Genomic DNA, 71,736 nt, shown 5'->3' on the forward strand with positions numbered 1-71,736 from the left:
CCAGATCCTTCCTGGAACAGAGGCTCCAGAACTGGACACAGAGCTCCAGGTGTGGTCTCAGCAGAGCTGAGCAGAGGGGGAGAATCACCTCCCTTGCCCTGCTGGCCACACTTCTCTTGCTGCAGCCCAGGCTCTGCTTGGCTCTCTGGGCTGCAAGTGCTCACTGCTGGCTCCTGTTGAGCTTCTCATCCCCCAGCATCCCCAAGGCCTTTTCTTCAGGTCTGTACTAACTGGATGGAATGTACATCTTAAGACAGATGGGGGGAAAAAAATCAGTGCTTACAGAGGGATTCAAACAATGGTGGTTGTCATGTTGGCCTAAAGTGGATGAAAATACTCAGGTATTTATGTGGTTAGGGATACTGGGGGGTGGGGGGAAGATGAAATATTTTTCAATGCATTTCTTTTCTCAATCTTGAATCCATTTGAGAACTGCATTCCTCAATGTATAGTTCTCTTTTCTTTTCCTTTTCCCTCTCCTCTCCTCTCCTCTCCTCTCCTCTCCTCTCCTCTCCTCTCCTCTCCTCTCCTCTCCTCTCCTCTCCTCTCCTCTCCTCTCCTCTCCTCTCCTCTCCTCTCCTCTCCTCTCCTCTCCTCTCCTCTCCTCTCCTCTCCTCTCCTCTCCTCTCCTCTCCTCTCCTCTCCTCTCCTCTCCTCTCCTCTCCTCTCCTCTCCTCTCCTCTCCTCTCCTCTCCTCTCCTCTCCTCTCCTCTCCTCTCCTCTCCTCTCCTCTCCTCTCCTCTCCTCTCCCCTCCCCTCCCCTCCCTTCCCCTCCCCTCCTCTCCTCTCCTCTTTTCTTTTCTTTCCTTTTTTCTTTTTTCTTCTCCTTTCCTTTCCTATTATTTTATTTTATTTTTTATTTCTTTTTCCAAAGGAAAATAAACTGTGTCCCACACTAATGCCTGGAAGGTTGTTTCAAAACATCCAACTCCTACTGCCATGTCAATGATGAATTTTCATGTGCCTGGGTGCAATGTATGCAACAAAAACACAACCAAACCTGCTTCATCTACATAAAAGAATGTAATTTCTAAATGTTTTCTACAGCCCCAGCTGTTCAAAGCTCCAAACATGTGGAGAATATCAAGGACAAAAAAACTCCGAAGTACATGAAATGATTCTCCCCCTCCTGCCCCCAATACAATGATTGAATTGTCTACCACAAGAGACTTCCTACTGGCATATCAGGGAGAGCTCATCTAAAGCCAATAAAATGGAATGGATCAATGGATATTTCATCAGGAGGAACCCAGCTGCAAGACAGCAAAAATGGACTGCATTTAGCCCCTTCATCTCTCAAAGGTCTGACAAGGAGAGGGGGGCAGCTGTGACTCCTTTTTTTTTTTCAGGAGGGGGAACTGTGCTGTTTGTTTATGTCTGTGGCAGGAGATTGCTTGGAGGATGTCATAAATAGGAGAGGTTTAATCACTTCTTTGAGGGAAGGAGGTTGTAGGAAGTGGGGGAATATTTTGTTTTCTTGGTTGTTGGTTGTTTTGTTGTTTTATTTTTTTTTCCTTCTTCTTCTCTTTTTATTTCTGAAAACACTAGGCAAGTAGTATTTAATGTGACCTAATTATAGAAGAGCCAAAAAAAAAAAAAAAAACCCAAACCACCAACCCACCACACCACTCTTTCAGTGTGGTTTGCTGAACACCCCCAGATTAAACACATTCTGGAGAACTTGCAATAATAACTTACCCTGGTTACAGCAGCAAGCAGTGCTAAAAAGCAATCTGAAGGACTTGCAAAGCTGGCATAGTGCATTCTTAAATCAAAAGAGGCTTCAGTCTGCAGAGTTTCGAGTTTGCTTTTCCCTTTACAAGAAAATGCTTTTAACACTTGCCTAGCAAGATTGCCTGGAGGAGAGTGGTGAGAGCCTGGAATGGGTTGTGCAGGGAGGTGGTTGAGGCCCCATCCCTGGAGGTGTTTGCAGCCAGGCTGGATGAGACTCTGGCCAGGCTGATCTAGTGTGAGGTGTCCCTGCCCATGGCAGGGGGGTTGGAACTGGATGAGCCTTGTAGTCCCTTCCAGCCCTGACTGATTCTATGATTCAAAGAAGCAGAGATGTGGTGCTGAGGGACATGGCTCAGCTCCAGTCTTGGTGTCCTGGAATCATAGAGTCACACAACCACAGAATCACAGAATCATAGAAAAATAGAATCACAGATCCATAGAATCATAGAATTATAAAATCACAGAATCACAAAATCATAGAAAAATAGAATCACTGATCCATAAAATCATAGAATCATAAAATCATAGAATCACTGAATCACAGAATCATAGAATCATAGAATCATAGAATCATAGAATCACAGAATCACAGAATCACAGAATCATAGAATCATAGAATCACAGAATCATAGAATCATAGAAAAATAGAATAACAGATCCATAGAATCATAAAATCATAGAATCATTGAATCACAGAATCATAGAATCATAAAATCATTTAAAAAAATAGAATCACAGAATTGTACAAAAATAGAATCACAGATTCACAGAATCAAAGAAGGGGAGACCTCATTGCTGTCTACAGCTTCCTGAGGGGAGATTTGACCTCCTAAGTGTGTCACTACAGTAGTGGTCTATAAGGGGATGGGGAATGACAGCATGAGTGAGGAAATCAGAAGGTCTCCAGATCAGCTGCATGCCTCTTCAGACTGATGAGGACATAAAGACGTGCCACAACCTCCAGCCAATATTTCTTGAGTAGAGAATTCTGGAGAAGTGAAGGCTCAAAGAAGACCTTAGAGCAGCCTTCCAGTACTTGAAGGGGGCTACAGGAATGCTGGGGAGGGATTTTTACAAGGGCTTGTAGGGATAGGATAAGGGACAATGGCTTTGAGATGCAACAGGGGAGGCTGAGACTGGAGATGAAGAAGAAATTCTTGGCAGTGAGGGTGGGGAGACACTGGAACAGCTTGCCCAGGGAGGCTGTGGATGTCTCCTCCCTGGAGGTGTTCAAGGCCAGGCTGGATGAGAGCTTGAGCAACCTGTGCTGGTGGGAGGTGTCCCTGCCCATGGCAGAGGGGTTGGAACTGGATGATCTTTGAAGTCCCTTCCAACCCAACCCATTCATTCCATAAGGAACTCTCCTTTCACTCCAGTATTTCCCAAGGTACTTGAGCCACAGCGCAATCTTTATGCATTTCCTCCTGAATTCCAAGGCAGTGCAGGGAAGGTGGAAGGTGAAAGGAATGTTGTAAAAGCAGCAAAGCTTTTGGAATGTCACCAGGGACAAATAGAATGTGGAGCAGAGCAGTAACTGCCTGCATGTCCTTCAGCAAGGGGCTGCAATCAGCCCTGGGAAACCTCCCTGAGAAGAACCATTGCAGCCTAATCACCTTGACAGAGAATGAGGAGGTGGAAGGAGTGGATGCAAAGTTGCTGCTTAGGGAAATGCTCCTTTTTTGCACCAGTATTTATTTATTTCACCTAGGCTGGATAAAGGCTTTCAGTTACCAGTAAAAAACAGAGGAAAAGCCTCAATTTATAATAAATGCATTTTGGCTTTCTATTCCCTGATTATTTTCCCTACTCTGATCAAGTTTTAAATCTGCATGAAATAAAATAAAGTAAATGAAATAAATAAAATAAAACAAATGAAATAAAATGAATAAAAAGGTAAATTTCATTTAGTTAAAAAAATGAATAAAATAATTAAAAATTTTAAAAAATTAAAGTAAAAATAAAACAAAACAAAAAATATAAAAATAAAATAAAATAAAGCAAACCAAACAAAAAAACCCCAAACCAAAACAAAATAAAATAAAAATAAAAATAAAATAAAACAAAATAAAATAAAAAACCAAACCAAAATAAAAATAAAAATAAAATAAAATATAAAACCAAACCAAAACAAAGTAAAATAAAAATAAAATAAAATAAAATAATATAAACCAAAATAAAATAAAATATAAACCCAAAACAAACAAAACCAAATAAAATAAAATAAAATAAAATAAAATAAAATAAAATAAAATAAAATAAAATAAATAAGTGCCATGGTTTAGTTGATTAGTTAGGGTTGGGTGATTGGTTGGACTTGATGATCTTGGAGGTCTCTTCCAATCTGTTTGATTCTGTGACTTTGTGATTCTGTTAAAAAAAAAATAAAATAAACAAAATAAACTAAACTAAAGTAAAACAAAATAAGATAGAATAAAATTTAAAAAAATAAATTAAAGTGAGAAAATAAAAGAAAACAAAATAAATAAAATAAAAACTTTTTAAATAAAATAATATAAAATAAAATAATAAAATAAAGAAAAGAAAAAAGAAAGGAAAGGAAAGAGGAAAGGAAAGGAAAGGAAAGGAAAGGAAAGGAAAGGAAAGGAAAGGAAAGGAAAGGAAAGGAAAGGAAAGGAAAGGAAAGGAAAGGAAAGGAAAGGAAAGGAAAGGAAAGGAAAGGAAAGGAAAATAAATTAAAAAATTAAAATAAAATAAAATAAAATAGAATAAAAGAAAATAAAACAGAATAAAAAATAAAATAAAGTATAATTACATTAAATATAAAATAAAATAGAATAAAATAAAAGAACACAAAATAAATAAAATATAATAAAGTCAAATTAAATTAAAAATAAAATTAAACAAAACAGACTAAAATAAAATAAATAAACTTTTCAAAATAAATTAAATAAAATGAAAAAATAAATAAAATGAAACAAATATAATAAACTAAAATAAAGTAAAATTAAATAAATAAGATGGAACAAAATATGAACCCCTTCCCCATGTCCCCTCCAGAGCCAATCCTCTACAAATTGAATTTCTTTAAAAGAAATAAAACATAAGTGGAGTAGAAAAAAAACCAGGGGGGAGAGGGGGGGAATAGGGCAAGATTAATAAATGAAGCAGCACCATTATTTGGATTACATTTCTCTTTAATCCACTTTGTCCTCTCCACCAAGCAGGGGATGAAGACATCTGCCAATATTTTAAAGGCTTCTGCTTGTGCCTGAATTATGTTTTTAAATGAGAGCCTAAAGCTGCATTCTAATGCACTGCTTCCATTCGCTGGAGCAGGCCTGCAGGCTCCTACTGCTCCCCTGGCATTCTTTATTTAATCAGGCTGAGAGCTGTGCAGCCTCATATCTATTCCCACATAAATCTCTGCCAGGGACTGCTGACTTTTGGGTTTAACCTCACTGGCAACGGATGACCTCCTTGGGAGAAAAAAAGAAATACATATAGTAAAAAATGAGGCAAAACCAAGCAAAATGGACAAATATTATCAAGAAGGAGCAACCTTATATTTTTTTCCTTCCTTTTATTTTTTTGGGGTTGGGAGGAGGATGCAAACCTGCGTGGTTTGGAAGGAAGGTTGGTGTCCTTGTGGTGGATGAGGAGGTGCAGCAGTAAACCACTTCAGCCTTTCCTATTAAAGGTTAGGGGGGGAGTGATTAATATGTTTGACAAAGAAATGGAAGGTCAGGAGCAATAAAGGCAATCTGCTCTTTACACACACACACACACACACAAACACCCCAGGAGGAGCAGAACCTGGGCTGGGGATGCTGTAGTTGGTGTTGGTGCTTCTGCTAGAGCAGAAGAATGAATGGAGCTCAGTGCTCCTGCAGCTTGTGGAGGTAAAGAAGCATCACTGTTAGCTGGCTCTGGTCATCAGCTCCTGTCTAAACCAGGGAAGATAATCCTAGGGAGCATCCCCTTAACCCTTTTCTTGAACACCTCCAGGGATGGGAACTCCACCACTTCCCTGGGCAGCCTGTTCTAAGGCCTGACCATTCTTTTAGTCAAGACTCATAGAATCATTTCATTTGGAAACTGCCTTCAAGAGCACCCAGCCCAACCATTCTGAAACTCTACCAAAGCTGGGGCTGAACCATGGCCCTCAGCACCACAGCTCTGCCTCTTCCAAACCCCTCCAGGGATGGACATTCAGCCACCTCCCTGGGCAGCCTGTGCCAGGCTTGGAGAAGTCCTTCAATCAACAAGTTTCTTCTCATCTCCAACCTAAACCTCCCCTGAGGCAACTTGAGGCCATTGCCTCTCATTCCCTCCCTTACAGGGAGAAGAGAGAGACCAACCCCCACCCAGCTCCAACCTCTCTCCTGTAGAGAGCAATGAGGTCTCCCTCAGTCTCCTCTTCTCTACACTAAACACCCCCAGCTCCCTCAGCTTCTCCTCCCCAGCCCTCTTCTCCAGACCCTTCCCCACCTTTGGTGCCCTTCTCTGGACATAGTCCAACCCCACTTCTAGAGCAGGATCACTCAGAGTCAGCCACACAGGAACACATCCAGGTAGGTTTGAAAGCTTCCAGAGAAGGAGGCTCCACAACCTCCCTGGCCAGCCTGCTCCAATGTTCTGCCACCCTCAAAGTGAAGAAGTTCCTCTTTATGCTTACATGGAGTCTCTTGTAAATCTTTCATTCCATCATCTTTATTCTTCAAAGGGCAAATCTACCCTGAGGTCTTACCATAAACACCTATCCTCTGGGCTGAACCCCTCTGAGCAAGTTTACACATCCCACAGAAGTGGAATTTCTGGAGAGGAGCAGCCTGAGAGAGGACCTTCTGAATGCTGATTAATAGCTTCAGGGTGGGGGTCAGGAGGGTGGGACTGGGCTTTTTCCAGTGTCCAGTGTCCAGTGACAGCACAAGGGGCAACAGACACAAACTTGAACCCAGGAAGTCTCACCTGAGCCTAGGAAGACACTTTATTTTTATTTTGAGTGTGTCAAAGCACTGGACAAGGCATAAATTGCTACCTCAGAAGCTCTGTCTAAACATGAGGAGTAATTTCTTTGATTTAAGGCTGCTGGAGCCCCAGAGCAGGCTGCCCAGAGAGGTTCTCACTGCGAAGATTCCCACCTGGAAGTGTTCCTGTGTGACCTGCCCTCGGTGACCCTGCTTTAGCAAGGGGTTTGGACTGGATGATCTCCAGTGGTCCCTTCCAGATCCTACTTTTCTGTGATGATTTCTTTCTGAAGCCAGGATTTTCCTGCTTAGCTTCAGCTCTCAGAAGAAAAACTTGCAGCCTGAGCCATCAGAGAGGCACAGAATCCAGGCAAAGACTCTCAGCTGCCAGGAAATTGCAGGCCAGTGGGACATGGCTGTAATCTCTGATTCCAACTGGTCCATGCATTTCCAGGGGCTCTATTTAAAGTTCCTCAGAAGTCTTCATTAACTTTGTTGTGAACCCAAGTGTTTAATTTCTGTAACTGCACACAGGATCAATGGGAAGTTCAACTGAGTGGAGCTAGTGTGAAACTGGGGCAGTTTCAAAGCAGCAGCAAAGATCTCAAAAGAGCTCACCTGAAGTGCAGCACCATGAGGTTGGAAATGATTTCTCCTGGTTTGGGGGCTGGTGAGGGTTGTTTTTTTTTCTTTGTTGTTGTTGATTTCACAGTATCACAGTATGGTAGGGGATGGAAGGGACATCTGGAGATCATCCAGCCTAACCCCCTGCCAAGGCAGGGGCACCCAGGGCAGGTCACACAGGAACACAACCAGGCAGGTTGGGAAAGTCTTCAGAGATGGAGACTCCACCACTTCTCTGGGCAGCCTGCTCCAGGGCTCCAGCACTCTTAAAGAAGTTCCTCCTCATCTGCAGAAAAACTTCTGCTGCTCCAGTCTGTGCCCCTTACTCCTTGTCCTGCCCCTGAGCACCACTGAACACAGCCTGGTGCCATCCTCCTGATGCCTACCTTTGAAGTACTGATCAGGTCCCCCCTCAGGCTGCCCTTCTCCAGGCTAACCAGCCCCAGGGCTCTCAGCCTTTCCTCATCACAGAGATGTTCCAGGCCCCTCAACATCTCTGCAGCCCTTTCTGTCCCCTTTCCAGCAAGTTCCTGTCCTCATCTGGACAATATTCCAGATGTGGTCTCACCAGGGCAGAGTAGAGGGTGAAACAAAAGCCACTTCCATGATCAGGACAGCACTGGACAGTGAGTAGATGTCACTACAGATTATTAAACTAGAGGAATAGATTTTTACACCCAGAAGATCTGGGCCACACAGATCCCACAGCCCTGGTGGAGTCACCATCCCTGGGAGTGTCCACAAAACTCCTGGACATGGCACTTCAGGTCATGGTTTAATGGCCATGGTTTAATGGCCATGGTGGTGTTGGGTTGATGGTTGGATTTGATGACCTTAGAGGTCTTTTCCAAGCCAAAAATATTCCATGCTCTGCCACAGCAGAGCTCTAATTCACAGAATCACAGAAACATTCAGGTTGGAGAAGCCCCTCAGGATCACCAAGTCCAACCCAGAACCTTGCTCTACAAGGGTCACCCCTAAACCAGAACCCCAAGCACCACATCCAAACCACCTTGAAACACAGCCAGGCTTGGGGACTCCACCACCTCCCTGGGCAGCACATTCCAATCCCTGACCACTCTTGCTGGGAAAGTTTTTTTCCTAATGTCCAGTCTAAACCTACCCAGTGGTCTCCCCTCAGCCTTCTCTTTTCCAAGCTAACCATCCCCAGCTCCTTCGGTCTCTCTTCATCAGATTTATTCTCCAGGCCCTTCCCAGCTTCTTCGCCCTCGTCTCCCTGCCTCCAGCACCTCCACATCTCTCTGGGATTGAGGTGCTCAAAACTGGACACAACACTCCAGGTGTGGCCTCCCCAGAGCTGAGTCCCAGGGCACAATCCCCTCCCTGCTCCTGCTGGACACAGCATTGTTGATCCCAGCCAGGATGCCTTTGGCTTTCTTGGCCACCTGGGCACTGCTGGCTCCTCTTCAGCTGCTTGGCCATCAGCACCCCCAGGTCCCTTTGTGCCAGCAGCTTTCCAGCCTGTAGCATTGCTTGGGGCTGTTGTGCCCCAAGTGCAGGACCTGGCATTTGGCCTTGGTGAAGCTCAACTCCTGTCCTGCCAATCCAAAGCCAACAACTGACTTTTTGGGGGGAGGGGGGTTTCTTTTTGAGGTATGAAAAATTCCTTGGATGTTGGCTGCTTTTCTTCCTCTGCAAACAGCACATGGCCAGGCAGTGTCCAGTGCAGGTTGTATGGCAATATGGAAGTGAGGTTTGCTTGGTTTGTGGTTGGGTTTTATTTTTTTGGCAACAAGAAGAAAGTAAAGCAAGAGATGTCCAAAGCAACATAAGCTGAAGGCTGCTTGCTGATGGGCAGGAGAAGTCTCCCCACTGCTCTCAGCCTGCTCTGTCACTCCAACTGTTCAAAAAGCTGACATTTTCCAAGCTGTAATTAATATTCGCTTTGAAGATGCTTTTTAATGAGCTATGGATGCTAAGTGAAGCCTCTAACAGCTTTCCAGTTGTAAGTAATGATTCATTCAGAGAGCAGCAGATTCGGCTTCGGAATGTCCAACCCTACTGCCGGGCACTGCTCCGCTGCTGTTGCCAGCACAATTCAATGTCTGGAGTGGTCCAACCAAGCCATGTGGCACCAGGGCTGGGTAGTCTCTTGATAGCAGCCTGGCACCCAGCCCTTTTTTTTCACTGCTCTTCCTTTCATGTTGCTATTAAGGTGGAGTCTTCTCTCCTTACTGGGCAGAACTCTTCAGCTCAGCTGTTAATACCCAGAGCCGAACGCCCTGCTCCAGGCGTTGTCGAGCAGGGAGAGGAAAGACATTGAGGATTTGCTTCTGCTCTATGGATTCCTTCAATGGGTTGGCTTGGAAGGAACCATAAAGACCATTCAGTTCCAACCCCACTGCCATGGGCAGGGACACCTCCCACCAGCATAGCTCGTCCAACCTGGCCCTGAACACCTCCAGGGAGGGGACATCCACAGCCTCCCTGGGCAACTTGTTCCATTCTCTCCCCACTCTCACTGCCAAGAGTTTCTTCTTCATTTCCAGTCTCAATCTCCCCTCTTCCAGCTCAAAGCCATTGTCCCTCATCCTGTCACTCCCAGCCCTTGTCAAAAGTCCCTCCCCAGCTCTCCTGCAGCCCCTTCAGGTACTGGAAGGCTGCTCCAAGGTCTCCCTGGAACCTTCTCTTCTCCAGGATGAACAGTACCAGCTCCCTCAGCCTGTCCCCACACGGGAGGTTCTCCAGACCTCTGATCATCTTTTTGGCCTCCTATGCACCTGCTCCAGCAGCTCCAGGTCCTTCTTGTGTTGGAGACTCCAGAACTAGCCACAGGACTCCAGGTGGGGTCTGAGCAGAGCAGAGCAGAGGGGCAGAATCCCCTCCCTGTGCTGCTTCTCTCCCTGCTCTGGATGCAGCTCAGCACACAGCTGCCACTGCTGGCTCCAGGGGAGTTTGTCACCAGCTGACATCCCCAAGTCCTTCTCCTTGTGTCTATTTGTACTCTATCCGCTCAATTTAAAGTCCTGGAGAGAAACCTTCCAGCTTCCAGAAGTGCATACATAGCCTGGAACGTGGAACTCTGGTTGTTTGCCCTCTCTTCTGTTACCCTCAATAGTAAAGATTGTAGGATTGCATTGCTGGAATTTTTATTAGTGACTCATAAGGAAGAACAGGATCCAGTTTTTTTGTCCTTAAGTATCTTGGCTCTGCTGCTGTAGTAGACAGAAAGCATCCATTGTCAGCTAGGGATGTAGACACCACTCAAGGACAGAGCAGGGGTAACAGATCACTTCAGGACAAAACCAAGAAGGGGCACAATGAAAGGAGCTCTGCTGTGAGCAGAACAAGTCATGAAGCTTCAGTTCTCACAGTCCTCCAGCTCATTTCTTCTTTCTTTGTCCCTGTTGTCCCTTGTCCTGTCCCTGGGCAACACTGAGAAGAGCCCAGACCCATCCTCTTCACCTCCACCCTTCAGCTCTTGCTGAACATTGAACAGATTCCCTCTCAGTCTCCTCCAGGATAAGACCCCCTGGTGTCTCTGCCTCTCCTCATCACAGGGATGCTCCAGGCCCCTCACCATCTTTGTGACCGCTACTGGACTGTCTCCAGCAGTTCCCTGTCTCTCCTGAACTGGGGAGCCCAGAACTGGGCTCAATATTCCAGATGAGGTCTCACCAGGGCAGAGAAGAGGGGAAGGATAACCTCCATAGACCTGCTGGCCACACTCTTCTTCATCCCTCCCAGGACACCACTGTTCTTTTTGGCCATGAGGGCACATTGCTGGCTCGTGGTGACCTTGTCCCCCACCAGCACTCCCAGGTCCTTCTCCATGGAGCACCTTTCCAGCAGGTCCCCCCTCACCTCTACTGCTGCAGGAGGCTGTTCCTTCCCAGGTGCAGGACCCTACCCTTGCCCTTGCTGAGCTTCATGAGGTTCCCTCTGCCCAGCTCTCAAGCCTGGCCAGGCCTGGCCAGATGGCAGCACAGCCTGAGGGGGTGTCAGCTACTGCTCCAAGTTTGGTACCATCAGCAAACTAGCTGAGGGTCCAGGTCCTCGATGAAGATGTTGAACCTAGACCTAGACCTGCCCCTTGGGGAACACCACTAGCTACAGACCTCCAGCTAGCCCCTGCACCACTGATCTCAACCCTCTGAGCTCTGCCCTTCAGTTGGTTCTCCACCCACCTCACTGTCCACTAAGCCACATCTCAGAGAATCACAGAATCAACCAGGTTGGAAGAGACCTCCAAGATCATCAAGCCCAACAGATCACTCAACCCTAACTAATCAACCAGACCATGGCACTAAGGGCCTCATCCAGGCTCTTTTTCATGGACCCCACCACCTCCCTCGGCAGCACATTCCCATGGCCAATCTCTCTTTCTGTGAAGACCTTCTCTCCAAGATCAGGCTTAAACTTCCCCCTGCACATCTTGAGGCTGTGTCCTCTGGTTCTGTTGTTGGTTGTCTGGGAGAAGAGACCAACCCCCACCTGGCTACAACCTCCCTCAGCTTCCCTAGGAGGCTCTTATGTGAGAGAGTTTTGCGTCTCTTTTTTGCTGCTGTTAGATCTAGAGTTAGTTAAAGTGATCCAACACTCCAGATCAGGACTGACCCTAAGGTCACCTTTGCTGTTTCTGGGTTGAATTTGCTTTTGGCACATTCAGGTGAGCTCCACATTTTCTGTGGCTTTCTGGAACACCAAGTCCCTCCATATAAAAACAACCAAATAATTCAGAAACAAATCATTTGAGGCTCAGCAGCCTAAAAATACCTGGGGAAAAAAAAAAGAAAAACAAAAAACAACACAACAACACAGCAGACAACCCAGAAAACATCTATCCAGAAATATTAATCACCAGACAAGAACAGTTGATCCTGGATGTGGACTGCAGTTGACACATCTCACAACACACTTCCTGCCTCCTGATTCCATCCCAGGAATTTCTCTCCTGATAAAAACAGCTTCCAAACATTTCAACCCACTAAGCAAAGCATTCACTGCAGAATCACAGAATCCTCTTGGCTGGAATAGACCTTTGAGGTCTTCTGACATTGCCTTAGGTTGAGTGGTCGTGGTGATGGTTGGACTTGATGATCATAGAGGTCTTTTAAACCAAGAGAATTGGACTCGGTGATCTCAGAGGTCTTTTCCAATCAAAAGAATTGGTCTCAATGATCTCAGAAGTCTTTTAAACCAAGAGAATTGTCTCAATGATCTCAGAGGTCTTTTCCAACCAAGATAATTGGACTTAATGATCTCAGAGGTCTTTTCCAACCAAAAGAATTGGACTCAATGATTTCAGAGGTCTTTTCCAACCAAGAGAATTGGACTCAGTGATCTCAGAGGTATTTTCCAGCTAAAATAATTGGACTCATTGATCTCAGAGGTCTTTTCCAACCAAGAGAATTGGACTCAGTGATCTCAGAGGTCTTTTCCAAACAAAAACATTCCATAATTCTGTGATTGTATTTCGTTATCTCCATTCACATTGGGTAAGCTGTAGGAAATGGATGCCTGATGACTCCCTACCATCCCTCATTTTCAACCTTTATCCTTCTACAACCTTTCTCTATACTCACTTTTCCCACCTCACAACCATCCTGTGGGCTTGCATAAGGATTTGAGCTGAGCAAAAGCTTTGCCTAGAAAGCTGTGATGGAGCAGGTCCAGAGAAAGGCAATGGAGCTGGTGAAGGGTCTGGAGAAGAGGGCTGGGAAGGAGCAGCTGGGGGGGACCTGAGGGTGTTTAGCCTGGCTGAGGGGAGGCCTTCTGGCTCTCTACAATTCCTTGAAAGGAGGTTGGAGGGAGGTGGGGGTTGGTCTCAGGTGATAGAAGGAGAGGAAATGGCCTCAAGTTGCACCAGGGGAGGCTAAGGTTGGATATTGGGAGAATTGTCTTTGGTGCAAGAGTGGTCAGGGATTGGCACAGGCTGCCCAGGGAGGTGGTGGAGTTCCCATCCCTGAAGGTGTTCCAGAAACCTATGGCCATGGCACTTTGGGGCCATGGTTTGGTGGCCATGGTGGGGTTGGGTTGCTGGACTGGATGATCTTGGAGAGCTTTTCCAACTGAAACAATTCTGTGACTCTCTGATGCTATGACCATGAGATCTGCTCTACAAACAGCCCAACTGGAGAAGCAGATCACCTGCAGGATAGGGAATGGATCTGGGGAATTGAAGAGCTCAAAGGTCAGAATCACATCCAAGTGCTCTGCTTGCTTTAGCTCCCTGCCCAGGAGGCAGAGGTGGGGGGCAGGCATGGTGAGCCCTCCCTGGCTAAACTGTTGTGCTAGCACAAAACATCACAGCATTAGGGCTGCAGCCTGTAATCAATCCCAGCTGGAAGCTCCTATCAACATCCCTGCTCCTCTTGCCAGTTCCCTGCTCAGCCTCTCAAAGGGGGTAGGTAAAAGCAGAGTGAGTGTCTTAGGTTACAGAGGTTGATTTATTGATCCCAGCTATTCAAACAGCTTCTTCTACAGTTTTCAGGCCCAAACCATTTTATTTCTGCACATGGCTAATTGGTTAATTTAGACCAGACCAAAGAAATGACAGAAGGCTCCAGAGGAAATTCCATCCAATAGTCTCATTTTTGGAGTGTTTTGTTCCTGTTTCTAGCACTGGGCCTCCCTCCTGTTCGTTGTGGCAGTGCTTTGTGGGGTGAGGAAAGAGGTTTTCTATCCATACGGAATTCTTAGAAATCCTGACATTGAGCCAGGCATTGCAAAACCTATGGGGCTGGGGGTTTTATCTCCTCCCCCCTCTGAAATTCCAGTTTCTGGGATATCATCCTGCTTCTCTCATTCTTCAGAGCTGGCACAGCTCGGATGCTTGGCTGAAGTTCTGCACCTTTAACTGCCCTAAGCAACATTCTGATGGATCTCCCATTTTCCAAACCTGACAGTCATAGACTCATAGAATTGTTAGGGTTGGAAAGGATCTTAAAGATCAGCTAGGTCCAACCCCCTGCCATGGGCAGGGACACCTCCCACCAGCCCAGCTTGCTCAAAGCCTCATCCTGCCTGGCCTTGAGCACCCTCTGAAGAGGATCAAGTCCCTGACAGAGCAGGATCCCCTACAGCAGCTGGAATGTGGAATAAGGTCAGCTTGCATGCATGGCTCTCAAGGTCTCATCCAGCCTGGCACAGAACACCTCCAGGGGTGAGGAATCCACAGCCTCCCTGGGCAACCTGTGCCAGTGTCTGCCCCACCCTCACTCTCAAAAATTTCTTCCTCATCCCCAGTCTCAATCTCCCCTCTTCCAGCTTCAATCTATTCCTTCTCATCCTATCACTCCAAACCCTTGTCAAAAGTCCCTCCCCTGAAGGGATCCTACAAGAAGGCTCTGGCCAGCCTGATCTAGTGTGAGGTGTCCCTGCCCATGGCAGGGGGTTGGAACTGGATGATCCTTGTGGTCCTTTCCAACCCTGACTGATTCTATGATTCTAAGAAGGCTGCAGAGGGACTGTTCCCAAAGGCCTGCAGGAACAGGATGAGGGACAAGGGTTATGGTCCTGCTCTGGCATGGCTTTGGACTCAAAGATCTTGAAAGGTCCCTTCCAAACCCTAACACCTTGTGATCCTGTGATCCTTGGATCATGTAGGGTTCTCACTAGTGCCAGAAGAGAGGAACAATGGAGCCTCCTGGAATCACAAAAGAAGAAAGCAAGTCACCACTGCTGCCACTTGCAGGTAAACAGACTTGTCAGTGACTGCAGCAAACCAATGATTAGACCACAATAGCAGCAGCAGCTCAGTGATTTCCTTCATTTTTATTCTTTATTCTTTGTTGGTTTTTTTTCTTCTTCTTCTTTTTCTTGCAAAAGCAGAACTCAGCACCTGGACAATGAATTTTTCCACCTCATCATCCTCACAGAGAGGAATGCTGAGTTTGACAGCGCAGAGATACCTCTGGAAGGAATTGTAGGTTTTCATCTCAAGGCTGTGCAGTGGGTGCTAATTTGCTGGTCAGGACATTCAGTTTCAAAGCACAAAGCTAAGCCTTCAGCTTTCATTTCTTCCTTCATGAATTAATCTGAAAATGGGGGTTACACTTAAAAAAAAAAAAAAAAGAAAACAATGGGGGTTACACTTAATAAAAAGAAAAACAACAACAAAAAAGACATCATGCAGAAGATTGCAAGACGTGGGTGATGTCTTGGAGCTGTTGGAGGGCTCTGCAATTTCCTTTCCTCCTTGTAAGATGCTGCAGGGTTTGGATTTCTCCCATTTCAGCTGTGCAAGGCACACTTCTGGGGCTGAAAACTCAGCAGCCTGCCAGAATCTTTCTCAGAAGGGCTGCTTTTAATATGAAAAGAGAAGTGTGGCTAACAGGGCCAGGGAGGGGATTGTCCCCCTCTGCTCAGCTCTGCTGAGACCCCACCTGGAGCTCTGTGTCCAGTTCTGGAGCCTCTGTTACAGGAAGGATCTGGAGGTGCTGGAAGGTGTCCAGAGAAGGTGTCCACCAGGATGAGCAGAGGGCTGGAGCTGCTCTGCTCTGGAGACAGCCTGAGAGAGTTGGGGTTGTGCAGTCTGGAGAGGAGAAGGCTCTCAGAAGACCTTCTTGTGGCCTTCCAGTATCTGAAGGGGGCTCCAAGAAAGCTGGGGAGGGACTTTGAGAGTGTCAGGGAGTGATAATCTCTGAGTTTGAGGGAAGAGACTGCAAAGCTGCTGAACTCCCCTCTTGAGCCTCAAAGAAAGAGACCAACATCTGCCTGGTTCAAACCTCCTTTCAGGGGACTGTACAGAGCCAGAAGGTCTCCCCTCAGCCTCCTCTTCTGCACACAACACACCCCCAGCTCCCTCAGCTGCTCTGCCCCAGCCCTGTTCTCCCAACCCTTCCCCAGCTCACTAAACCCTCGCCCTAAGGCATTTATCTTTGCTAATTACTAATAATGAAGAAAAATGTCCTAGTAGAAATGCTAGAGGTTGGAAAAGTCATCAAGGTGCAGCTAATGTTTCCATCTCTGGCCAGTTTCTTCCTGAGCAAATAATTAAGAGTTTGTCAAACAGTATAATTAAAACAATAATAATAGGAATAACAATGATCACCTTATCACCAGGTCTCTACACTGCTTCCTGTGAAATCCTACCTCAACTACAAACCCCCACTTCCACATAAACTGTGAGCATCCCTCCATGAGCAGTACTGCTTGAAATGTGGTATCTGAGGTCTCCTGCAGCCCAGCAGGCAGCTGTGTGCTGGGCTGCAGCCAGAGGAGTGTGGGCAGAGGGCAGGAGAGGGGATTCTGCCCCTGGGCTCTGCTCTGCTCAGACCTCACCTCCAATCCTGCCTCCAGCTCTGCTGTCCCCAGCAGGAGGACACAGAGCTGCTGGAGAGAGTCCAGAGGAGGCCACAAAGATGAGCCAAGGGCTGGAGCAGCTCTGCTGTGAGCACAGGCTGAGGGAGCTGGGGGTGTGCAGCCTGCAGAGGAGAAGGCTCCAGGGGCACCTTAGAGCTGCCTGCCAGGACCTGAAGGGATCCTGCAGGAAGGCTGCAGAGAGACTTTTGCTGAGGGTGTCTGAGACAGGCCAAGGGGGAATGGTTTGAAGCTATGATTCTATTGTCCTGTGATGTTGAACCTCCTGCTTCCCAGGGCAGGCTCACAACTGTCCTTGTTTTGGCTAGGATGGAGCTCATTTCCATCACAGTAGGTTGTGGTTTGGGTTTGTGACCCAAACAGTGCTGACAACAACACATTGGTGCTTTGAATTCTTTCTGAGCAGAGCTTGCACAGAGTCAAGACCTTCTCTGCTCCTCAGCTCACCCCACGAGTGAGTAGGGTGGGGATGCAGAAGAGGCTGGGAAGGGACACAGCTGGGACAGCTGACCAAGGAGATGTCCCTTACCACAATGTCAGGCTCAACATCTAAAGGCTGGGGGAAGGAGGACTCATTGGGAGGGGTGACCTTCCCAAGTCACAGTTCCATCTGATGTCCTGGAGATGGCTGAGCTCCTGCCTGCAGTGGGGAGTGGAGAATCAGGTCCTTGTTGTGCTCTGCTTAAGGACACAGCTTTTGCTTTCCTTATTAAGCTGATTTTTATCTCATCAGATGATTTGTCTCACCTCTACCCTTGCATTCTCTCCCCAGCCCCATCAAGAGGGAGTTAGTGAGAGGCTGTGTGGGGCTGAGCTGCTTTCTGGGGTGAAACCACAAGACATTGAGCTAGAGATTTGGCATGACTCACCTGGGCTGCAAGAAGAATGTTCAATAGTGTGAGTCGTCTCTGGTTCTCTGCTTCACAAGGGTTAGAGCAAAGGGGAGAAGCCACAGGAAACACGTGGAGAAGGAAAGAATCTGTTGCTAAATGAGGTTCAACAAGGCCAAGGGCAGGGTCATGCACTTGGGGTACAACAACCCCATGAAGGCTCCAGGCTTGGGGCAGAGTGGCTGGAAACTGCTCCAGAGTAGAGAAGGACCTGGGGGTGTTGATGGACAGCAGCTGAAGATGAGCAAGGGGTGCCCAGATGGGCAAGAAGAGCACCAGCAGCCTGGCCTGGAGCAGCAACGGTGTGGGCAGCAGGAGCAGGGCAGGGATTGTGCCCCTGGATCAGCACTGGGGAGGTCACACCTGGAGTCCTGGGTTCAGTTTTGTGTCCCTCACTCCCAGGACACTTTAGAGCTGGAGCAGGTCCAGAGAAGGGCAAGGGAGCTGGGGAAGGGTCTGGAGAGGAGGGCTGGGGAGGAGCAGCTGAGGGAACTGGGGGTGTTTGGTGTGGAGAAGAGGAGGCTGAGGGGAGACCTCATTGCTCTCTACAGCTCCTGAGAGGAGGCTGCAGCCAGGTGGGGGTTGGGCTCTGCTCCTTAGTTCCAAGTGATAGGAGGAGAGGAAATGGCCCAAAGCTGCACCAAAGGAGGTTTAGGTTGGATGTTGAAAAAATTTCTTTGTTGCAGGAGTGGTCAGGGACTGGCACAGGCTGCCCAGGGAGGTGGTGGAGTCCCCAATCCAGGACATTGTTCAAAGTTACCCAGAGGGGTCCAGCTGGCAGGACACCTGCTGGTACAGTATTTCTGCTGCACAGCAGCTGGAAGCAAACATTGGTGTTTAATTTGTTGGGTTTGTTTCCCTTGAAAGGGAGCATCAGGGAGTAGGACGATTCTCAAAGACTAGAAAATGTCCTTTGAGAGAATCTTGATTTATTGTCAGAGAATCAGAGAACAGTTTGGGTTGGAAGGGACCTCAAAGCTCATCCAGGTCCAACCCCCTGCCATGGGCAGGGACACCTCCCACCAGACCAGGTTCCCGAAGGTCTCATCCAGCCTGGCCTTGAAAACCTCTAGGCAGGAGGCATCCACAGCCTCCCTGGGCAACCTGTTCCAGTCTCTCCCCACCCTCACTCTCAAGAATTTCTTCCTCCTCTCCAGTCTCAGTCTCCCCTCTCCCAGCTCAGAGCCATTCTCCCTCATCCTGTCACTCCCAGCTCTTCTCCAAGGTCCTTCCCCAGCTTTCTTGCAGGCCCCCATCAGGTACTGGAGGGTTGCTCTAAGGTCTCCTTGGAGCCTTTTGTGTAGGTCTTTCCCAGTTATACTGAGGAGCAGCCAAAGGATCCAACCTCGGGACGTGGCAGCCTGGGTGGTGTTTGTGCTCTCACCATGCCTCAAACTCCATTTTGCACTCTCCAGGTTGCCAGCCAAAGTTCCAGACTTCCCAGGCCAGCTGAGTGTATTACAGACAAACCCAAATTAGTCTGCAGCCTTGGACATCTGCAGAGCACAGATCAAAATCAAGGTCCTTGGGCTGAAGCTGCCTGCTTTTGTAGTCTGGGTGAATTATCTGCAGACGTCCACAACAGGGAAAAATCAACCAGAAACTGCTTCCACCAGAAAGCTCTTCTGCTTAGGGGAGCAGAGGGATGGCTCTTTCCACAAAACCCTTTGGAATTCTGATCCACTCTGCAAATCAGCAAGTAGAAGGAACAACATGGAGCTAAGAGTGGAAGCTCTTCTCACCACCTCTGATCACAGAACCATCAGAGGGCTGCAAATACCTGACATGTCAGTTTGCTTTTTGGTTGGGTTGCAAACTGAAATTCCTCTGAACGTCCATGAGAGCTGGGGAAGTTATCCCAGGAGAAGTATGGTGAGAGTGGGCCTTGGAGGAAAGCAGAGGCACAGAAAGCTAGGGCTTGGGAGGAACCTCCAAAGATCATCCAGTCCAAGCCAGAGCAGAGTCACCCAGGGCAGGGCACACAGAACACATCCAGGTGGGGTTGGAAGCTCTCCATGGAAGGAGACTCCACAACCTCTCTGGGCAGCCTGCTCCAGGCTCCAGCAGCCTCACAGGGACAAAGGTTTCCCTTCTGTTCCTGTGGCACCTCCTCTGCTCCAGCTTGCCCCCAGTGCCCCTTGTGCTGTCCTTGGACATCCCTGAGCAGAGCCTGGCTCCAGCCCTGCACATCTTTATCCCCAGCCATGAGGGCAGCCCTCAGGCTCCTCTGCTCCCAGCCCCAGCTCCCTCAGCCTGGCCTCACAGGAGATGTTCCACTGCCTGCAGCAGCTCTGTGCCTCTGAGAGGGACTCTCTCAAGCAGTTCCATGAGGTCCTTCTTGACCTGAGGGGCCCAGAACTGGACACAATATTCCAGATGTGGCCTTAGCAGGGCCACAAGAAGGACATGGAACTGTTGGAGCAGGTCCAGATGAGGTCACCAAGACGATCAGAGGGCTGGAGCACCTCTCTTATGGGGACAGGCTGGGAGAGTTGAGGCTGTTTAGCCTGGAGAAGAGAAAGCTCCAGGGAGACCTTAGAGCAGCTTTCCAGTACCTGAAGGGGCTCCAAGAGAGCTGGGGAGGGACTTCTGACAAGGGCTGGGAGTGCCAGGATAAGGAACAATGGCTTTGAGCTGAGATAGGGGAGATTGAGACTGGAGATGAGGAAGAAATTCTTGAGAGTGAGGATGGGGAGAGACTGGAACAGGTTGCCCAGGGAGGCTGTGGCTGCCCCTCCCAGGAGGTGTTCAAGGCTGGGTTGGATGAGACCTTGAGCACCCTGGCCTAGCCTCTTGAAGAGCCCAGAGCTGGATGCAATATTCCAGGTGAGGCCTCAGCAGGGCAGAGTAGAGGGGGAGGAGAACCTCCCTGGATCTGCTGGCCACACTCCTCTGAATGCACTCCAGCGTCGCATTGGCTTTCTTGGATTTCAGACTGGATCTGAGCCCCCTGGTCCCCATCTTTGGAAACAAAGAGAGAGGAAAGATGAAGAAGAACGTTTCACCAAAGCCCTTTGCACGAAGTGGAGAGTTTGAGATGGTTTCTCATTCCTCTCCAGAGGAGGTGGGAAAATTCCCTGAGGTTTAATCATGCTGCTTCCCTATCTTCTGTAGCAGCCTGGGAGCCTTTATGCTGTGACAATTTCAAAGGAGGTATCTGTCTCCTCACAAACATTTCCCCCATGTCCATGAACAACTGCATACAAATCCCTCTTCCTGCACTGGAGGAGCCTTGCTATGCTGACAACAACATCCAAGTTGGAGGGATGCAATGAAGCCAAGTGTTGGGTTGGGTGTTGGGTTTGTTTTGTTGATTTCCACCCCCATCCCCCCCCCCCCCGCCCTATTTTTTTTCTTCCTTGCAAGCAGCTCTTACAAAATTCAGTGATTCTGGAGCAGTCCAAAGCCTTTAAGCAATCTTCAGCCTCCTGTAGCAGAGAATAAGGTCAAGCATCTCCCAGCAGAGGAAGTTTTCCTGTTTGATGGACATGGAGTGATGTCAACAAGCTTCCAAGTGGCTTCTCTTCCAAACCTGCCTGGTCCCATTCCAGTTTACTTTTGCCTGCAGATGTCCAGGAACATTCAGTGGGGGACTGCCATGGCTTTAAGGCTGTGTAGTGTCCCAGATTTCTAGCCTCAGGCATCCTTGGCACCGAGGTGGCTCAAGGCTTGCTGAACCTCAAGCTTCTCATTGTTTGCTGGCGGCACAGACTGCCTGTGAGGCTGTGTCAGATGGATTGCTCTGACTTCATCTGAAGCACTTCACACTTTGGGAGCTAAACGAGCAACTGCCAATGAGGGAGATAAGTGACCCGGAGAGCACAGATGAAAGCAGAGGTGGTCACATCTCAGCTTCATTAACAAAACAAAAGCTATCACCCGAAGGACTTCACATTAACACCCACCCCGAGATGTTTTATGCCTCTGCTCAAAGTTTGCCAGTTTGCTTGCTGAAAGAAAAAAATTACATTCCACCCCCCTAAAGAATTGCAAATAAAACATTTCTAAATGTTATTTCCTTTCTTTGCAGTTCTGAGACTTAAGCAGATAGCAGTTCTGGTGCAGCCAGAGGAGGGTGGGCAGCAGGGCAGGAGAGGGGATTCTGCCCCTTGGCTCTGCTCTGCTCAGATCTCACCTCCAACACTGCCTCCAGGTCGGCTGTCCCCAGCAGAAGAAGGACACAGAGCTGCTGGAGTGAGGCCACAAAGATGATCCAAAGGCTGGAGAAGCTCTGCTGAGGGAGCAGGGGGTGTTCAGCCTGGAGAAGAGAAGGCTCTGGGGAGACCTTGCAGAGGGGCCTTCAATATTTGAAGGGGGCTACAAGAAAGCTGGGGAGGGATTTGCTACAAGAGATTATAGCACTGGGACAAGGCGCAATGGTTGTAAACTAGAGCAGGGTAGATTTAGGTTGCCCATTAGGAAGAAGTTCTTTGCTCTGAGGGTGGTGGAACACAGGAATGGGTTGCCTAAGTAGTGGAGACCCCATCCCTGAAGACCTTCAAGGTCAGGCTTGGTGTGGCTCTGAGCATCCTGACCTAGTTGGGGATGTTCCTGCTGACTGCAGTGTGTTTGGACCAGATGACCTTTAGAGGTCCCTTCCAGCCCAATGCCTTCTATGATTCTCCAAAGCAGTGCAATGATTTTCAGTTCTTGTGTGGAGAGCTGAGAATTAGAGGGGGATTGGGGAGGGGGTTGTAGGAGGGGGAGAGGAGTTGGTCCTTCACTTGAGAAGTGGGAGAGTTATTTTCTACATGTCAAACGCAGCAGACAGCAGAGTTGAGCAGAGAATTTAATTTACACTGTGGCTCTTGGAGAAGCACATGTAGCCATGAAGGGTGACAGCTACTTGCACCGTTTTGGTGCTCCAAAATCTAGGGCAGAGATGCATTTCTGGATGCCTGTGTATGCTCTGCATACATAAATGATGAAGGAAAATGGTTGGGTTGCTATTCAGAGAGACCCAGGCAGGTTGGAGGAGTGGGCCAACAGGAGCCTGATGAAATTCAGTGAGGACAAATGCAAAGTCCTGCATCTGGGAGGAAGAAACTTTGGCAGCAACACAGGCTGGGGCTGTGTGGAATGGGATGCAGCTTGTTGAGGAGCAGCATGGCCCAGAGGCAACCCCAGGGCCAAGGAGACAGAGCTGAGGCAGGCAACCTGCTGTGGGTGATCTTGCTTTAGCAGGGGGCTTGGACTAGATGAGCTCCAGAGGTCCCTTCCAAACCTTGCCACTGTGTGATTCTGTGGGGCTGGGAAGGAAGGATGCACTGGCAGCCCAGAGGTCCCTTCCAACCCTAGATCTGTGATTCTGTGGGGCTGGGAAAGGGAGGTCCCTTGGCAGCCCAGAGGTCCCTTCCAATTCTAGATCTGTGATTCTGTGGGGCTGGGAAAGGAAGGTCCCTTGGCAGCCCAGAGGTCCCTTCCAACCTTGACAATTCAGTGATTCTGTGGGGCTGGCAATGAGGTCCACTGGCAGCTCCTGACTGCAAGAGATCAGCCAGGACCAGGGCACAGCCAGGAGACCCAACCAGCAGCAGAAAGATGGGAGCTGCCACAGAACTGGAAACCAGCACTGCTGTGCTCTGACTGCAGGAGCTGATGGCCCCAAACTGGGCTGGAAGAGTGAGGGAAGATCCCCGAGCAGGCTGGGCAGGGCAGTTGAGCTCTTGATGTTCTCAGGGCCCTGAAAAAACTGTGGTCAGAGGGCTTGGAGATGCTGGTTGACACAAGATGCAGTCTGTGAAGCTGTGAACATCAAGATTCATAGATTCACAGATTCACAGATTCATAGATTCACAGATTCATAGATTCATAGATTCACAGATTCATAGATTCACAGATTCATAGAGTCATAGATTCATAGATTCATGGATTCATAGATTAGATTTATAGAATGCTAGGGGTTGGAAGGGACCTCCAGAGATCATCCAGTCCAAGTCCCCTGCAAAACAGGACCTCACTCAGGGCAGGTCACACAGCAGTGTGTCCAGGTGGGTTTTGAAAGTCTCCAGAGAAGGAAACTCCACAACCTCTCTGGGCAGCCTGCTCCAGGGCTCCAGAAACCTCACATCAAAGAAGGTTCTCTTTCTGGGTTCCAGTTTGTGTCCATTTGTCCTCATCCCACCCCTGGGTATCACTGAAAAGAGCCTGGCTCCATCCTCCTGACAGCCACCCCTCAGGTATTTGTAGACACTGATGAGGTCCCCAACCTCTCAGACACAAGGAAACAATTTCCCACTGAGCATGGGTCTGGCAGTGCCAACTGATGCCAGTTTCACAGTGGTGTGCTCCAGAGAAGGAGAAAAATCTTAGAAGTGATGTGAAATAAAGGCACATCAAGAGCACTTGGAGAATTGCATATTAAATATAATTACAATAATTAGCAGGAATCAGAGGAAGAAGACTCAAAGAGCACATGAAAGCTTGCTTGGCAACATAGCGTTAAACCATTCAGTCAGGAGTCAGGCTGAGAGATCTGCCATGGCCAACAGAGGGATTTGCTCTCTGAGGTTTCTCTTTCATTCTTGTCTGTTTACATCAAGTCAGACTTGATGGGGCCCCTGAGCAACCTCCTCTAGTTGGAGGTGTCCCTGCTGACTGCAGGGGGTTGGACAGGATGACCTTTGAGGATCCTTTCCAACCCGATGCAATCTGTGAATCTTGGAGGCTTTTTCCAGCCTTAATGGTCCTCTGATTCTCTGATCCTGATTCTCTGATTGTCTGCTCCTGATTCTCTGATTCTCTGATCCTGATTCTCTGATTCTCTGGTCCTGATTCTCTGATTCTCTGGACCTGTTCTCTGGTCCTGATTCGCTGATTCTCTGATCCTGATTCTCTGATTGTCTGCTCCTGATTTTCTGATTCTCTCACTTGAGCCAAATTCATAGAATCATAGAACCACAGCATGGTTTGGGTCAGAAGGGACCTTTAAAGGTCATCCAGTCCAACTTCCCTGCAGGGTCACCTTCAACTAGAGCAGGTTGCTCAGAGTCCCAAACAACCTGACTTGGAATGGCTCCAGGGATGAGGCATCTACCACCTCTCTGGGCAGCTGCAGCGTACACAGGAAGGCTGGTGTTCAGTCTGATCCCTTAGCTGATCTTCTTCTAACATCAAAGACTGGAAGTGGATACCCTCAGAGAATTTCTTCCCCCTATCTGTACCTCTGCCTTAGGAAGGGCTAATCAACCTCCTGGGCTCACCATCCTTGGAGCTGTTCCAAAAACATAGACACAGCACCTGGGGACATGGCTTGCTGGGCATGGGGGTGTTGGGTTAATGGTTGGACTTGGGAGATTTAGGTTGGACACCAGGTGGAAGTTTTTTATAAAGAGAGTGGTAAAATACTGGCACAGGCTGCCCAGGGATGTGGTTGAGGTCCCATCCCTGGAGACATTCAGGATGGGGCTTGGTGTGGCCATGGGCAGGTTGATCTAACTGGAGGTGTCCCTGCTGACTGCAGGGGGGTTGGACAAGATGAGTTTTGAGGGTCCCTTCCAACCCAAAGCAACCTCTGAACCTTGGAAGCCTTTTCCAACCTTAGTGACTCTATGACTCTGTGGTTCAAAGATTCTATGACTCCATGATTCCATGATTCTCTGATCCTTGTCTCCACTGCCTCAAGGTGCCTGTCTTAAAAGAGCTGCTCAGCTCTGGGATGAATTCTCCTCTCCTTCACTTCCAGCTCTCTGTTCTACAACGTGTTGGAAGTAACCTACTTTGCAAATGTGCTTTTTTGGGGGGACCCCTAAAGCATTTCAGTCTTTCCTCTTCTACTGCTCCTCTTCCAATGTTGGTGTCACAAGGATGGCTCCATTCCACTTGCATCTTCAGTTTAGGAACAGAGATCTCCAGCTCAGTTCTTCCCTGTTCTGGCTCTTGCTTGTAGCAATTTCTTGGGGTGGTTGTTTCTGAATTGCTCTTCTGGTTTTCCCCTCCCTGCTGTTGAAGCTCTTTGCTTGCTACATGACACATCTGCAAAGCTCTGCTTGCAATTCTGCAGGCATTTGCAAAGTGAGGACACAGGGAAGAGTGTTCTTAGATTTCTGCAGCATCTCCATTTTGTGTTTGGGACTGGATCTTCTCAGGATCTTCTCAGGATGACAACAAAATTGGACTTGATGATCTTAAAGGTCTTTTCCAACCACAGTGATTGTGTGCAAGCACCCTTCTGGACTTTCAGATGATTGCTGAAGTCTCAGGTGGTAGTTCAGGGCTGAGTCTGACCTCTAGAGTGATGGAAAAGAATCACAGAATAATCTATTCTAAATGCCAAAGACAGAAATGCTTTCAGGATCAGGGATTGTTTTAAAGACAGGAAGCAATATCAGGAAATTTCACCTCATAGATTGATGGAGTCATAGAATCATGTCAGTTGGAAAAGACCTTCAAGATCAGGTGCAACCCTTCTCTAACTCTACCAAGGCTGGGGCTAAGCCACGGCCCTCAACACCACATCTCTGCCACTTTCAAATCCCTCCAGGGATGGGCACTTAGACACTCTCCTAGGCAGCCTGTGCCAGGCTTGGAGAACCCTTTCAGTCAGGAATTTTCTTCTCATGTCCAACCTAAACCTTCCCTGGTGCAAATTCAGGCCATTTCCTTTCATCCTATCACTTGTTACTAGGGACAAGAGACCAACTCCCACCTCACTTCAACCTCCTTGCAGGGAGCTGTAGAGAGACAGAAGAAGTTCTCCCCTCAGCCTCCTCTTCTCCAGGCTAAGCACCCCCAGCTCCCTCAGCTGCTCCTCCCCAGCCCTCTCCTCCAGACCCTTCAATGGTTTCATTGCCCCTCAATGTCCTTCTTGGGTTGAGGGCCCAAAACTGAACCAGCACTCAAGCTGTGGCCTCACTGCTGCTGAGTCCAGGGGCACAATCCCTGCCCTGCTCCTGCTGCCCACACCATTGCTGATCCAGGCCACGCTGCTTTTGCCCAAGGCTCCTGTTCTCAAGCAGCACTTGGGAAATCAAGCAAGGAAAACAATGAAGTGTAGGAGCCAATGGTGTGTCCTCACATCATCCCAGCTCCAGGGCTCTGAAGCTTTCCCCTGCAATTTCTCCAGCACAAGTGGGCACAAGGCAACAACTCAGGTTATTATTACTCCCAGGATCTAGTTAAGAAGGTCTAATGAAAGCTGGTTGCTAATATTTGCTTAATAATGTTATCATGATGAAGTTTATTGTGAAGAGGAGAGTGAGCAGGCTGATAAAGCAGCTTTGGAATTAAGATTTACAGGCAGCTTGGCAGGAGAGAGATGGTAATGCCACCTAAATCTTTGCACTGAACTTTTCATCCTCAGGTCGACAAGCACTTGGAAAAGACACATCAAGGTCACAGGAGGAGATCCTTGGAATTAGCAAAGGCTGAGGAGCAACTGAGCTGGATCACTGCTGTAATGAGACTGCAGTGCTGAGGCCACAGATTAGCTTTGCTAGGCTGACACAGCTGATAGCAACTAGGCTCACAGGGAGAGAACAGAGACCTCCATTGCACCCTGAATGCCTCCTGCCTGCATGCTCAGGGAACACCAGACAGAGAGAACAGCCTTCTCCTGGGCAGAAGAAATCTGCCTGGCCCAGCCTTTGGTCCTGTGACACAACAGCAGGACTGGCAGCAGCCTCTTTGTCATTCAAGGCTACTAAATGAGGTGACAGAGAGGGAAAAAATTCTTGCCAGTGAGGGTGGGGAGACACTGGCACAGGTTGCCCAGGGAGGCTGTGGATGTCCCCTCCCTGGAGGTGTTCAAGGCCAGGCTGGATGAGGCCTGGAGCACCCTGGGTTGGAGAGAGGTGTCCCTGCCCATGGCAGGGGGTTGGACCTGGATGAGCTTTGAGGTCCCCTCTAGCCCAAACCGTTCTATGAATCGATTCTGGTTGGAGAAGCCTTTTCAGATCACCCAGTCCAACCAGTCTCTAACTCTGCCAAGGCTGGGGCTGAACCATGGCACTCAGCACCACTCTCTGCCTCTTTCAAACCCCTCCAGGGATGGGGATTCAGCCACCTCCCTGGGCAGCCTGTGCCAGGCTTGGGGAACCCTTTCAGTCAAGAAGTTTCTTCTCAGACCCAAGCTAAAGCTCCTTTGCTGCAATTTGAGGCCATTTCCTCTCATATTATCACTTGTTACAAGGTAGAAGAGACTAGCCCTCACCTCACTCCAACCTCCCTTCAGGGAGCTGTAGAGAGCCAAAAGGTTTCCCCTCAGCCTCCTTTCCTCCAGCCAGAACAATCCCAGCTCCCTCAGCTGCTCCTCCCCAGCCCTCTTCTCCAGACCCTTTCCCAGCTTGCTTGCCCTCCTCTGGTCCTGCTCCAGCATCTCAATGTCTTTCTTAGAGTGAAGGCCCCAGCACTGGATGCAGGACTCAAGATGTGTTCCTAAGGGACATGACTTAGCAGCAGCCTTGGTAGAGTGAGAGAATGGTTGGACTCAATGATCTTAAAGGTCCTTTTCCAACCCAAATCATGCTCTGATTCTGTGATTTCAAGGCAGTTAAGTTCTGGTTGTTGACATCTTCAGCTCCTTTGAGAATCACCTGCACTGGCAAAAACCCCCAACAAACCCCAAAGGCTCTATCTGTTCTTAAATCAAGACAAGCACCTTCTGAATCCACTTTCCCCAGGGGTGAAAGTGCAAAGCTCTGCAGAATCAGTGTCACAGAGCTGGGGAAGTCCTGGTGCTTTGCAAAGGTCACAGCTACAGTCACTTACAGAGAGCATCACAGACAATTAGATCTCTACCAGCTATTATTTTTTTTCTTTGATGGGGTGGGGAGGGATTGTTCTTGTTGTGCTCACAGCCTCTTTAATAAACACCTCCCAGCAAGAGGATGTGGTTTCCATCAGAAGCCTTTAGAAGCTCATCAACAGGAGCAGCAAAACACACCCACACAGGTCACCCACGCAGGCCCAGGTGCTGCCTGGTCCTCCAGCCAGCCCTCAAGGAGCAGCCCAAATGAATTCAGCTTCTGCCTCTTCTCTTCCCCAGTGAGCTAAGTCTAACCTGGTACTTGAGCTGTGGGCTTGAGTTGGGGCTTTAGAATCAGAGAATTAACCAGGTTGGAAAAGACCTTTGAGATCATCCAGTCCAAGCTATCACCCAACACCATCTGATCAGCTAACCCATGGCACTGAGTGCCTCAGCCAGGCTTATTCTAAACACCTCCAGGGATGGTGACTCCACCACCTCCCTGGGCAGCACATTCCAATGGCCAGTCTCTCTTTCTGGGAAGAATTTCTTCCTAACATCCAACCCAAACCTCCCCTGGCACAGTTTGAGGCTGTGTCCCCTCCTTCTGTCACTGGTTGCCTGGGAGAAGAGACCAACCCCCACCTGGCCACAGCCTCCCTTCAGGTAGTTGTAGAGAGCAATGAGGTCTCCCCTGAGCCTCCTCTTCTCAAGGCTAAACACCCCCAGCTCCCTCAGCCTCTCCTCACAGGGCTGTGCTCCAGACCCCTCCCCAGCTTTTTTGCCCTTCTCTGGACATGTTCCAGCATCTCAACATCTTTCTTGCTCTGAGGAGCCCAGAATTGGACACAGGACTCAAGGTGTGTCCTAACCTAACCTAGATTCACAATGGTGAAGATATTTGGGGGGTTTACTAGAAGGGCTGTGGTGAGTAGGTTGAGAGAGGTTCTTCTCCCCTTTACTCTGTCCTGGTGAGGCCACATCTGGAGTATTCTGTCCAGTTCCGGGCTCTCCAGTTCAAGAAGGACCTCAGGGAACTGCTTGAGAGTCCAGCACAGAGCCACAAAGATGCTGGAGGCAGTGGAACATCTCCCTGTGAGGAGGAAAAGCTGAGAGCCCTGGGGCTGGTTAGGCTGCAAAAGAGCAAACAGAGAGGGATCTGATCAGTGCTGATCAATACCTCAAGGGTGGGTGTCAGGAGGGTGGCTCCAGGCTGTGTTCAGTGGTGCCCAGGGGCAGGACAAGGGGTAAGGGGCACAGGGTGGAGCAGCAGAAGTTCATCTGAACAGGAGGAGGAACTTCTGTGATTGAAGGGTGACAGAGCCCTGGAGCAGGCTGCCCAGAGAGGTGGTGGAGTCTCCATCTCTGGAGTCATTCCAGCCCCACCTGGCTGTGTTCTGTGTGCCCTGCCCTCAGTGACCCTCCCTTGGCTGGGGAGTTGGACTTGATGACCTCCAGAGGTCCCTTCCCACTGCTACCACTCAGTCACTCTGTGACTTCCACCAGGTGCACCAATCCATCAGATCCCTATTTCAGCCTCAGCCATCCCACTCTTAGTGCTTTAATACCCAATTCCCACTCAGTTCTAACCAAGGACCATTTCATTTGCCTCACTTCAGGGTAGACAAGAGAGAACTTTGATTTTCTTTAATAGTATTTTCTTCTTTAGGATTTTTTTTCCTTTTTAGCAGCTCTGTGGCTAAAATAGCAGCAAACCTTTCACTCCCTGAAAAGAAAGAGGAAAAAAATTAAAATAAAACCAACCACCAAGCAAACAACAAAAACCCCAACCACACAACATGTAGAGGGCTGCAAAAATCTGTCAGTGCATTTGCAGGAGGAACAAACAGCATCTAATGTAAGTATAATGGAATTTGGAGTGACACCCAGGCTGTGAGCAGCCTTCTGTTGTCATGCCTGGTGTGCAGAGTATCCAAAACTCTTCTAAGGACTCAAGCTTGTTTGCATCAGGATGTTTTCTTTTCCTTCTGTGAGCAATCCCTGAGCCACACACAACACTAAAAAGGACATTTTGGGGAACCAGAGAATCAGTCCTGGGTCTTATCCATCATCATCATTGAATCACAGAATGGTTTGGGCTAAAAGGGACCCTCAAAGGCATCCAGTTCCAACCCCCTGCCATGGAGAGGGACACCTCCCACCAGCACAGCTTGCTCAAGGCCTTGAGCACCTCCAGGGAGGGAGCAGCCACAGCCTTCCTCCTGGCTGGGGATGTGGCAGTGCAGCTCTGCTCCTGTTTTGGCTTTGCATTGGTCTGCTGTGTCTTACATCCAAAGATGTTAGATGATTGCAGAGACCTTTAGAATTGAATGTTACAAGCCCTGCCATGAGCTCTTCCTGAAATGAGGGGAGTCATCAGAGAATCACAGAGTCATTAAGGTTGGAAAAGGCCTCTGAGATCATCCAGTCCAAGACCAACCCAGCCCCACCATGGCCACTAATCCCCAGCCCTGAGTGCCATGGTCACACTTTTCTGAAACACCTCCAGGGCTGGGGACTCCACCACCTCCCTGGGCAGCCTGTGACAGTCCCTGACCACACTTGGAGCAAAGAACTTTTGCCTGATATCCAACCTAACCCTCCCCTGCTACAACTTGAGGCCATTTCCTCTCCTCTTATCACTTGATACTAGGAAGCACAGCCCAACCCCCACCTGGCTGCAGCCTCCTCTCAGGAGCTGTAGAGAGCACTGAGGTCTCCCTCAGCCTCCTCTTCTCCACACTAAACATCCCCAGCTCCCTCAGCTGCTCCTTCCCTGCCCATTCTCCAGACCCTTCCCCAGCTTGGTTGCCCTCCTGTGGACACACTCCAGTCCCTCACTTTCTTGTAGTGAGCATCCCAAAACCTGGATTTCATTTTTTCAATATTTTGGCTTTTTTTTTCTTTTTTTACTTTTTCCTAAACATGCAAAACATCCTTGAGAATCTCTGTGATCACCACCTAGCATCAAGGCTTTGGCTGCCAGAGTTCAGACCCCAATTAAGGAAGATAAATGGAACCATCAGCATCATAACAAGTACAGAGGGACAAAGATGAAAGACAAGTTGGCCACATTTTTGCAGTGGAGGCTCTGAAAGGCTCCAGAATGATCTGAAAAGGAGTTGGAGCTGCCAACCTTGCTGGGTTTGTGCCTTTTTCTTTTTTTTTTTTCCTCCTTCCCCTCTCCTGAGCTTCATCTTTTTGCTGTTGTGCTTCTCATTGACACGTTGGATGCTGCACCAACACATCACATGCAGAGGGCGAAGTCAATCCTGAATTAGATGAGCCATGGAAAACCATGGATCCTGCCAAGAGAGAAGAGGGGTGTTTAGCCAAATAGTTCTAAGTAGAGTCTGAGTGTGCTCAAAGTGCCAAAGAGCAGCAGTTGGAAAGGCAGCAGGGAGGTAGACAGACCCACTCTGCTCTGCTCTGATCAACTGATCTTAAACCTTTGCTTGTCTGACACTTCTAGCTCACAGTGCCATGGAAGGAAAAGGGAGGGGAAGCAGCTGTGCTGACATTCATCAAGCATTACCAAGCTGGAACAAAGCTGGAAGTGGGGAGATTCAGGCTGGACATGAGGAAGAAGTTCTTCCCCATGAGGGTGGTGAGACCTCTGAAGATCACAGAATTACAGAGTCATGGAACCATAGAATCATGGAATCATAGAATGCTAGAGGTTGGAAGGGACCTCTGGAGATCATAGAATCATTAAATCATAGAAAGGTAGGTTTGGAAGGGACCTCTGAAGGTCATAGGATCATAGAATTATGGAATCAAAGAATGCTAGGGGTTGGAAAGGACCCTGGAAGGTCGTAGAATCATGGAAGGCTAGGGGCTGAAAGGGACATCTGAAGATCATAGCATCATAGAATTATAGAATCATAGAAGAATAGGGATTGGAAGGGACCTCTGAAGGTCATAGAATCATACAATGGTAGGGGTTAGAAAGGGCCTCTGAAGGTCATAGAATCATAGAATCATGGAATCATAGCAGGTTAGGGGTTGGAAGGGACCTCTGAAGATCACAGAATTATGGAATCACGGAATCATAGCAGGTCAGGGGTTGGAAGGGACCTCTGAAGATCACAGAATCATGGAATCATGGAATCATAGCAGGTTAAGGGTTGGAAGGGACCTCTGAAGATCATAGAATCATGGAATCGTAGCAGGTAAGGGGTTAGAAGTGACCTGTGAAGATCATAGAATCATGGAATCATGGAATCATAGCAGGTCAGGGGTTGGAAGGGACCTCTGATGATCACAGAACCATGGAATCATGGCATCATAGAACCATGGCATGATGGAATGCCAGGATGGTAGGGGTTGGAAGAGCCTCTGCAGATGGCAGTGTCCACCCCCCCTGCTGAAGCAGTGCCCAGAAAACAGGATGCAAGGTGGAACTTTCACTTTGGTTTGATTTGATCAGTTCTGGGACCAGTCTTGTTCAACATCTTTGTTGGTGCCATGGACAGAGGCATTGAGGGCACCCTCAGCAAGGTTGCTGATGACACCAAGCTGTGTGGTGCAGCAGACAGGCTGGAGGGAAGGGATCCATCCAGAGGGACCTGGACAGGCTGCAGAGGTGGGCACAAGCCAACCTCAGGAGGTTCAACAAGACCAAGGGCAGTGTCCTGCAGCTGGGGCGAGGCAATGCCAAACACAAATCCAGGCTGGGCAGGGACTGGCTGGAGAGCAGCCCTGAGGAGAGGGTCTTGGGGGTGCTGGGGGATGAGAAGCTCAACAGGAGCCAGCAGTGAGCACTTGCAGCCCAGAAAGCCAACCAGAGCCTGGGCTGCATCAGGAGAAGTGTGGCCAGCAGGTCAAGGGAGGTGATTCTCCCCCTCTGCTCAGCTCTGCTTAGACCCCACCTGGAGTACTGCGTCCAGTTCTGGAGCCTCTATTACAAGAAGGATCTGGAGGTGCTGGAAGGTGTCCAGAGAAGGGCCATGAGGATGAGCAGAGGGCTGGAGCACCTCTGCTATGAGGACAGACTGAAAGAGTTGGGACTGTTCAATCTGGAGAAAAGAAGGCTCCGAGGTGACCTTCTTGTGGCCTTCCAGTATCTGAAGGGGGCTCCAAGAAAGCTGGGGAGGGACTTTTTAGGCTATCAGGGAGTGACAGGAATGGGGGGAATGGAACAAAGCTGGAAGTGGGGAGATTCAGGCTGGATGTGAGGAAGAAGTTCTTCCCCATGAGAGTGGTGAGAGCCTGGAATGGGTTGTGCAGGGAGGTGGTTGAGGCTCCATCCCTGGAGGTGTTTGCAGCCAGGCTGGATGAGGCTCTGACCAGCCTGCTGTAGTGTGAGGTGTCCCTGCCCATGGCAGGGGGGTTGGAACTGGCTGATCCTTGTGGTCCCTTCCAACCCTGACTGATTCTATGATCCTATGATCCTATGATCTCATTTCCTTTTTGTTGCTCCCCAGCAGATAGCAGCTCTGCAGCCTCGGCAGAGCCCAGCTCGGAAGCACAATTTATAAGCCAATGACTGCCTAACCCCTGTAACCATTTTAATGACCCTAAAATAAAGTGCTTAGAGCAACATCTGTCCCAGCAGCTGGGTTCTCTGCATGAGTGGGCAGAGCGACACGGTGGGACAAATCCTGCTCTCCCTTTTGACAGGAAACAATCGCAGCAGATCATTTTTATCGTAATCAATTTAGGTACAGTTCCTTGGAAACCATCTGGGGAGCCTTGGGAGCTTGTGCTGAAGAATTTAAATGTGTGTATTTTGGGTTGCTTGATGGAGCATCTGCTAATGACCACATAAGTTCCACTTTTTTTTTTTTTACTTTTTTTTTTTACTTTTTTTCCCCTTTTTTTCCCTTTTTTTTCCCCACGTTTTTTTTTCCTTGGTTTTTTTTCTTTTTTTTTAATGCCAAAAGCTGTTTCCTTGCAAAGGGATTAGTAGGACTCCTTGATTTTTATCCTTTTAACTACCCCATAAGCTGTTGCAGCTTGCATGACATCCACCACAGCCCTAAATTGCAGAATTAATTGCTTATTATTTTTTTCCCTTTTTTTTTTTTTTTTTTTAGAGCTGGAGTCAAAGCCATAAAGGATAACAAAGCAGCAAAAAGCAAAGAAAAAAAAGGAAAAATATTTTATTCCCTTTTTTTTCTCTCTCTCTCAAGTCAGTGACTTCAAATTAAGACAGGTTTTGTGTGAGGCTGGAAGTAAAAAGAAGGGGGGGGGGGAAGGCTTTTTAGATAAGAGATAATTGTTCAGTTCTTTGCTGGTCCTTAATAAGATTTCTCTCCATTTTAATCAATTTAGTAAGGTTCCAAACAAGTGGAAGAGCTGAAGAGCATGAGAAAAAATTCCTTTCATTGCCCAAAGTTTGTTTGAAAAGAGAATGGCTTGGAAAAGATTGGGAATATGGTGAGGAGAGCATTGGTCTGGGATGGAATCTCAAGCAGAGGATCATGGAATCATTTAATCATGGGATTATTTAATCATGGAATCACTTAATCATGGAATCACTTAATCATGGAATCAATCATGGAATCATTTAATCATGGAATCACTTAATCATGGAATCAATCATGGAATCATTTAATAATGGAATCATTTAATCATGGAATCACTTAATCATAGAATCATTTAATCATGGAATCATTTTATCATGGAATTAATCATGGAATCAATCATGGAATCATTTAATAATGGAATCATTTAATCATGGAATCACTTAATCATAGAATCATTTAATCATGGAATCATTTTATCATGGAAACATTTAATCATGGAATCATTTAATAATGGAATCATTTAATCATGGAATCATTCAATAATGGAATCATTCAATCATGGAATCATTTAATCATGGAATAATTTAATAATGGAATAATTTAATCATAGAATCATTCAATAATGGAATCATTCAATAATGGAATCATTGAATGATGGAATCAGTTAATCATAGATTTATAGAATAATTGAATCATGCAATAATTTAACCATAGAACCATCATAGAATCACAGAAACATCAAGGTAGGAAAAGGTCTCTGAGATCATCCAGCCCAACCACCAACCCAACCCCACCACGGCCACCAAACCATGGCCCCAAGTGCCATGGCCACAGGTTTCTGGAACACCTCCAGGGCTGGGGACTCCACCACCTCCCTGGGCAGCCTGTGCCAGTCCCTGACCACTCTTGCAGCAAAGAAATTTTTCCTAATCTGCAACCTAACCCTCCCCTGGTGCGATTTGAGGCCATTTCCTTCTCGTCCTACCACTCCAACCAGTGGCACCCTGAGCTGCATCAAAAGCAGCTTGGCCAGAAGATCAAGAGAGGTGATTCTGCCACTCTGCTCTACTCTGGTGTGACCTCACCTGCAGTGCTGTCTCCAGCTCTGGGGCTCTCCACACAGAAAGGACATGGAGCTGTTGCAGTGGGTCCAGAGGAGGTCACAAAAATGCTCAGGATGCTGGAGCACCTCCCATGTGGGGACAGGCTGAGAGACTTGGGGTTGTCCATCCTGGAGAAGAGAAGGCTCCAGGGAGACTTTAGAGCAGCCTTCCAGTACCTGAAGGGGCTCCAGGAGAGCTGGGGAGGGACTTTTAACAAGGGCTGGGAGTGCCAGGATGAGGGACAATGGTTTGCAACTGGAGCAGGGGAGATTTAGGTTGGACATTAGGAAGAAGTTGTTTGCTGTGAAGGTGGTAAAACACTGAAACAGATTGCCCAGGGAGGTGGTGAAGACCCCATCCCTGGAGACACTCAAGGCCAGGCTTTGTGGAGCTCTGAGCAAGCTGATCAGTGTTGGGGATCTCCCCGCTTACTGCAGGGGGATTGGACTAGAAGCCCTTTCGAGGTCCCTTCCCACCCAAACCAATCTCTGATTTTATGCTTCCCTGTTTCACCTTTTGCTCTGCTCCAATATTTTGCCCTGAAGCATGACCTGGAGCATCCCTGAAGGCTGGTGGGCTTCCAAACCACCTCCCAGCTAACCTTTGCAGACTATGTCTCATCTGCCAGTGCCCTGACTCTGCCCAGAAATGAGTGAAAAGCTTTTTTTTCTTTTTGGTAATTATTTTTTTTTGGAACCCTGACCTGCCTCCTGGAAATAAATTCAATCTCCTATCAGATTCCTGGGGGTAGCACAGGATATGAATTTGATCCGCTCCTTATCTGAGCTGCTTCGTTCCTCTCTGCTGCATAATTAGTGCCCTTTGTGTGAGGAGCACAAGGAAGGCTATCAGAGAAAACGTTCCCCTGGTGAAAGATATCAAATGGCAACCAGCTGCAGGAATGTCTCAGATGCAGCCCTGGGTGGTGTGGCCAAATGCTGCTCTCCTTACAGCCATCCACTGCCCGCGGTGCTGAGTGCATAGCAGTGCGCCCAGCCCCAGAGCCTCTCCACACTCTCCTGCCTTGCAGTTTTCCATTTGGATTTCAAGGCAGATCTGCTTGGTGTGGGGTTTGTTGTGCTCCCAGCTGATGCCTGGCAGCCTGGAGCTGTTCAGTCACAGCCTGGGACCAGGCTGCTCTTGCCAGGGGTGACTTACTGCAGGGTGGCTGCTGGTAGTGTGGAGCACAACAGCTCCTTCCCTTCCCTGCAAGCCCCTCAAACTGCTGTTCTACTAACAACCTACTGCTCTGCTAACAACCTACTGCTCTACAAACAACCTACTGCTCTACAAGCAACCTACTGCTTTACTAACAACCTACTGCTCTGCTATCAACCTACTGCTCTACAAACAACCTACTGCTTTACTAACAACCTACTGCTCTGCTAACAACCTACTGCTCTACAAACAACCTACTGCTTTACTAACAACCTACTGCTCTGCTAACAACCTACTGCTCTACAAACAACCTACTGCTCTACAACCTACTGCTTTACTAACAACCTACTGCTCTGCTAACAACCTACTGCTCTACAAACAATCTACTGCTCTAAGAACAACCTACTGCTCTACGAACAACCTACTGCTCTACAAACAACCTACTGCTTTACTAACAACCTACTGCTCTGCTAACAACCTACTGCTCTACAAACAACCTACTGCTTTACTAACAACCTACTGCTCTGCTAACAACCTACTGCTCTACAACCTACTGCTCTGCTAACAACCGACTGCTCTACAACCAACCTACTGCTTTACTAACAACCTACTGCTCTACAAACAACCTACTGCTTTACTAACAACCTACTGCTTTACTAACAACCTACTGCTCTGCTAACAACCTACTGCTCTACAACCTACTGCTCTGCTAACAACCTATTGCTCTACAAACAACCTACTGCTTTACTAACAACCTACTGCTTTACTAACAACCTACTGCTCTGCTAACAACCTACTGCTCTACAAACAACCTACTGCTTTACTAACAACCTACTGCTTTACTAACAACCTACTGCAATGCTAACAACCTACTGCTCTACAACCTACTGCTCTGCTAACAACCTACTGCTCTACAACCAACCTACTGCTTTACTAACAACCTACTGCTCTGCTAACAACCTACTGCTCTACAAACAACCTACTGCTCTACTAACAACCTACTGCTTTACTAACAACCTACTGCTCTGCTAACAACCTACTGCTCTACAACCTACTGCTTTACTAACAACCTACTGCTCTACAAACAACCTACTGCTCTACAACCTACTGCTCTACAAACAACCTACTGCTCTACTAACAACCTACTGCTCTACAAACAACCTACTGCTCTGCTAACAACCTACTGCTCTACAACCTACTGCTCTACAAACAACCTACTGCTCTACAACCTACTGCTTTACAAACAACCTACTGCTCTACTAACAACCTACTGCTCTGCAAACAACCTACTGCTGTACTAACAACCTACTGATCTACAAACAACCTACTGCTCTACAAACAACCTACTGCTCTACAAACAACCTACTGCTTTGCTATCAACCTACTGCTCTGCTAACAACCTACTGCTCTACAAACAACCTACTGCTTTACTAATAACCTACTGCTCTGCTAACAACCTACTGCTCTACAAACAACCTACTGCTCTACTAACAACCTACTGCTTTACTAACAACCTGCTGATCTACTAACAACCTACTGCTCTACAAACAACCTACTGCTCTACAAACAACCTACTGATCTACAACCTGCTGCTCTACGAACAACCTACTGCTTTACTAATAACCTACTGCTCTGCTAACAACCTACTGCTCTGCTAACAATGTACTGCTCTACTAACAACCTACTGCTCTACAACCTACTGCTCTACTAACAACCTACTGCTCTGCTAACAACCTACTGCTCTACAACCTACTGCTCTACTAACAACCTACTGCTCTGCTAACAACCTACTGCTCTACAACCTACTGCTCTACAAACAACCTACTGCTCTACAAACAACCTACTGCTCTACAACCTGCTGCTCTACGAACAACCTACTGCTTTACTAACAACCTACTGCTCTACTAACAACCTCCTATTCTACAACCTGCTGCTGCTCTACTAACAACCTACTGCTCTACTAACAACCTACCTCTCTGCTAACAACCTGCTGCTCTAACAACCTACTGCTCTGCTAACAAACTGCTGCTCTAATAACAACCTAACCTACTGCTTTACAACTTACTGCTCTACTAACAACCTACTGCTCTGCTAACAACCTACTGCTCTACAACCTACTGCTCTACTAACAACCTACTGCTCTACTAACAACTTACTGCTCTACAACCTACTGCTCTACTAACAACCTACTGCTCTACTAACAACCTACTGCTTTACTAACAACCTGCTGCTCTACTAACAACCTACTGCTCTACAACCTGCTGCTGCTCTACTAACAACCTACTGCTCTACTAACAACCTACCTCTCTGCTAACAAACTGCTGCTCTAATAACAACCTAACCTACTGCTTTACTACTTACTGCTCTGCTAACAACCTACTGCTCTACTAACAACCTACTGTCCTGCTAATAACCTACTGCTCTACTAACAAATTACTGCTCTACTAACAACCTACTGCACTACTAACAACCTACTGCTCTGCTGGATGATCTCCAGAGTCCCCTTCCATCCCCCAGTATTCTGTGATTCCACCATAAACCTTCTGTTCTCTCTCTCCTCAACTTTTGCTACCTTGCCTCCTGGTATCTCCATCTCTAAGGTCCTTCTCAGTCTCATTTTCTCATCTCCAGCCTGGCTCCTCTTACCCCTCACACAGTCACAGTCTCTCTCTCTCTCTCTCTCTCTCTCTCTCCACCTCGTACTTCTCACCCTTTACAACAAAACCATTCTCCAGTCTCTCCTGGCTTAATAAATTTTCATGCATGTAAAAATAAATTACAAGAGCTGTCAGATGAACTCCTCTGCTTCTCCAACTGTTGTTCTCACTGTCTCCTCTCATTTTTTAAAACTGCAGAATACTCTTAATGTTAACTGCAGAGCTTTGCTCTCACCCTGTTTTCTTTAACCTCCAGCTCCCTCTCCTCTTTCCCTTCCCTCACTTCTTCCACCCTACAGGATCAGCACTTGACAAAATGTTTAATGCTTTTGACTTTTCAGACAAAGTTCCACTGGAGTAGTTGGTAAAGTTGTGGAGTGAAAGGGCTCTCTAAGCCTGGCACAGGCTGCCCAGGGAGTCTGCTGAATCCCCATCCCTGGAGGTGACTGAAAGAGGCAGAGATGTGGTGCTGAGGGCCATGATTTATCCTCAGGCTCCACAGAGTTAGAGAATGGTTGGAGTGGATGATCTGAAAGGTCTTTTCCAACCAAAACTGTTCCATAGCAGTACAATTGTATTCTGTGAAATATGACCTGTTCCATAGGAGGCTGGGTTTGGAGAGACCATTTGGTGAGACAAACACCAGGAATATGTGGGATTAGAACAGGAATTCATAGATTCACAGAATGCTTTTAGGTTGGAAGGGACCTTAAAGATCATCCAGGGGCAGGGACACCTCCCACCAGCCCAGCTTGCTCGAGGCCTCATCCAGCCTGGCCTTGAACACCTCCAGAGAGGAGGCAGCCACAGCCTCCCTGGGCAACCTGTGCCAGGCTCTCCCCACCCTCACTCTCAAGAATTTCTTCCTCATCTCCAGTCTCAATCTCCACTCTCCCAGCTCAAAGACATTGTCCCTCATCCTGTCACTCCCAGTCCTAGTCCAAAGCCCCTCCCCAGCTCTCCTGGAGCCCTTCAGGGACTGGAAGGCTGCTCTCAGGTTCCCCTGGAGTCTTCTCTTCTCCAGGCTGAACAGCCCCAACTCTCCCACAGGGGAGGTTCTCCAGCCCTCTGACCATCTTCATGGCCTCCTCTGGACCTGCTCCAGCAGCTCCAAGCCCCTCTTATGCTAGGGACACCACAACAGTGCTGCAGGTGCGGTCTGAGCAGAGCAGAGCAGAGGGGCAGAATTCCCTCCCTGTGTTGCTGCTCTCTCTCAGCACTCAGCTGCCTGCTGGGCTGCCAGGGACCATTGCTGGCTCCTGGGCAGTTTGTCACCAACTGACACCCCAAGTCCTGACTGTAGGACCTGAAGATAGAGTTGAATCTGCAGCATATCCCAGATCTCTTTCCCTAAAAAAAGAAGCCATTGCTGCTCTGAAAGGGAACTATTCCTTGCTAATAGCTACTCACGACAAATTCATTCCAGACTTTTGAGTCTGTGAAAAGCAACTGCAACCAAAAAATAGGCTTCAGAAGCCTTTTTTTCAGACAAGCCCTCTGAAAAGAACAAACAGAAGAGCCAGAAAATCTCTACCAGAAAATCAGAGCATGAACTTTATTAATGTCCTTAATAACCAGAAAGTAATTAGTGGAGTGCCTCACTCACATCAGAAAAATTGTTGCTAAATGGAAATAATACTCTTCTGGTTTATTTTTACCTTGAAGTTCTACAGACACATTCCACAGCTAAAAACTCCCCATGGAAGGGTTGTGCCCAGACCCTCAGCAGAAAACTGGGCAGCGGTCTACTTGCATTCATTTGCAGATGGCACAGCCAAGGGTTAGTGGTTCAATAAGATATTGAGGGTTTTTTTTCTGCCTCTCTAAAACCTCTGTTGGAACATCCTCCCAAGAGCCAAATTGAAGAGGTGAGGAAACAAACAGCAACAGACAGCTTTGCTCACTGAGAGCCAGAGGTCCACTCAACCCAGACAGGACCATAGTGGAATCATCAGGGGGGGAAAGGCATCCACAGAGCAAGGAAGTAATGGTTGTGCAGCTGATGATGTCCAGTGCCTGGGGTAAGCACAGTGAACAGAGGGTGTGGGGCAAGAAGAACACACAGAGAGCACAGGAGAAATAAGAAGCAGAGGAAGACAATGTATGGGTCACACAGTGAGGGGGATGGTACCCATGGGAGTCAATATCTGAGGTGGGAAGATGTTAGGAACATTCATAGGATCATAGAATTGTTCTGGTTGGAAAAGGCCTTTGAGGTCATCGACCCCAACCAGCAACCCAACCCCACCATGGCCACCAAACCATCACCAAACCAAACTGCTCAGGGCTTCCTTTGGATATCATCTGGTAAAAAAAGTGATACTGAGGAACCTTCTCAGGGCTTCCTTTCCATATCATCTGGTAGAACAATGCTGAGGAACCTTCTCAGGGCTTCCCTTGGATATCATTTGGTAGAACAATGCTGAGGAACCTTCTCAGGGCTTGCTTTGGATATCATTTGGTAGAACAATGCTGAGGAACCTTCTCAGGGCTTCCTTTGGATATCATCTGGTAGAACAATGATTCTGAGGAACCTTCTCAGGGCTTCCTTTGGATATCATCTGGTAGAAAGATGATGCTGAAGAATAGAGTGGTTTGGGCTGAAAGGGACCTTTAGAGGCCATCTAGTCCAACCCCACTGTAGTCAGCAAGGACACCTTCAAGCAGAGCAGGTTGCTCAGAGCCCCATGGCTCTGACTTGGTTGCTCAGACCTGGAATGTTTCCTGGGATGGGGCATCTCCCACTCCTCTGGGCAACCTGACCAAGTGTCTCACCACTCTAATTGTCAAAACTTTCTTCCTTCTCTCCAGTCTAAATCTCCCTCTTTTAGTTTCAAATGATGGTTTGGAACTAACCCCCTTCTCCTGTCACAGCAGGCCCTGCCAAAAGGTCTGTCTACATAGAGGGCAGAGAATCAGAGAATCATCAAGGCTGGAAAAGCTCTCCAAGATCATTGCCTCCAACCATCAAGCAACACCACCATGGCCACTAAACTGTGCCCCAAAGTGCCATGGCCACTTTCTTGAACACCTCCAAGGATGGTGACTCCAGCACCTCCCTGGGCAGCCTGTGCCAATGTCTGACCAAACTGAACTCCCTCTGGAAGAGAGGAGGGAGAGGAGGGAGAGGAGGGAGAGGAGGGAGAGGAGGGAGAGGAGGGAGAGGAGGGAGAGGAGGGAGAGGAGGGAGAGGAGGGAGAGGGAGAGGAGGGAGAGGAGGGAGGAAAAGGAGGAAAAGGAAAGGGAGAGAAAGAGGGAGAGGCAGAGGGAGAGGGAGAGGGAGATGGAGAGGGAGAGGGGGAAGAGGAGGGAGAGGCGGGAGGAAAGGGAGGAAAAGGGAGAGGGAGAGGAAGAGGGAGAGGAAGAGGGAGAGAAAGAGAGAGAGAAAGAGGGAGACGGAGAGGGAAAGGAAGAGGAAGAAGGAGAGGGAGAGGGAGAGTGAGGGGGAGAGGGAGGGGGAGAGGGAGGGGGAGAGGGGGAGAGGAAGGAGAGGGAGGAGAGGGGGGAGGGGGGAGGAAAAGGAGGAAAAGGATAGGGAGAGAAAGAGGGAGAGGGAGAGGGAGAGGGAGAGGAAGAGGGAGAGGGAGAGGGAGAGGGAGAGGGAGAGGGAGAGGGAGAGGGAGAGGGAGAGGGAGAGGGAGAGGGAGAGGGAGAGGGAGAGGGAGAGGGAGAGGGAGAGGGAGAGGGAGAGGTGAAGCAGCAGGAAGAGGAAGAGAAGGAGGAGCCATTCATCACAAGCCACTCATCATAAGCAATGCAAACAGCTGAAAGCCATCTCCTGCTCCCCACACATTCCACACAAGGAGCCAAGCTGCCGAAGCCACGTGTGGGAGGGAGGCAGAGTGGACAGTTTTCCTTCACCTCCTCACAAACATCTCCTTCCTCTGGCAGCAGCAGCAGCATCAACCCAACTCCTGTGTCAGGCTGCAGCCTTGAGGGGAGGAATGTCACATGCTCAGTTAGAGGGCAAAACCCCCTCCATCTGTCCCTCATTCTTGCTAGGATTACACCACCCTGACTTGCATAATTGAGACACAAGCAAACAACTATCAAAGCAGCAAAAAAACCCCAAACCCAAACCCAAAGCCTGGCAGCAAGTGTGTGTGTAAATAGCTCTTCTAACTCACTTCTGCAGGCAGTATTTTCGTGACATTCAGTTACAGTTATTTAAAGGCCCTCCCATTGCCTGGGAGCTATTGGGGAGCAGGAAATTTCATCTTGGCAGGATTGAGAAGTGGACCCCAAAGATGAGCATCAAGCTTAGGAGCAATTCCATTGAGCCACATAAATATTGGATGTCAAGGGTCTGCCCTCCTGTTCTCCTGCACCTTCTAATTGCTAATTGCTTTTGACTTTAAAGATGCTCAGCTTCTCTGCTTCCTATTTTCCACTGCTGCCCTGCCTTCTGTTTGAGGTTTAAAGCTGCTCTGACCTCTCCTTCATTTTGCTGCTGGAGGAAAGTCCACAAATGATCCTATGAAACAAAGACCAAAACTAGCAATGGCCTGGCAAAGGGTGAGGCATCAGCTGGGGCCTTGCTTCTCCTTATCTGGCTCCTGTTCAGAGGGCTGGAGCTGCTCTGCTATGAGGACAGACTGAGAGAGTTGGGGCTGTGCAGCCTGGAGAAGAGAAGGCTACCAGGAGACCTTCTTTTGGCCTTCCAGGATCTGAAGGGGCCTCCAAGAAAGCTGGGGAGGGCCTTTTGAGGGTGTCAGGGAGTAATAGGACTGGGAGCAATGGAGCAAAACTAGAAGTGGGGAGATTCAGATTGGATGTTAGGAAGAAATTCTTCCCCAGGAGGGTGGTGAGAGACTGGCACAGGTTGCCCAGGGAGGTGGTGGAAGCCTCATCCCTGGAGGTTTTTGCAGCCAGGCTGGATATGGCTGTGAGCAACCTGCTGTGGAGTGAGGTGTCCCTGCCCATGGCAGGGGGGTTGGAAATGGATGATCCTTGAGGTCCCTTCCAGCCCTGACAATTCTGTGATTCTATGAAATCATAGAATCATGGAATTGCTCTGGTTAGACAAGACCTTTAGGATCACAGAATCCAACCATGGGGTTGTTATGGATTGGAAAAGATCATCCAGTGATGATTCTAAGATCATCCAGTCCAACCATAGGATTCTTCCAGTTGGAAAAGCCCTCTGAGAGCATCCAGTCCAACCCAACCCAACCACGGCCACCAAACCGTGGCCCCAAGTGCCATGGCCACACATTTCTGGAACACCTCCAGGGCTGGGGACTCCACCACCTCCCTGGGTAGCCTGTGCCAGTCCCTGACCACTCTTGCAGTCAACAAATTTTTCCTAAACTCCAACCTAAACTTCCTCTGGTGCAATCTGAGGCCATTTCCTCTCATCCCATCACTTGACAGAACAGGAAGAAAATAATCCAGATAGCTCCATCCTCAGACACTGTTCAAGTGCAATGTACAATTCTCTCACCCAAGCCTCCCTTCTTTGCAGCAGAAGTCATGGCAGTGGTTTGGAGAATGCAGCAGGAACACAAATCATAGAATCATAGAATCATGGAGTCATAGAAGCATGGAGTCATAGAATCATTAAGGTTGGAAAAGAGCTCCAAGATCAAGTCCAACTATCCACCCAACACCACCATGGCCACTAAATCACGGCCCCAAGTGCCATGGCCACACCTTTCTGGAACACCTCCAGAATGGTGACTCCACCACCTTCCTGGGCAGCCTGTGCCCATCCCTGACCAAGACATTTTTCCTGCCATCCAACCTAAGCCTCCTCTAAACATCCCTTCCTTTTATAAGAGCTGCTGAGTAATCATCCATCAAGAGCTGTCCACAGACCTTTGTGTTTCCCACAGCTCTGTCACTGAGACATTTCAGGCTGCTGACATGCAGCAAAACTGCACCTTGTGTGTGGGGGGAAATGATCCTGCAGCCCTGCAGCTGCTGCCTGGCTTTGCACATACCTGCACATTTAGGAAGCAGAAAGCCTTCCTGTCCTTGAGTGTGCCCACATCCTGTGCAGGTGCCTGGAGAGGGATCAGTATGCAACTGGTCTTCTGCAGGGAGACTGGGAAATGAGCCCTGAGAGAGAGGTTTACAGCTCAGATTCAGCTGATAGATCACAGAAGCACAAAATTGTTAGATTTGGAAGGGACCTCAAGGCTCAGCCAGTTCCAACCCCCTGCCATGGGCAGGGACACCTCACACTACAGCAGGTTGCTCACAGCCACATCCAGCCTGGCTGCAAAAACCTCCAGGCATGAGGCTTCCACCACCTCCCTGGGCAACCTCTTCAAGTCTCTCACCACCCTCATGGGGAAGAACTTCCTAACATCCAATCTGACTCTATTCACTTCTATTTTTATTCCATTCCCCCCAGTCCTATCATTACAGGACACCCTCAAAAGTCCCGCTGAGACTGATGTGGGAGCCCAACACAAAAGCCAAGACTTTCTTTCACCTGTCACCTAGCACAGAAATGCTCTCTAGCAGCTCTCCCTGCTCAGCTCAGTATCAAAACACAAAGTCCAAAGGCTCAAAGTCAATTGTTTGATAATGTCTAGAAATAATCCCCTTTCAGACCTTGACAGTGTGAGGGAAACCTCAGTGGGAAACTGCTGGACTTGGCTGCCAAAGTTAATCATAGAATGATAGAAACATTGGGGTTGGAAAAGATCTTTAAGATCATGGACTCCAACCATTCTTTAGCTCTATCAAGCCTGGTGCTAAGCCATGTCCCTCAGCACCACAGCTCTGCCTCTTTGAGACACCTCCAGGGATGAGGATTCAGCTACCTCCCTGGGCAGCCTGTGCCAGGCTCTGAGAACCCTTTCAGTCAGGAAGTTTCTTCTCATCTCCAATCTTAACCTTTTCTGGTGCAATTTGAGGCTATTTCCTATTGTTCCAACACCTGAAGAGACCAACCCCCAGCTGATTGCAGCCTCCTCTCAGGAGTTGGAGAGAGCAATGAGGTCTCCCTCAGCCTCCTCTTCTTCACACTAACCACCCCCAGCTCCCTCAGCTGCTCCTCCCCAGGCCTTTTCTCCAGACTCTTCCCCAGCTCTGTTGCCCTTCTCTGGACCTGCTCCAGATCTTCAATGTCCTTCATGGTGTGGGGGCCCCAAACCTGAGCACAGGGTTTGACCTTTTTGGTGATGAAACCCAAGCCAACACTTTTGCCATGTCCTGAGGCTGTCAGCAGACCCTGATTTGCCTCCTCACGTTGACTCAACATTTCCTTGGTTCTCACCTCTCCACTCGAGTTCTGCTCCACTTTCTGTCCTCTCAGACAGCAGTGAGGGTTGTAAGGCACTTAACACTGACTCCAAGGCTTCCTTCTAAGCAGTAGCAGAAGAGAACAATCTCCTGATCCCTTCCAAAGCCTGGCACTGCTGGCTGCAGCTCCTTGGCTGGCTTGGTACTCCCCTCAGAATTCACACACAGCTTTTCTCTCTTGCAGGAGGCACTGAAGCAGAGACTTTGCAGAGTTCCTATCACTTCATCTTGTGGCAAGTTATTTCCCACTGCAGCCAGAGATTTCCAGCCCTGCTTGAGTGGCTTAATTGCCCATAGATCATTTTTCCCTTTCACCTAACTCCATTTCAAAACTCCATTATTAAGGCAACTGGAAGAAGAAGCTTCACCACTTTACACACCTTGGTAACTGGAAGAATATCTACACTAGTCTGGACCTTTTTGATTAACATATTGGAAGATTTTAGGGGGAAGTGGGGTTTTCGGGGGTCATTTTTTTCTCCATAGTGGCATTGTTAAAGATGGTTGAATGATGAATTACAGAATCATGGAAATGTTTGGGTTGGAAAAGACCTCCAAGATCAAGTCGAAATATCAACCTAAGACCACCATGGCCATTGAAATACTTTGGGACACAGTTTAACAGCCAGGAGATGTTAGGTTGGTGGTTGGAGTTGATGATCTTAGAGGGCTTTGCCAACAGAAACAATTCTAGGATTCTGTGATTCCATGATTCTATGATTCTATGGTTCTATGATTCCATGATTCTATGATTCCATGATTCTATGGCTCTGTGATTCCATGATGCTATGATTCCATGATTCTATGGTTCTATGATTCCATGATTCTGTGATTCCATGATTCTATGGTTCTAAGATTCCATGATTCTATGATTCCATGATTCTATGATTCTGTGATTCCATGATTCTATGGTTCTGTGATTCTATGATTCTATGATTTCATGATTCTATGATTCTATGAGTCCATAATTCCATGATTCTATGATTCTGTGATTCTATGATTCCGTGATTCCATGATTCTATGGTTCTGTGATTCTATGATTCTATGATTTCATGATTCTATGATTCTATGAGTCCATAATTCCATGATTCTATGCTTCTATGATTGATGCTATGATGCTCTGATATTCTATTCATAGAATCATAGAATTGTTTTAGTTGGGCACCTCACAGCCCTGGTGACCACCCCCCACTAACCACATCATACAGATTCCGTTTGTCCAGTGGCATCAGAGAAATCTTGACAGCAAATGAACTCAGAGAATCAGAGAATCAGAGTCATAGAGTCTCAGAACTAGAGAATCATAGAGTCATAAAGTCAGTCACAGAGACATAGAATCATAGAATCACAGAATCATAGAATCACAGAATCATAGAGACATAGAATCATAGAATCACAGAGTCATAGAAACAGAATCAGAATCGTAGAATCATAGAGACATAGAATCACAGAGTCATAGAAACATAGAGTCACAGAATGACAGAGTCATAGGATCATAGAATAATTAAGGTTGCAAAATACCTCCAAGACTGAGTCCAACCATCAACCCAACACCACCATGGCCACCGTGCCATGTCCCTAATTACCATGGCCACAGGTTTCTTCACACCTCCAGGGATGGTGACTCCACCACCTCCTTGGGCAGCCTGTTCCAACCCCTAACCACTTCTCCAGTCCAGAATTCTTTCCTAGTATGTACTGAAAATAGAGAGAAATAAGAAGGGCACCACCACAGCCTTTAAATCCCTTACTCACACCAGAATTTCTGTGGGTAATGCCACTCTGTCAGACCTTCCCAGTTCATTCCAGGTATTTTAGCTCTGCTCTAAGTCCTTTTTTTTTTTTTTTTTTTTTTTTTTTTGGTCTCTAATAGATAGTTAAAATCAAGTCTAAATATAGCGTAGTGTAACTGTGTAATGATATGTTTATGTTCAGCTTGGGGGAAAAAAAAAGTAAGTGAAAAGAGTAACAGTTAACAGTGTCACCTCCTGTTGTGCCCAAACTGTGAGATGCAGAAACTGGAGACAGCCTTGCATAAAATTAACAGAGAGCTGATCTGTGTAACCATCCACTCAAACCTGTCTGCAAGAGGCTTCTCTCCCCCTCCTCTCCAACTGCATCAAGCCACATTACAACTGGTGTGACAAAAAAAGCCCCCACCTCTAACACTGGGAAGTAAATGTGTTCCTGCCCTGCTGAGACTGCAGCTGCAATCCTGTGTCCAGTTTGGGGCTCTCCAGTTTAAGAGAGACAGAGACCTGCTGGAGAGAGTCCAAGGGAGAGCCAGGAGGATGCTTAGGGGACTTGAGCACCTCCCCTGTGAAGAGAGACTGAGAGCCCTGGGGCTGTTTAGTGTGGAGAAGAGAAGACTGAGAGGGGATCTGATCAATGTCTATCAATATGTGAGGGGTGGATGTCAGGAGGAGGGGGCCAGGCTCTTGTGGGTGGTGTGCATTGATAGGACAAGCACCAATGGAAACAAACTGGAAAGGAGATGATTTCAGCTCAACATGAGGAGAAACTTCTTTGCAGTGAGGGTGACAGAGCCCTGGAGCAGGCTGCCCAGGGGGGTTGTGGAGTCTCCTTCTCTGGAGCCTTTCCAACCCCACCTGGATGCATTCCTGTGCAGACTCCCCTGGGTGCTCCTGCTCTGGCAGGGGGGTTGGACCTGATGATCTCTGGAGGTCCCTTCCAACCTCTGATATAATGTGACTGTGAAATACCTGGAACTGTTTAAACCAGGCAATTGTAAAGATATTTTTGCCCTCAGCATTTCAAATCCTGCTCATTTTAATTGCAACAAAGAAATCAAGAAGCAGGAGGGTGGATGAAGAGACTTCAGTGGAGCCCTGGAGCAGGCTGTCCAGAGAGGTTGTGGAGTCTCTTTCTCTGGAGGCATTCAAAACCTGCCTGGATGTGTTCCTGTGTGACCTTCCCTAGGTGACCCTGCTCTGGCAGGGGGGTTGGACTGGATGATCTCTTGAGGTCTCTTCCAGGCCCTAACATTCTGTGATTCTGTGTGCTGGAAAAGGGAGTGGTCCCCCAGGGGGGAACAATTCCTTTGCTCTAGGAGTCATGGAGGCATAGAGTGTCAGGGATTGGAAGGCAGCTTCAGAAATCATTGAGTCCAAGCTCCCTGCCAGGGCAGGGTCTCCCAGGGCAGGTCACACAGGAACTCAGCTAGGTGGGGCTTGGAAGGCTCCCAAGAAAGAGACTCCACAACCTCTCTGGGCAGCCTGCTCCAGGCCTCCAGCACCCTCACAACAAAGAAGTTTCTCCTCATGTTGAGGTGGAACCTCCTGGGTTCCAGTTTGTGTCCATTGTCCTATCACAGGACACCACTGAACAGATCCTGGCCCCTTCTTCTTGCTCCCACCCCTCAGATATTTATAGACATTGATCAGATCCCCTGTCAGCCCCAGGGCTCTCAGCCTTTCCTCATCACACAGGTGTTCCAGGCCCTTCATCAAGCTCATAGCCTCTATTGGACTCCCTCCAGCAGTTCCCTGTCCCTCTGGAACTGGGGAGCCCAGAACTGGATACAATACTCCAGATGCAGCCTCAGCAGGGCAGAGCAGAGTGGGAGGAGAACCTCCCTTGCCCTGCTGGTCACACTCTTCTTGCTGTACCCCAGGACACCATTGGCCCTCTTGAACACAAGGGCACATTGCTGTCCCATGCAGAACTTATTGTCCACCAACACTCGAAGGTCCTTCTCCATGAAGCTGCTTTCCAGGAGGTTGACTCCTAACCTGGCCTGGTGCATGGTGTTGCTCCTCTCCAGGTGCAGAACTCTGCACTTACTCTTGATGAACCTCCTTAGGTTCCCCTCTGCCCAGCTCTGCAGCCTGGCCAGCTCTCACTGCATGGCAGCACAGCCTGAGGGGTTTGGTGTCAGCAGCAAACTGGCTGAGGGTCCTCTCTATCCCCTCACCCAGGTTGTTGATGAAGATGTTAAATAAGACTGACCCCAGTCCTGATGCCCAGGGAACACCACTAGCTACAGGAATAGTGATGCAGTTGTTGTTCCTTTAGTTTGGTGCTGAACAGTGATGCAATTTTAGGGTTTTTTATATCTTTTTTTTTTATTAAAAAAAACCCAATAGTTTCTCATCACACAAGGTATCTGTGAGTTTAATTTCTCACAGTGTCTCCTGCAAAGCAAAACCAGCAGAAAGCCAGAAATAGGTTCAAGCTGTAGACTTTGAATCTGGATTTCAAGCACATGAAATCTCAATCTGCTGTTTTCATACAGACTTTGATCCAGATAAAAAAGACATTTCCAAGAATGATCTTCAGAGCAGTTGGTTTTGTAACACCAACAGCCCCAAAACTAGATCAGAGCATACTTGAGCAGTGGGAAAAGACGATGCTGTGAAAGTGATCATGGGGATGGAACACCCTGAGGCCAGGCTGAGGGAGCTGGGGGTGTTCAGCCTGCAGAAGAGAAGGCTCCAGGGACACCTAATAGCAGCCTGCCAGGACCTGAAGGGGATCCAAGAAGGCTGCAGAGGGAATGTTCCCAAAAGCCTGCAGGGACAGGACCAGGGGCAATGGTTTGGAATGAGAGCAGAGCAGATTGAGATTGGATGTGAGGAACAAGTTCTGAACCAGGAGGCTGCTGGAACACTGCAACAGGTTGCCCAGGGAGGTGGTTGAGGATCCATCCCTGGAGATCTTCAAGGTGAAGCTGCAGAAGGCTGTTAGCAACCTGCTCTAGAGGAAGATGTCCCTGCTGAGTGCAGGGGGTTGGACTGGCTGAGCTTTGGAGGTCCCTCGCAATCCAAACCATTCTGGGATTCTGTGATTCTAGATCCTATGATTCTATAAACTCCCCATGAAGCCCAGCACTTGGATGTGTTTCAAAGCACTAATCTGCCAAAACCCATCCCAGATCCTGAACAACTTGGTGTTGGGTTTTTGGGTGGGTTTTTTTTTTCGTTTGTTTGTTTGTCTGTTTTGTTTGGGTTTTTTTACTTCTGACTTTTTTTTCCTGCTCTATTTTTCACCCCTCTGCTCCTAACCCTCAGCAGAGGATTCCACACCTCCTCACCCAGCACAGAACACTGCCTCTGAATGCTTTTGTTTGTGCTGCAGTTGGACAGTGCAGAGGCTGAATGTAACTGCATTTTATTATTTATTTTGTGTGTGTGTGGAGTGGATCTTTGCTGGTGGTTTGCCAGAGCAGATAACTCTTTGTGCTGGTTCAGAGGAGCAATATGAGCAGTGCTCAAAGAGAAGCAGTTGGCAAAGTCCAAAACTACCCCAGAACCTGCAGCAGTGACACAGACACCTGTCAAAGGATGGTAGCAGAGAGCAGGAGGCTTCCCCTGTCCCTCTTTTAAGAGGCAGCAAATTCCTCTTCATAGAATTAGAATCACAGAATTGTCAGGGTTGGAAGGGACCTCAAGGCTCAGCCAGTTCCAACCCCCTGCCATGGGCAGGGACACCTCACACCACAGCAGGTTGCTCACAGCCACATCCAGCCTGGCTGGCAAACACCTCCAGGGATGAGGCTTCCACCTCCTCCCTGGGCAACCTGTGCCAGTCTCTCACCACCCTCATGGGGAAGAACTTCTTCCTAACATCCAATTTGAATCTCCCCATTTCTAGTTTTGCTCCATTCCCCCCCAGTCCCACCACTCCCTGACACCCTCAAAAGTCCCTCCCCAGCTTTCTTGGAGACCCCTTCAGATACTGGAAGGCTACAAGAAGGCCTCCTCAGAGCCTTCTCTTCTCCAGACTGCACAACCCCAACTCTCTCAGTCTGTCTCCAGAGCAGAGCAGCTCCAGCCCTCTGCTCATCCTCGTGGCCCTTCTCTGGACACCTTCCAGCACCTCCAGATCCTTCCTGTAACAGAGGCTCCAGAACTGGACACAGAGCTCCAGGTGTGGTCTCAGCAGAGTGGAGCAGAAGGGGACAATCCCCTCCCTTGTCCTGCTGTCCACACTTCTCTTGCTGCAGCCCAGGCTCTGCTTGGCTCTCTGGGCTGCAAGTGGTCACTGCTGGCTCCTTTTGAGCTTCTCATCCCCCAGTACCCCCAAGCCCTTTCCTTTAGGTCTGCTCTCCAAGCCAGCCACTGGAGTCACTCTTACTGAGGCTGGCTGTTGATTTTCTAGAAGGCAGCTCTACGTTCTCTAAATGCAGCAAGGTTATTTCAGCAGTGCTCTTAAAAAAAAATAAAGAGATTACAATGCTTCAGGCAATCTTTCCTGAATTATCAGGCAGAGAAAACACTTTGGAGTAACCACAACAAAAGCATCATTTGCTCCTAGTGCACCTCAGCCACCTTCCAAACCGTTGGCAGGAAAAACAAATTGAAGCTGATCGAGTTCTTGACCTTGCAGCCAGGATTTGTAATTAACTAAAGTCAATCAGTGAGCTTTGAGGGTGGGTTGGGTTTTTTTTCTCTTTATTATTATTTTTTTATTCCTGAGGTAGCATTCCCTGCCTGGTGCTGGCTGCTCAACCCACCAGCCAGCCTCATTTGGGGGGGATTTAATTGAAGCTAAAAAAACCCTTGCTTTTCAAACACCCCACAGCACCTCAAAGCAGCAGCAGCAGCAGCACTCACACACTGTACATCCTTCATTTCCATGTTGCTGAGGAGAAAACAAAGGCATAATTATGAACTGCATCTCATATTGTTACTCTTCCACTCGACATGTGCAGCTCTTCTTTTGTCATTTATCTTTTTCTTTCTCTCTCTTTTTTCTCTCTTTTTTCCCCTCTTTTTTCCTCTCTTCCCCCCCCTCCTTTTTCCCATTTTTCCCTCTCTTTTTTCCTCTCTTTTTTCCTCTCTTTTCCCCCCTCTTTTTTTCCTCTCTTTTGCCCCCTCTTTTTTCCTCTCTTTTTCCCCCTCTTTTTTCCTCTCTTCCCCCCCTCTTTTTCCCCCCTTTCCCCCCCTTTTTCCTTCTCTTTTTCCCTCTCTTTTTTCTCTCTTTTCCCCCCTCTTTTTTCCTCTCTTTTTCCCCCTCTTTTGTCCTCTCTTTTTTCCCCCTCTTTTTCCCTTCTTTTTTTCCCCCTCTCTTTTTCCCCCTCTTTTTTTCCCCCTCTCTTTTTCCCCCTCTTTTTTTCCCCCTCTCTTTTTCCCCCTCTTTTTTCCCCTCTTTTTCCCTCTCTTTTCCCTCTGTTTTTCCCTCTCTTTTCCCTCTCTTTTTTCCCTCTCTTTTTCCCTCTCTTTTTTCCTCTCTTTTTCCCCCTCTTCTTTTCCCCCCTCTTTTTTTCCTCTCTTTTTTATCTTCTTTTTTTTTACCCTCTCTTTTTTTTCCTTTTTTTTCCCCTTCTTTTTTTTTCCCTTCTTTTTTTTTTTTCCTTTTGCCTCCACAGTGAAGTGATTCTGCTGTGGAGATAGCACCAGGTGCACGGGGGTGACCTCACACACACACACACACCAAATCGGGAGCTGACATCCATCACACTTTGAAATTTTGGATTTCATCATTTCCTGATCTTTCTAAAGGGATCACAGCACCTGGCCCTCACAGCTGTAGTTCATTTAGAAAGCAATTTAAAAACCCAGAAAAAAAGCAAATGACATCTTGCTGCCTCAGCCTTGTCATTAAGTATAGCAGAATGGCCTTCATTTATGAGACACATGGCTAAGAATTAATATCTTTCAGTGCTTTCTCAAGTCGAGATTACAAAAGGTTTGAAAGACCACTAAATAATTAGTGCTAGGAGTGAGGCGAGGGGGGAAAGGAAACAAAACCAAAACAAATGGAAAAAGACAAGAAAAAAAAGAGAAAAGTAAAAATAAAGACAAAAATAGAAAAGAAAGGAAAGGGAGGGAGGAAGAGAGGAAATACGAAAAATGGGGATGGGATGAGAAGGGAAGGGGAAGGGGAAGGGGAAGGGGAAGGGGAAGGGAAGGGAAGGGAAGGGAAGGGAAGGGAAGGGAAGGGAAGGGAAGGGAAGGGAAGGGAAGGGAAGGGAAGGGAAGGGAAGAGAAGAGAAGAGAAGAGAAGAGAAGAGAAGAGAAGAGAAGAGAAGAGAAGAGAAGAGAAGAGAAGAGAAGAGAAGAGAAGAGAAGAGAAGAGAAGAGAAGAGAAGAGAAGAGAAGAGAAGAGAAGAGAAGAGAAGAGAAGAGAAGAGGAGAAAGTAAAAGGAGGAAAAGAAAACAGAAAAAAAGAAAAATAAGGAAAACACAGGAAAGAAAAAATAGAAAACGAAAGAAAGGAAAGCAAAAGAGAAAAGAAAATATAGAAGAGAAATAAGGGGGAAAAGACAAGCAGAAAAAGAGAGGAAAATAAAAATATAAAAGAAAGAAAAATATATAAAAAATAAAAAAGAAAGAAAAGATGGAAAAAAGAATAAAAAGAAAAAAAATCCTCCCCTCCTCTTCCTCATGAAGAACACTGAGAGTCACCCTGCCTTCAACACGTTCCTCTGAGCATTTTGCCCTCCCTACACAGCCAACCTTCAGCTTCTCTTTCCTCCCTTTTGCTCTGTAGCAGTGGAAGGTTTCTCTGCAGGCTGCTGGCTCTGTGCTGTCGATGCCTTTATGCACACAAAATGCTGCTCTGCATCTGCAGAGGCTGGACTGCAGCTCTCAGCTGAAAGTGTTTGCAAGTTTCTCACAGCACCATCCTTTCCCCTTCACTGTTCTCCTGCCTTCTGTTCCATTATTGATATTTTCCTCGTTTCTTTCTTCTGTATTTATGATTTGGGGTTGGCTTTCATGCTTGTGAAATGAGTGGCAATGACCCTGGCTAGAGCCAGCTCTGGTGGGGGCAGGTGCTGTGCAAACTCTCCCTGTGCAGCTCTGCCAAGGCATCTCTGACTCACAGCATCCTCCCCCCTGGACTCCCCCACCCCAAATCCCCACATTCCCCCCACCCTTCCAAGGTGTCCAAGGGGCTTTCTGGAGGAGACTGCAGAAGGTTTTATCAATTCACAAAGAATTCAGATGTCTAACCCTCAAGAGAGGCCCCCCCGCAGCCCTTCCTGGTCTTGGATCAGTGCTTCATCAGGCTGCCCAGGGGGGTGGCTGAATTCCCATCCCTGGAGGGGTTTGAAAGAGGCAGTGATGAGGTACTGAGGGCCATGGCTTAGCCCCAGCCTTGGCAGAGGTAGAGAGTGGTTGGACTGGGTGATCCCAAAGGGCTTTCCCAACCAAAGTGATTCTGTGCTTCATGCTGGGTTCAAATCCCTACTTGCCACACAGCTTGCTCCCAACCCTTTGGTTGAGTGAAACTCATCCCCTCCTGGATGTGTTTGTAAAAGCAGCACTCAGGTACTTGGGTAAGCAGAAGCATACCTGCAGCTCTTACCTGATGTCCTCACTGCAAGAAGGACATTGAGGAGCTGGAGCAGGACCAGAGAAGGGCAACAAAGGTGGGGAAGGGTCTGGAGAAGAGGGCTGGGGAGGAGCAGCTGAGGGAACTGAGGGGGTTTAGTGTGGAGAAGAGGAGGCTGAGGGAGACCTCATTGCTCTCTACAGGTCCTGAGAGGAGGTTGGAACCAAGTTGAGATTGGACTCCCCTCCTTAAGATCAGGTGATAGAATGAGAGGAAATGGCCTGAAATTGTGCCAGGGGAGGGTTAGGTTGGAGAGGAGGAAAAATTTCTTTGGTGCAAGAGTGGTCAGGGATTGGCACAGGCTGCCCAGGGAGGTGGTGGAGTCCCCATCCTGGGAGGTGTTCAAAAACATGTAGCCATGGCACTTTGGGACATGTTTAATGGCCATGGTGGGGTTGGGTTGATGGTTGGATTGGATGATCTCAGAGGGCTTCTCCAACCATAATGATTCTATGTTCTTTCAAGTGCTACCTGGTATTAGACCCAGTTCTCCACATGTACCCCACAGAGTTAACAAAGCAGCAAAGAAAGCTCTCACCTCTTCTGGAGTGTTCTGTTTGGTGATTCAGCATCCCTGGATGACTTTGGAAGGGTTGTGCATGCAAATGGGATTCAAATTATGAGGAATAATATTGACTTTTCTTCTTGGGTATCAACTCAGTGCACCAGCAGCTTCTGTGCTGTGGCTCCAGTTCAGGAAGGTGCAAATTGACATTCTGGGCTTCCAAAGTTAAATCTGTGCCATGGAGAAGGCTTTCAAGCACAGCATTGAAGAGGATGTCACTTCCACAAGGTTTTGGGTTCACCTCACTGGACACCACACTTGAAGGTAGGAACTGGCTGGTGGGACTGGTGTGTGTGTGAGTGAGTGAGCATCTGTGTGGGGTCACTAGCTCAGAGCTGAACCTCTGCACAGAAGTACCTGGGAGTGCTGGTGGGCATCAAGTTCACCATGTGCCCTCGTGGCCAAGAAGGCCAATGAGCTCCTGGGGTGCAAGAGGTAGAGTGTGGCCAGCAGGTCAAGGGAGGTTCTCCTCCCCATCTGCTCTGCCCTGGTAGGGCCAAATCTGGAATATTGTGTTCAGTTCTGGGCTGCCCAGTTCAAGAGAGATAGGGCACTGCTGGAGAGAATAAAGAAGGGGCACAAAGATGCTGAGGGCACTGAGGCATTCTACAAGGAGGAGAGGCTGAGACCTGGAGCTGATGAGCCTGGAGAAGAGCAGCCTGAGAGGGGATTTTTCAGTGCTTAGCAAGAGCTAAAGGCTGCGGGGTAAGAGGATGGGGCTGAGCTCTTTTCAGTGGTGCCCAGTGACAGGACAAGGGGCAGTGGGCACAAAGTGGAACCCAGGAGGTTTCACTTGAACTTAAGGAGGAAATTTTTTGCTGTGAGGATGCTGGAGCCCTGGAACAGGCTTCATAGAGAGGTTGTGGAGTCTCCTCTGGAGATTTTCCAGGCCCATATGACGATGTTCCTGTGCAACCTACTCTAGATGACCCTGCTTTAGCAGGGGGGTTTGGACTGGAAGATCTCCAGAGGTCCCTTCCCACCCCTACCCCTCTGTGATTCTGTGATTCTCAACCACTTAGCAATGACAACTGAATGAATTTTTGGTGCCTGGCTGGGATGTTTGGGGACTGAATCCAGTTCTTTTCAATTAATCACAAGAATCACAGAGCTGTCAGGGTTGGAAGAGATCTTTGAGATCATCACCTCCAGCTGCTAAATCAAACTGCTCATATCAAGCTAAACAATTACTGCTGAATATTTCAAATCATTTTCACTGTGGGCTAAACATTTTAGACCTAGGAGAAAACCCTTTGAAATCAATTAACCCTTCTGTGGATTGCAAAAGGATTTGCATCAATTTGGGTTATTCAGCCTGGAGAAGAGAAGGCTCTGGGAAGACCTTAGAGCAGCCTTCCAGTACCTGAAGGGAGCTGCAGGAGAGCTGGGGAGGGACTTGTAGTGCCAGGATGAGGAGCAATGGTTTTGAGCTGAAAGAGGAGAGATTGAGACTGGAGATGTGGCACCGCACATCACTTGTGTGTTCTCTCATAGAACCAGAAATCAGCTAACCAAGACTCACTCTTCTTTAGGTCATGTTAGGAGAGAGAGATTGACAGGAAAGGGCTTTGGACAAGGGCTGGGAGTGACAGGACAAAGGGCAATGGCTCTGGGCTGGGAGAGGGGAGACTGAGACTGGAGATGAGGAAGAAATTCTTGCCAATGAGGGTGAGGAGACACTGAAACAGGTTGCCCAGGGAGGTTGTGGATGTCCTCTCCCTGGAGGTGTTCAGTGCCAGGTTGGATGAGACCTTGAGCAGGTGGGAGGTGTTGGAACTGGATGATCTTTGAGGTCCCTTCCAACCCAACCCATCTATGATCACTCCCTTTCCACTTCCACCACTCTCTCAACTTCTCCATCTCCACCAAACCCTTCTGCTGAAAGCCTAAGCTGTGTTTTAGTTCAGCTACTTCTTGCCTTAGGTGACTGCTGATCAGAAATTCACATTCCTCTGAGCCTTCTTGGGCTGCCCTGCTTTGGCAACGTGGCTGCAGACAACAGCAGGACACATTCTCTCACTTGCCAAAGAGTCTTTCTGCCTCTCCTCCTAACTCAGATCCCAAAAATGCCACAACCACACCCAGTTCTTTCCTCTCAGAGTCGAATCTGACCGACTGGGTGCCCGCTGAGCCTTCCCTAGCAAATAATCTCAGGGACCAAATGCTGTGTTCAGGAGGGGGTAGTGCTCTCAGAGGCTATTGGCAGCCATTCAGATGACAACCAGCTGCAAAGAGCTTTAAGAACAGCGTTACAGACACACACACACACAAAGAGGAGAATTTAAAAAAAGGAGGGGGGAATAAAAAAGAAAAGGGGAGAAATTGTTGACTGAAGACATATTGCCTTTGACTAAATAGTGAGGAACCTGCTGCCAAGAAAATAGGTATTGGGAAGGCAAAAAAAAAAAAAAAAAAGAAAAGAAAAAAAGGAGGGGGAAAAGAGATAATAAATAATAAAAAAGAGAGATTTGTCCATTTTGCTGCCTGTAGATCAGCCTTCAATTGTCAGCCTGCAGTTGCTGAGGGCAGGCAATGTTGATTTCTGCTTCCATAGCCCCAGAGTTCACCAAAATTGCTTTTTCCAGCTGCCTGTTGATTTTTGCTACAAGGAGATTGTTGCCTGTAGGTTTGTGAGTAGGGAGCTCCCGAGGAGGAGAGTACCTCATGAGTACTCTTTTTTGCTCCTTGGAAATGGTCTTGACAGAAGTAGTAGCAGAAAACCTTCACCATCCTGATCATATTCAATACCTAGGCTGCAACCTTCCAGTCTTGGACACCTTCGGGCCACACACTTTGACAAAGTTAATATCTGCTGTTAATTATTTTGCATGAAATTCATATTCAACCCCTGGGGTTTGAGTACCAAGGAGAGCAGACCCTACAGGATTTCTGTTTCTCCATGGAAGGGATGGAGCTGGAGCATAAATACAGCTGAATGACCTCTTTAGGGGCTGCTGCTGCTATGGGGAAAAGCCAAACACTCATCAGTGCTTCTTTGCCAAATTAATATTGCAAGGAGAATGCCTTAAAATCTGTGGAAACAGCAACTGCAAACACAGCAACAGCTACAAAATGTTAAATATATGAAAGTGAAACTTTGTTCCTTTTTGTCAGGTACTTCTGTGTGATGATCAGAACACTTCTGCTGCTTTCTCAGCTGGACCTTCCTTTTCCATGGTCCAAGCTCCCATAAGAAGGAATGGTTGATATCTGCTAGACACTCAGTTTGTTTATAGAGTCCCAGGATTGTTTTGGGAGGAAAAGATCTCTAAGCTCACCCAGTCCAACCAGTCTCTAACTCTACCAAGGCTGGGGCTGAACCATGGCCCTCAGCACCACATCTCTGCCTCTTTCAAACACCTCCAGGGATGGGCATTCAACCACCTCCCTGGGCAGCCTGTGCCAGGCTTGGAGAACCCTTTCAGCCAACAAGTTTCTTCTCATCTCAAACCTAAACCTCTCCTGGTACAACTTGAGGTCATTTACCTCATCTTATCCCTTGTTAGTGGAGAGAAGAGACCAACCTCCACCTGGCTCCAACCTCCTTTCAGGGAGTTATAGAGAGCCAGAAGTTCTCCCCTTAGCCTCCTCTTCTCCAGCCTGAACAACTCCAGGTCCACTCATTTCTCTAGAGTCATTCAATTCTATTCCCTTCAACCCCATTTCCCTCACCTGCTCTTCATGAGCTGCTCCTCATTTGCCCAAGTTCTTGATGTGACCTCATTTTCCCAGTAGTTAGCTGTGCTCATCAACAATCCTGAAGCCCCCGGGAAGGGACTGGCAGTTAGGATGGGGATTGAAAAGGTTAGTGTCAGGCTTAAGCACAGCACAGAACCACAGAACCATACCGTCAGCCCCCTACAAGGGCAGAGCTGTCTATTGGAAGTGTTGCCTTCCAACACAGCTCAAGATTGCTCTGTGTCCACAGACACTGAGGAAATTCAACCAATGGTGATGCCAACAGATTGTGCTGCTACCCACCCAGCATGGGCACCCTTGCTCTCAGCCCTCTGGATGGAAGAAAAAGAGGTTTCAAAGCTTCTTCCTCATCAAAAGAATTTCAGTTATGCCAGCAGACAAAACTCAAGATAGGACAATAGTGGCAATGATAGTGAGAGGACCAGGGGCAATGGTTTGAAACTGGAGCAGGGGAGATTTAGGCTGGACATCAGGTGGAAGTTCTGCACAATGAGGGTAGTGAAATATTGGAACAGGTTCCTCAGGGATGTAGTTGAGTTCCCATCCCTGGAGACAGTCAAGGTCAGACTCAATGTGGCTCTGGGCAGCCTGCTCTAGCTGGAGATGTCCCTGCTGAGAGCAGGAGGGTTGGACAAGATGCCCTTGCAGGGTCCCTTCCAGCCCAATGCAATCTGTGAACCTGTGAAAGAAATTCACCCCAATTAGCAGAGCTCTGAGAAACATCAGCCTGTCATTTCCATGCCCACTATAAACTCTCATGCTCTAAAAGCCATTAATAGTATTATTTACATCCTGAATATTTAACATTAAAGATCTGGGTGCACAGCTTCATCTCATAGCACAAAGATCTAACCAAGATCTGAAGTGCAAAATTCATCCCTGGAAAATCTTTCTGCAAACCAAGAGCTACTTAAATTCCTAGGAGAGAAAAGAAGTTTAGTGGAGTGGAGGTGAGAAAGAAATTCTTGACAGTGAGGGTGGGGAGACTCTGGAACAGGTTGCCCAGGGAGACTGTGGATATCCCTTCCCTGGAGGTGTTCCAGGCCAGGTTGGATGAGACCTTGAGCAACCTGATCTGGTGGGAGGTGTCCCTGCCCATGGCAAGGGGTTGGAACTGGATGATCTTGAAGGTCCCTTCATTTCTGTGATAATGAAGCTTCCATACCAATAATTCCATTTCTCTATGTATGTGTGCAGAGAGAACACAGCTGGATGTTCTTTGTGGCTGTCATGTTTTGCACAACTCTGCATTTCAAACAAGGGCAAGTTTTATGCTTTCAGCCCTGTGTCTTTTCCACTTGAGCATCCCAGATTTACTGTGGTTGTAGGTTCATGGATTCACAGAATGGGTTGAGTTGGAAGGGACCTTAAAGATCATCCAGTTCCAACCCCCTACCATGGGCAGGGACACCTCCCACCAGCCCAGCTTGCTCAAGACCTCATCCAGCCTGGTCTTGAAAATCCCTAGGGAGGGGACATTCGCAGCCTCTCTGGGTAACCTTTCCCAGAGTCTCACCACCCTCACTCTAAACAATTTCTTCCTAATTTCCATTCTCAGTCTGCCCTCCTCAAGCTTCAGTCCACTCCCTCTCACCATATCACTCCCAGCTCTTGTCAAAAATCCCTCCCCAGCTCTCCTGGAGCCCCTGTCAGGTACTGGAAGGCTGCTCTAAAGTCTCCCTGGAGCCTTCTCTTCTCCAGGCTCACCAGCCCTAACTCTCCCAGCCTGTTCCCAGAGTCAAAACCATACAATAGCTAAAAGTTAATTTTTTTTTCCCTGTCTCCCCTCCCCAAAAACAACTAAAGAGAAGCAGGAATGCAACCTCCCATCCTCACTCTGGAATTAGCCCTATTGTCCAAAGCCGACAGCTGTCTCCCGATCTCAAGAATGCTCACAGTCGGAATTCAAGCAGCATTTTTGCAACCCATTGTGTGACTTCAAACAGCTCCATAATGGTCCCCGAGTAGACCATTTTCAGAAGACTTGTGTAAGTAAGAGGGGGGGAAAAAGAGCCCATTTCTGAAGAGCTGCCGGCTTGGTTGGTTGTGTTGTGGGTTTGTGTGTTTTTTATGGGCTAGGTCAGAGTGCTCTTTCCATGTTGTTCATTCCCAGTCGAATTTCCTAATAGCCTATCTCCTCAGCTAACAGATGCCCAGCCTCATGTCGGAACCAGCTCCAGCCACCACTGAGATGCTCTCCAGCTCCTTTCTTATTGAGCCGTTTCCCTAGCAGATGGTGCAGTGCTGCAGGCACACTCCTTCCTGTTAATTACCAGCCTTTGCTACAGATGGAAATGTCAGTCAGCCTCACAGGTCCTGGTTCCTGCCATTGCCTCAGTCCATAGCCCTCTACCTAGGCAAGATGCTGCCAACACACACCATGTGTTTTGTGACTGCTGACTAGGCAGGCAACAAAAAACAACTCGGCTCATGAATATTCATGCAGGACTGTTTGGAGTTCTGTTCGGCTCGGCGAGGCTCAGAGAAGCTGCTTCAAAGGAGGCTGCACTTTGCGCGGAGCCCCCCGTGCCCCCTGCTCGGACCCCTCCGTGCCCCCTGCTCGGACCCCGGTGCAGGCAGAGGAGTTCTCGAAGTGGGTTGCCATAGAAACATCTAAAGGGCTATTAAGGAGCTGCCGTTTGGAGACTCCTCCACGCATAGCACTTTCTGCCTGCCCTTTTTCCACCATCCCCCTCCCCTCCATACCTTAAGTGCCCTTTAATTATTCCTGTCCTGCAATAGCAGCCCAACAGTCAGCAGGCTGAACTGATTATCTAATAACTGTTGATTTTCATTAGGGCCTGATTACCTCATTAGGAGTAACCAAGATGAATTCCTTGGTCTCCCCTTGCTCCCCGAGCGCAGCAAAGGCAGAGAGGAACGAAAGCCTCTGGAACCTTTCGAAATCCGTCAGGCACGTGGAGTCCGACGGCCGGCGAGAGCCTGGCAGGAGGCAGAGAGAAACCTTCAGACTGTAGAGGAACTTAGGAAATTAGCAAAACATCTCCCGAGGGCTTTTGTTTTGTTGTTTCTTTTCTTTCCCTATTAGTTTTATTTTTTGTTTGATTTTGTTTTATTTGCTAATTTTTATGCCTTTCCCCTTCCTTTTCTTAATCTAATTTTTTTACTATTTTTTACGGGGTTTATTGTCTTTTTTCTTTTATATTTTTATTATTTTTCTAATTTTTATTTTATTTTTTCTTTATATTTTAATTCTTTTTCTGTTTTTTCCTTTCATTATATTTTTATTCTTTATCTATTTTCTTTTGTATGTGTGTCTGTTTCCCTTATTTTTTTATATTTCTATTATTTTTCTGTTTTTTCTTTTTTCTTTTTAAAATATTTTTATTCCTTTTTGTTTTCTTTATTTATTTCTATTTTTGTTTGTTTTCCTTATTTTTTCTTTATATTTCTATTCTTTTTCTGTTTTCTTCCTCCTATTTTTCCTTTCTTTATATTTTCTTTTTCTGTTTTCTTTTTATTTCTTTTTTCTTTCTTTATATTTTAATTTTTGTTTCCTTCCTTTTTTCTTTATATTTTTATTCTTTTTCTGTTTTCTATTTTCTTTTTCTTTCTTTTTTTAATATTATTTTCTTTCTTTTTCTACTTTTTTTTTCTGTCTTATTTTCCTTATTTTTCTGTTTTCTGTGTATTTATTTATTGTATTTAATTTAATTTTATTTACTATATTTTATTTATTCTTCCTGTCTTCCTTCTCTTTCAGTGTTCTTTTCTCCTTTGCTTTTTGACTTTTTCTTTTTTTTTCTTTCTGTCTCTGCTTCTTTTTCTTTTTCTCTCTGTCTTCTTTCTCTTCTTTTTCTTCTTTTTCTTTCTGTTTTCCTTTCCAGGTTTTATTTTTATTCTTTTTCTATTTTTTTGTGTATTTATTTTATTTTACTGTATTTTATTTTCCTTTCTTCCATTCTCTCTGGGTTTTTTTGTTTTCTGTCCATTTTCATTCTTTCTTTCTTTTTTCCTTTCTCAATTTGCCTTCTTTTAACTTGTCTTTATTTTTCTTTCTCTTATTTTTCTTTTCTTTACTTTTTTTCATTTTCTTTTAGTTTTCCTTTCTTTTTTTTCTGTCTTCTTTTTTTGTTCTTTCTCTCTTCAGTTTCTTCTTTTCTTTCCTTTTTCTTTCAATCTTCTTTTCCCTCTTTTCTTTTTTCCTTTATCTTTCTGTCTCCTAGATATTCTTCTTTTTGCCTTTTAATTTTTCTTGGTTTTCTTCCTCTTCTTTTCATTTTTCTTCTTTTCCTTTGCCTTCTTTTTCTTTCATTTCTTTTTCTTTTTTGTCTTCTTTTTCTTTATTTTTTCTTTTTCTTTCTACCTTTTCCTTTTTTATTTTTCTTTTTCCTTTTTTCTGTATTCTTTTTCTCTTTTTTCATTCTCTTTTCCCCTTTTTTTCTCTTCTCCCCCTTTTTTCTTTCTCTTTTTTCCCCTTTTTTATTTTGCTTTCTTTTTTCTTTCTCTTTTTTCCTTTTTCTTTCTGCCTTTTCCTTTATTGTCTTTCTGCCTTTTCCTTTATTGTCTTTCTGTCTTTTCCTTTATTGTCTTTCTGTCTTTTCCTTTATTTTCTTCTTTCTGTCTTTTCCTTTTTTCTTCTTCCTCCTCTTTCTGTATTTTTCTTCTTTATGTCTTCTTTTTCCTTTTTTTTCCCTTTTTTTTTTTAAATCTGGAGGTAATTCATTCTCTTGTGAGAATCTGTGCAAGTGCAATGTGTAGATGCTAAAATAGCAATATGACTCAGAACGTGCCAATAATATTCTTCAAGGGTTTTTTTTGACTCATGACTGTTCATGAAGTGTGAGTGTAGGGGTTCCAAATCAGAAAAGCAGGCATCCAGTTGCTGTTCAGAAGAGGCTTCCTTGAGGAAAGGAGAGTTGTATCCCAGTTCAGAATCAGCAAATCTACAAAAGAAGGGAGGATGCTTAAGACACCAGCAGCATTTGAAACCACTCTGGGCTGATTGTTGTCAGTGTGCTAAAACTTCAGCCCCCCAGAAACACATGAGAAACACCCAGGATGCAAGGCTGACCTCTTACAAATCAGTCAATCAGATTTTGGAGCACTGCTCCTTTCACTGCAGGTTTTTTCTCCAACCAAGGGTCGACAGTGGCTGTTGAATTTTATCTCCTTCTTGCTTTGCCTGTTTGGTTCTCATGGGTTGGTCCACACTCAGTTTTAAGTAGCTAACTGCTAGAGGATGGTTGGTTGCAAGATCATAGAATCATAGAATCAGTCAGGGTTGGAAGGAACCACAAGACTCATCCAGTTCCAACCCCCCTGCCATGGGCAGAGACACCTCACCCTAGATCAGGCTGACGTCCTTTCTGTAACCAAGCCTGGAGAGCACAAAGGCTGTGATGCTTGTTGAGTTATTATGGTTTCTTTTTTCAACAGAAATATCTATTCTGCCTTTATTTACATTTTCATTTCCTTTTTCTATCTTCATGACACTGAATCCCAAAACTCAACACAAATAAATTCAATTCCTAGGTCCTCCAGCATTGCACTGTTCCAAGAGTAAGCATTTTAATGCTAGAACCTAAATAAAACCCCTAATTTATATTTAAATTATTTATAAATTAAGTTATAGTTTATTTATTAGTAAGTTATCATTAAATAATGTTATAGTTAACTAATTTATAGTTAATTTATACTTCATTTATAGTTAACTTATACTTAATTTGTACTTAATTTATAGTTAATTCATCTTTATTTTGTATTTAACCTCAAGATACCTAAATATAACTAAACAGAACCACAAATATCTCATTCCCAAGACCAAACCATAAGTGGCATTGAGTGCACCCTCAGCAGGGTTGCTGCTGACGGCAAGCTGTGTGGTGCTGGACTCACTCAGGGGAAGGGATCCATCCAGAAGGATCTTGGCAGGCTTGAGAAGTGGCCCAGTGCCCCCTGCATGAGGTTCAACAAGTCCTAGGGCAATGTCCTGTACCTTGGTCATCGTTGTGCCAGCCCCAGGCACAAACCCAGGCTGGGTGAAGAGTGGGCTGGGAGCAGCTCTGAAGGAAAGACTTGGGGGTGTTGGTTGCTGAGCAGCTCCCCAAGAGCCACCAGTGCCCTCATGGAGTGGCAGAGGAGTGTGGGCAGCAGGGCAGGAGAGGGGATTCTGCCCCTTGGCTCTGCTCTACTCAGACCTCACCTCCAATCCTGACTCCAGCTCTGGTGTCCCCAGCAGAAGAAGGACAAAGAGCTGCTGGATAGAGTCCAGAGGAGGCCACAAAGATGAGCCAAGGGCTGGAGCAGCTCTGCTGTGAGCACAGGCTGAGGTGGTGACAGTGAAAAAGTGCCATCAGGGTTTGGGGCTGATATTGGTTTGTATTTCTTTGTGCCTATTTAATTATATTCTTCTTATTAAAGTATTTTCCCAGCCCCTCAGTCTCTACCCCTTATTCCTTGTCTCTTCCCTTTGGGAAGGAAGAGGGGCTGCTGGAGAGCAGCTGGCACCCCTTTAGTGGCCAGCCCAGCCCTCATTCCTGACAACTATAAACCAATTTTGCTTTTGTTTTGGATTCTTTCAATCAGCACACTCCTCTGCCTGACACAAGTGGGCTACTGAGAGGAAGGAGTGCTCAGAGACCCTTCCACAGGAGGCCTCCTGATTTCCTTCTTGCAGAAGAACCTGGCTGGCCTTTTTCTTAGCTTCTTGGGACTACTTTTATCCTCATGTCCCTTTCACCATGAAGTGAAGATGGCAGCTGAGGAGGCTGACAAAGTTGCTTCAGGGTAAAAGGTTGGGAGATAAGGAAGCAAAGGATGGACAACATCAGGCACGTGTGGGTGGGGATGACATCAGGACAGTCATGGGGGTATTGTGATTAGCCATGACACAAATGTCAGCTCGTTGGTGGAGATTAAGCAGTGGAAGTTGGACACACTGCTCAGCCACCTGCATCAAGGAGCTGCATGTTAGCTAAGGAGGAGCATGCAGCCTCAGATGGAAGTTCTTGTGGACTGTGAACATAGAGTCATAGAATGCTTTGGGTTGGAAGGGACCTCAAACCTCATCCAGCTCCAACCCCCTGCCATGGGCAGGGACACCTCCCACCAGTCCAGGATGCTCAAGGTCTCATCCAACCTGGTACTGAACACCACCAGGGAGGGGACATCCACAACCTCCCTGGGCAACCTGTTCCAGTGTCTCCTCACCCTCATTGGCAAGAATTTCTTCCTCATCTCTAGTCTCAGTCTCCCCTCTCCCAGCCCAGAGCCATTGCCCTTTGTCCTGTCACTCCCAGCCCTTGACCAAAGCCCCTTCCTGTCAATCTCTCTCTCCTAACATGACCTAAAGAAGAGTGAGTCTTGGTTAGCTGATTTCTGGTTCTATGAGAGAACACACAAGTGATGTGTGGTGCCACATCCCATCACCACCACTTTTATGTGTGCCAGGCAGGGAGTTAAGCTTACAACAGGGTGTAGAAAAAACTGCAGAGTTCTCAGAAGGGAAAGGAAGAGGAAGTAGGTAATTAGAACAATTCCTTCAACAAATTGTACTTACTGATCAATGCCTGGAGAAGAGGAGGCTGAGGAGAGACCTCACAGCTCTCTACAACTCCCTGCAAGGAGGCTGCAGTGAGCTGGGGGTTGGTCTATTCTCCCTAGTCTCAAGTGAGAGGAAGGAGAGGAAATGGCCTGCAGTGGTGCCAGAGGAGGGTTAGGTTGGAGATGAGGAACAATTTATTTGCTGCAAGAGTGGTCAGGGATTGGCACAGGCTGCCCAGGGAGGTTGTGGAGTCCCCATCCCTGGAGGTGTTCAAAAACCTGTGGCCGTGGCACTTGGGGTCGTAGTTTAATGAAATGAGTATCCATACAGATACTCACTTGTTACTCAAGGATGCCTACTCTGTAGGTATTGCTTAAGGAGGAGCATGGAGTAACCACAGCTTGCATCAGATGGTGCTGAGTAAGAGATGAGTGGTGCAGAACAGGGGTGTGCACTGCAACAGAGGATCCTCTGGATCTGGACGAAGAAGATCTTGTTGAAGGCTCTGATCCCCTCACAGGTCCTACCCTGACACTTGGGGAGTAAAACACTTCAACCCCCAGGGCTGCTAGGCACCATGGTGGCTGCTTACCCTCATCCACCTAACTGCAGAGAGGCAGAATCTCACTTCTCTGTAACTGCTTATTTTTGGCTGCCTTTGCCACCTTTTCTACTTCTCCCCTACTCAGTCTCACTGCTGCCATGGCAACGTCCAACCTTGCTCCCTCCCAGCTGGAATGGCTAAAGAGTAGATCCTTCTGGAGTCACAAATGACTTGCTCACTGGGTCAGCTGGTGGGAGGCTGTGGTCTAAGAAAAGAAGGGAAGAAACTTAGCATGCACCCAAGAGGGCTGCTGTGGAGAGAGATTCCATTTCTCCTGCAGGGTGCTTCAGAACCCCTAAGGGCTGCAGTTAGAGGTGTCCCACATAGCAAAGCAGCACAGAGTCATTAAGCTTGGGATAGACCTCAGGCTGTGCCAAGGAAGGCTCAGGTTGGATATTAGGAAAAATTTCTTCCCAGCAAGGGTTCTCAGGCACTGGCACAGGCTGCCCAGGGAGCTGGTGGAGTCCCCATCCCTGGAGGTGTTTAGAGGATGTGTGAAGGTAGTGCTGAGGGGCCTGGTTTATGCGTGGTGGCACAGCAGTAGTGGTGGAGTTGTGAGCTCCAGGTGACCTCACAACTTGGTGGTGGACTTGATGCTCTCAGAGGTCTCTACCAACCTCAGCAGTTCTATAATTCTGTGATCATCACCACCAGCCATCATCCCAGCACTGCCACTCCCACTAAACCACATCCCAAAGCACTGGTCTACACATTTTCTGAGAACCTCCAGGGATGGGCATTCAGCCACCCCCCTGGGCAGCCTGTGCCAGGCTTTGAGAACCCTTTCATTCACCAAGTTTCTTCTCATCTCCAACCTAAACCTCCCCGGGGGCAACTTGAGGCCATTTCTTCTTGTCACTTGTTCCTAGGGAGAAGAGATGAACCCCAGCCTGGCTCCAGCCTCCTTTCAGGGAGCAGCAGAAAGCTTGAAGCTCCACTTCAAGCCCTAAGGTTGCTCAAGAGGGCAAGACATGTAAACATCTTGACACAAAAAGAAAACTTTTGCTCTTTCCTTCTGCTTTGCTTTAAATCTTTTTAAAGCTGCAGGAGCAAATGGCTGCTGATGGCTGTTAGAGTGAAGTGTCTGCTTGTGGTTAATTAGCAGGTGTCATGCCCTCAAGCAGTGTGAATTATTCTAATATGAGGGCAAAGCTTGCAGAGCCTGAAGTCATTCAACTTGTTTACAATCAGCGACAGACAAACCAACTCTGCCTAATTGGGATGCTGCTCTGACAGGGCTGACTTGGGCCTCGTGTTTGGTGCATCTATGTTCAGCTTTGGAGAAAATGTGCACTAGGAAGAGATAATTTTTGATCTAAAAGATAGCCAGGTGGGTGTGAGCCACCCTAAGGCCACCAGCATCCTGGCCTCCATCAGCAACAGTATGACCTGCATGACCAAGGGAGGGATTGTCCCCCTGGACTCAGCACTGCTGAGGCTATATCATGAGTCCTGGGGTGAGGTTTGGGGCCCTGGCTCCAGAAGGACACTGAGGAGCTGGAGCAGGTCCAGAGAAGGGCGACCAAGCTGGGGAAGGGTCTGGAGAAGAGGGATGGGGAGGAGCAGCTGAGGGAGCTGGGGGTGTTTAGTGTGGAGAAGAGGAGGCTGAGGGAGACTTCTGTGCTCTCTACAGCTCCTTGAAAGGAGGCTGGAGCCTGGTGGAACACAAAGCATGTGGGCAGAGACAAGCAGAGGCAGAGCACAAGGAAAGCACATTAGGGCACCAGGAGAAAAGGTCATCCTCACACATTGGCTGTCAGCATCACAGGCAGGCATCACAGAATTGTTTGCGTTGGAAGGGACCTTAAAGATCATTCAGTTCCAACCCCCCTGCCATGGGCAGGGACACCTCACACCACAGCAGGTTGCTCACAGCCACATCCAGCCTGGCTGCAAAAACCTCCAGGGATGAGGCTTCCACCACCTCCCTGGGCAACCTGTGCCAGTCTCTCACCACCCTCCTGGGGAAGAATTTCTTCCTAACATCCAATCTGAATCTCCCCACTTCTGGTTTTGCTCCATCTCCCCAGTCCTATCACTCCCTGACACCCTCAAAAGTCCCTCCCCAGCTTTCTTGCAGCCCCCTTCAGATACTGGAAGGTCACAAGAAGGTCTCCTCAGAGCCTTCTCTTCTCCAGACTGCACAACCCCAACTCTCTCAGTCTGTCTCCAGAGCAGAGCAGCTCCAGCCCTCTGCTCATCCTCGTGGCCCTTCTCTTCCAGCACCTCCAGATCCTACTTGTAACAGAGGCTCCAGAACTGGACACAGAGCTCCAGGTGTGGTCTCAGCAGCATGGAGCAGAGGGGGAGAATCCCCTCCCTCTCCTCTGCCTGCTGGAGTGGGGCAGATGGCTCCTACCTAAAGCATCAGAGAAAGTGAGAGATGGGAAGGGCAGAACCAGTCCTTGTCACCTCATCCCCAAGTTGTGAGTAGCACAGTTTTTTTGTGGCACCACTTAGCACCATTCTAGCTGACAGAGTTTTTTGGGTTGGGTTGTTTTTACTCTTCTTTTTCATCTTTCTTTTTATTTTTTCCCCCTTTTCCCCTTCTCTTCCAGAGAAGTTTCAACCTCCTCCTCTTGTACAATTAGCATTTTTCAAGTGGAGCCGAGTTAGTGGAAGCAGATGGTTTATCTTTTTTTGGTAGGTGCTTCTAGTTGGACAAATGAGACTTAGATCATTCCTCCAATCTCCTTCCCTCTTTGCAGTGCCTGCAACGGAGTCATTCCACATTTTTACACGCCGTGTTTTGACTTATTTAATGCAGACTACTTTTCCCTGCAGTAAACGTGATTACCCAAATACTTTAACCAGAGAGCTTCTGCTTTCCTCTCTGCTGTAATTAGTCACACTGCACTCACACTGCATTTAAAAAGGAGGAGGTGGGGGGTTGGAAAAAAAAAAACCCACAACAATCACACATGGAGCATCTTGCAAATGTGCCTCTAATCCCATACAGCTGCTTTCTTCACTTTATTCCTTTTGGGTTGGTTGGGGGGGGGGGGGGGGGTTGTTGGTTTGGTTTATTTCTTTTATTATTTTTTCCTTGTTTGTTTTGACTGCTTCTAGAACAAAATTGCTGCAGCTGGGCAGCAAATTGAGCAATGGAGATGGCCCTGCTGACTGTAGAGGGGTTGGGCTCAATGACCTTTGAAGGTCCCTTCCAACCCAAAACATTTTCTGCCTCTCTCTCTGTGTAATTCTGTGACTCTCTGATTCTATGATTTTGTAACTCTATGATTTTATAACTCTATGATTTTATAACTCTGATTCTATAGCTCTATGATTTTATAACTCTATGAATTAATAACTCTATGATTCCATAGCTCTATGATTGTATAGCTCTATGATTTTATAACCCTATGATTTTATAGCTTTATGATTTTATAACTCTATGAATTTATAACTATGATTCTATAGCTCAAATGATTTTATAACTCTATGAATTTATAACTCTATGATTCTATGGATCTATGATTTTATAACTCTGGTT

Source organism: Indicator indicator, chromosome 9 (assembly GCF_027791375.1).
Source record: "Indicator indicator isolate 239-I01 chromosome 9, UM_Iind_1.1, whole genome shotgun sequence".
Lineage (NCBI taxonomy): Eukaryota > Metazoa > Chordata > Aves > Piciformes > Indicatoridae > Indicator > Indicator indicator.